The sequence below is a fragment of the Hyaena hyaena genome, unplaced genomic scaffold (genome assembly GCF_003009895.1).
Source record: "Hyaena hyaena isolate Hyena2069 unplaced genomic scaffold, ASM300989v1 scaffold_18, whole genome shotgun sequence".
NCBI lineage: Eukaryota > Metazoa > Chordata > Mammalia > Carnivora > Hyaenidae > Hyaena > Hyaena hyaena.
The window spans coordinates 1,013,428-1,085,516 of record NW_024080649.1 but is presented as its reverse complement, the minus strand read 5'-3'; the positions used below and the strand labels follow the sequence as shown (position 1 = coordinate 1,085,516).

Genomic DNA, 72,089 nt, shown 5'->3' with positions numbered 1-72,089 from the left:
AGAGAGGGAGTCACAGACTGAAACAGGCTCCAGGCTCTGAGCTGGCAGTCAGCACAGCCCGACGCGGGGCTCGAACCCACGAACCGTGAGATCATGACCTAAGCGAAAGTCGGACGCTTAACTGACTAAGCCACCCAGGCGCCCCCATCATGCTCTAATTATAAAACTAATCTGCTCATAATTCCCTACACACACTATCTTTCCCAATTTTGTTTTGTTTTGAATTTGACTGAAAGATTTATCTTTATGGAGACACTGCAGAAGAGAAATCTGGCAGTAGAATTTCCTTTTTTTAAAGTTTATTTATTTATTTTGAGAGAGAGGGAAAGTGTGTGCATGCAAGTGGGAGGGGGGCAGAGAGAGAGGGAGAGAGAGAAACCCTCTGCCAGTACAGAGCCCAATATGGGGTTTGAACTCAAAAACCATAAGATCATGGGGCACATTGGTGGCTCAGTCGGTTGGTCGTTTGACTTCTGCTCAGGTCATGTTCTCATGGCTTGTGAGTTCAAGCCCCGTATCAAGCTCTGTGCTGACAGCTCAGAGTCTGGAGCCTGCTTCAGATTCTGTGTCTCCCTCTCTCTCTCTGCCCCTCCTCTGCTCACCCTTTCTCTCTCCTTCAAAAAAAAATTTTTTTTAATTAAAAAAGTTGAAAAACAGGGGCGCCTGGGTGGTTCAGTCGGTTAAGCGGCCGACTTCGGCTCAGGTCATGATCTCATGGTTCGTGGGTTTGAGCCACACATTGGGCTCTGTGCTGACAGCTCAGAGCCTGGAGCCTGTTTCAGATTCTGTGTCTCCAACTCTCTCTGCCCCTCCCCTGCTCACAATGTCTCTCTCTCTCTCTCAGAAATAAATAAAACATTAAAAAGATTTTTTTTAAAAAAGTTAAAAAACAAAAATAAAAAACAAACCATGAGATCATGACCTGAGCCAAAGTCGGACATTTAACCAACTGAACCACCCAGGTGCCCCATGGCAGTAGATCTCTCATAGGGCATTCCTGGTGCTCATTGGCTCCAGGAATGGTATTGACTTCTGTAGTTTGATAGGAAGCCCTCCCTGAATCCCCAAATAAGATCAAGTCCCTTCTCCCCTTCCAAAGCACCTTATACAACCTCTACCTCATTTTAATAAAATGAACTGTTTTTGTATCCCTTAACTCACATGAGACTAACTTCTTCAGGGTGCAGGACCATTTCTTATTCAATTTTTATGTTAGTAAGCAGAGTCCACAGAGGTACATATGTTGCCTTCAACAGAGTGAGCCTCAGTCTCTCTAGAACAATTCAGACAGAGACATGCTTCCACACCAATACATTCTCCAAGTCTTACTGAAAACGTTTCAAGTTTGCACTGCCTTTACTTTATCATGAGTCAAGCGTTATCATTATCAGAGAGTCCTCTTTGCCTAGATTTTCCTGTCCCTATGTTGTTGGCATTTCCCTAATCTCCCAATATTACACAAAGGCCAGGAAGGCAGCCAAGAAGCTAGATGCAGATCCCCACTGTGATGCCAGGCTAGATTGCAAGGGCTAGATGCATCTGCATTTGCAGAGATTCCAAAAAGAAACCTAGAGACAAAGCTGAACCCATCCTCAGAAGGGCAGAGTGGTGGGAAGTAGGGAACTCCTGTTCAGCTACCTACTTTTCATCATCTCTACCTTTCTGAGCCTGCTCCTTATCTGGGAAATGGAGATTACCATACAGGGCTGTGGTAACTTTAGTTAAGCACTGTCTGGTTCTCTAGTTTAGGAATGTAATCCTAAAGCATAGATCCACTTCTTAGACCTATACCTATCTATCACCCACAACTGCAGCTTAGATGTGCTGAGGGCTGGGAAAAAGACGGAGAGAGAGTGAAAAACTATTTTTTTTTAAGTTTGAGGAAATTAAAATGATCATCATCTCTCAGGCAGACATGATTTAAAAATGTGGATTTTTATGACCCACAAAAGAATCACCAAGGCCAAGCTGTATGAGGTTTCCCTTAAAGTTCAATTCTGAGTCCACTGTACAGAAATGCTCTTTTGGGGGCACCAGAGTGACTCAGTCAGTTAAGTGTCTGACTCTTGATTTCAGCTCAGGTCACGATCTCATCATTCAGGAGATCGAGCCCTGTGTTCAGCTCTATGCTGACAGTGCAGAGCCTGCTTGGAGTTCTCCCTCTCTCTCTCTCTGTCTCTTCCCCCACTTGTGCAAGCACCATTTCTCTCAAAATAAATAAACATTAAAAACATTCTCTTTTCATGGTTGTTATTTAGATATTTAGACACTTTGAAACTCTTGATTTCTGGAAACTGGCAAAGTCAGGAGTAAGGATTAAGGTATCTAAACAGTTGACAGAAGAAACTTTGCTCTTCCACCCAGGTTTTTTTTTTTTTGTTTGTTATTTTTAAAATCCTGGTCTCAAATGACATTATTTTTACTTTACATTAAGTAAACTCTAGCCCCAACATGGGGCTTGAACTCAGAACTCCTGAGGTCAAGAGATGCATGCTCTACCCACTGAGCCATCCAGGCACCCCTCAAATGGCATTATAATCACTGCTTTTGGCCAAGAGACTACCACAGAGATATACAAGCTACTTACACCATCAAGTTTAGTTTGAAGCTATGGTCGTAGTTCTCACTCTGTCCTGTGAAGTACTGGTATGAGAAGCTGTGAGGGGGGGGGGGGTTCTTTCTTAACTGGAAGCCAAACTGTTGAGCAACAGCATGATGAATGCATCTGGAGGCAAATATATCACTGGCCTCCTAATCAAGCTCTTGGTGCTTCACAAGAGGTCAGAGCGTTTCACACCAGCTAAAATTTGGGGAAGAACTCTGCAGGAGTGGTATAAGTTATGAGAAGTTGGCTAAGACCTCTCAAAAACAAGACAAAACAAAACAAAACAAAACAAAACAACTGGCTCCTTTAACCCAGAGGCTCATGGAGACAGTGAGCACCAGTAGGGTCCTACCAGCATCTATTCTGCAGTTCCTCATGTATTCTATCTCCAGAGACAAGAGTCGTCCAGATTCAAGGATAAGCTATAGCCCAAAGGAATAGGTGACTCAGTCCAGTAGCCCAAATTAGTGGGACAAAAGTTCAGGTCTGCACAAACAACACCAACACCTGGTCCACACCCCTTTTTCCTAGTGCTGGATCAGTGTAAACACACAGTGGAGTTACTGAATGCACATCATAAAAGTAGTGACACTAGGGATTGTTAAAACTGGGCCAAAACGCAAAAATGGCCAAACTGCATTTTATACAAACTAAACGTTATTTTCCCTGAGCTCTTATGTCTTTCAACCTTCAACTCTCTCTGCTAAGGTCTGGGTTTAGGATTACATCACATACCGACCACATTATAAACAAGAAGGAAACAAGTCACAAGTTCCTTTAATACACAAACTCTTCTCACCTCACTTGACTAGATCCCTAACATGTGATGGTGGGATCTAATGCTAGGTTATCCCTTCCGACAAGGCAGCTCACAGCCCAGAAAAGCAAAGGGGGACAGACGCTGTGGCGTTTAAGAGTTTCAGCCACTTCTTAGCTATTAAGAGTGCAAAATGGAAATAGGAAAAACAAAAGTATGGACCCTCAGAATCCAAGGAGGCATACTTGAGATAACAACGCAGAGGAGAGGGGGGCCTGGCCTTGAGTAAGTGTTTGGGGCGTGTCCGCCATTGTTATTATTACTACTGTACCACTGCCCCAGGAGGAGCCCAGCTGAGGCCTGGGGCGAGGGCATCTAGGCCAGACTTAGCGACAGACGGGTGGGTCTGGCCGGTAGGAGCAAGTAACTTAGTGCCTGGAGGCCAAAGAGCTGAGAGGACGGAAGAAGCGAGGAACCGCGGGCGCAGGGGAATAAGGGACAGAGACCAGAGGTAGGAAGGGCCTGGAGGGAAGAAAGAAGAAATGTCCTGAGGTAGGACCCCACACTCACCTAGCGTGAATTCCCATTGCTCATTTCCCAGAGAGCGCTCCGGCACCACCTCCAGATCCAGCATTGGTTCAGTTTGCCGGGCCGAGGCGGCCTCCCTGCAACAACGCAGACGGGACCGAAGCTGAGGAGACAGACCAGCGACTAACCCGCCGTCCCCGCCGCCCTGGCTCTCGACCTGCTCTTCGGCCACCGGCACCACTAACCCAATACTACACCTCAGCTCAGCTCAACTCCACTCTGCTCACCGGCAGCAGCCTTGGCAGCAGGGGCAGCGGCGGCAGCCGGAGCGTTTGCTGCAAAACGGGCGTGCTGTGCCGTAAAGTGTGGCGGAGGCGGGGCTAGGGCGGGATTTCAATCACGGAGGGGAGGGGGCTCAAGGCGGAGTCGCGCACGCGCAAAATGCTGTGAAAATTGGGTAGAGATACGAGGGAGGTGTGACGGTACTACGAAGAGTGGGCGCTTGCATAAAGAAGGGCCCCATAGTCCGTGAACCCCATATCTGCATACCACAGCACACACGTTTCACACGTCTGCATGCACACCACGCAACACACAAGTGTGATGCGGTTATACATCTGTCTGCCGTCTACACCTACGTCCTACTCATTCACTGGGCGCAAAAGGCGAGTTTAGAGCGTGCAACGTCTGAGGCCCGGAGGGGAGGGAGGACACGGCCTTCCAAGTGAGTGTGGAGCGTGCTTGAGTGTTTGGGTAGGGACAAAGGGGAGTTGGGGGAGAGAAATAGGAAGAAGAGGGAGGAGCTAGGCCAGATCTCCTGCTGACCTAGTCTACTTGTGCACAACGCCCTGGGGACAGTATCCAGAGATCGTTGGCAGCAGCTCAGACTCGAGCCAGAGCCAGCTTTGCCATCAATGCTGTGTGGTCTTGACCAAACCTCTGGTACCCTTTGTGCTTCATTAGTCTCATCTACAGGTCGGAGGAGGAGCTCCTCTAGCCTGTTCAGCCTGAGCTTTTGGCCCTTGACCTGGGGCCCTTGAAATACTACAAGGCAACCAAGACCTCTTGTAGAGCCAAGTGGTCATGGAAGCAGACTCTGGATTCTCACAACCACCCTGAGATGTCAGATTATACCTCACTTTTCAAGGAAAAACAAAACAAAACAAAAATGCAGCGAGGCCCAGAGAAGTCAAAGGCTTTGTGATGCTAGGTGGTAGAGCCCAAGTTCTTTACATTACATTGCCCTTCGAGGAAGAATTTTAGCAGGGGAGAAAATGACATCCTAAATTCTCAAACTGGCTTGGTAGGTATGTAACTTGGCAGACTCCATCAAAACTTGAAGTCTCTGCTGGCATTAAAACATGGAGAAGGATGTCCATTGCAGCATCATATGCCAAAACAAGAAAACTGAGTCATTGAGATGTCCATCAGTAGGGAAGTGGCTAAGATATATGTAAAAGAATATGTTTAAAAATTGGAAGTACATTTTTTATGTATGCTGATTTGGAAGGAGCTGTAAGAGAAAAAAGGCAGGTGTAAACTGTATTAGTATGTAAAAACAGAAATAAAAGAAACATTGGTTATATACCAAAAAGAACATTCCTGGAAAGATAAACAAAAGTTATCAATAATACCTAATACAGGGAGTGCCGCAGGGTTAAGGGGGACATTTACTCCTTACCATGCATGGTGAACATTAAAGATGTAGATAGGCTATGGGACACCTTGGTGGCTCAGTCGGTTAAGTGTCTGACTCTTAATTTTGGCTCAGGCCATGGTCTCACGGTCCTTGAGTTCAGGCCCAGAGTAGGGCTCTGTGCTAATGGCATGGAGTCTGTTTGGGCTTCTCTCTCTCCTGCCCCCCCCCCCCAGTCCCCGCTCCTCCCAAGCTCTCTCTCTCTCTCTCTTTCAAAAATAAATAAACATATATTAAAAAATGTAGATAGTTTGGATTGTATGTGGATGGGGTAGGTTTAGGAAAGGTTAGTTGGGCAGCTGGCCTAGATAGCATGGGAATAGATCTAAAAAAATACTTCTGGCATTGGTGAGGAGTAATCTTAGTCGATCTAAAATGTTTGAATTGAAATAAAATCCAACTCGACTAAGACTGGCTCTTTTTTTTTTTTTAAGCATTATTTTTTTTGTTTTGTTTTTTATTTATTTCTAGGAGAGAGAGAGACAGCGTGAGCAGGGGAGGGTCAGAGCGAGAGGGAGTCACAGACTCTGAAACAGGCTCCAGGCTCTGAGCTGGCAGTCAGCAAAGAGCCCGACGCGGGGCCCGAACCCACGAACCGCGAGATCATGACCTAAGCGAAAGTCGGACGCTTAACCGACTAAGCCACCCAGGCGCCCCAAGACTGGCTCTTATATTAAAAAATACTTGGGGCTCCTGGGTGGCTCAGTCGTTAAGCTTCCGACTTCGGCTCAGGTCATGATCTCACAGTTTGTGGGTTCAAGCCCCACATGGGGCTCTGTGCTGACAGCTTAGAGGCTGGAGACTGTTTCAGATTCTGTATCTCCCTCTGTCTCTGCCCCTCCCTGCTTGCACTCTGTCTCTCCCTGTCTCAAAAGTAATAAAAATAAATATTAAAAAAAAATACTTGGAGTGGGGCGCCTGGGTGGCTTAGTCGGTTAAGTGTCCGACTTTCACTTAGGTCATGATCTCACAGTTCGTGGGTTCGAGCCCCGCGTCGGGCTCTGTGCTGCCAGTTCAGAGCCTGGAGCCTGTTTCCAATTCTGTGTCTCCCTCTCTCTCTAACCCTCCCCTGCTCACACTGTCTCTCTCTCTCTCCTAGAAATAAAAAAATAAAATAAAACATTAAAAAAAATACTTGGAGGGACTTATTTTTGGTGAACAAAGGGGTGGGACAGGTTGTGCGGGGTGTGAGAAAGACAAAGAGAGAGAAGGCCACATGGATGACCATATGAAAAAGATTTTCTTCTGGAAAATCAAAAGAACAAGGGTGAGGAAGCCCCTAAGAAATTCCCTATTGGGGTAATAGGCAGATAGGTTTCTGTGAACAATGTCAGTCAGCAACAAACGGTTATCTTTGCTCATTGTGTTATCTCCAAACCTTTGGCTTAAATGTGACCTACCCAGGTTTTTATCAGGGGTGGGAGTGACATTTCTGGGATGGTAGTCTGGGAGGAGACCATTGTCCAGAGCCTGGTACACTGCTCAGAAGTAGAAAGTGCTCAGGGGAGTAGGCCAACTTGGGAGAATGTCAGTAACTGCCATTCCCATCACTGAGGGTAAGGATATTCAGATATATTGAACCGTCTGCTGGACCACAGATGGTATTTCAACCGTTTAAGCCAGGGAAGCAGGGACAGTCTCAGCTTAGAATAGAAGTGTGAAAATTAATAAAAAGAAACTTGTTAAGAATGGAGGCAGGAGGCCAGCAGGGGGAGCTCTCACACCCAACCCCTGGTGGTCGATTGCAGACCCAAGGAGACCAGATGTACCTTGTAAATCCATTATTACTTTACTATTTTATTAACCAGGCAGGTAGAAGAAAGGTTTCCTCCTCTCTGGGCAACAGCCCAGCCAATGAGAAACTCACAACTAATGAAATTTTAGGAATTTTAAGGCAACTCAACCAGCCTAATAAGAAAAACTGGGAAAATTGTCAACTAGAACTGTACTTTTTCAGGTTTGAAATGTCTCCATACCCACTAAGCTACCCCTAACCTCTCTATTGGGTCACTGTATGATCAACGAGATTTTCTGCTTCTAGTCTTCTCTCCAATCAACCAAACTGAGCTTTCTTAAGAGTCCATTCCCTCAAACTCACAATGTCTTAGTGTTTCCTGTTTGCCTGTGGGAACAGTCTCAATGTTTTAACATCGCTGAAAGGTCCATCCGGCACTGCTTGTGATCCTCCTCCAGGCCTCTGCTGACCCTTTCAGATTTATCTCATGGCTGCAGCCTCCTCCATTCCATGTTTCAGCAATACTCAACTGCTCTTAGTTTCTCAAATTTACCATACTCATGCCTGACTGCCTGTAATACTTTTGTCACCTCTTTGCTGATGTAATGTCTTCCATTCTTGAGATTTCAGCTCAAAGTTTAAAGAAAACCTTTTTTGATCACCTAGCCCAGGTTAGATGTACCACCTAACAGCCAGTACTTGAAGAATAACTTAAACGTTACTGCTTCAAGGGGCATCTGGAAGGCTTAGTCGGTTACACATCTGACTCTTGCTTGGGCTCAGGTCATGAACTCATGGTTCGTGAGTTTGAGCCCCACATCAGGGCTCTGTGCTGATAGAGGGAAACCTGCTTGAGATTCTCTTTCTCCCTCTCTCTGCCCCTCCCCTACATGTGCTCAAGAGCTCTTTCTCAAAATAAATAAACATTAAAAAAAAGTTACCGCTTTTGTCCAGTTTTGAGCTACGCTGTAGGTTTTTGAAGGGAACTATTATTTTAGGCACTGGATTTACATCCCCTGCCCCCAATAATCCTAGCAAGTAAATCATACTTTATTTTAATATATTTTTAAAAAACAGCCTCAACGTTTTCCTCTTTTATATTAAACTAATTTTTTTGGTTGTATGATCTATGTCCTCACAAGTTTTATATTGATGTGAACCAATATATGCAACTTAAAACTTCCTAGTAGCTACATTAAAAAGATAAAATTAATATATTTATCCCAATACATTAAATATCAATATAACCCAGTATACAAAGCATGTTCATTTGTGTATAATCAAAAGAAAAAAAGAGTGAAATATCTTACTTTTTTGGGTCCTAGATCTTTGCTACCTGGTATTTCATGCTAGCAGTGCATATCAACTCAGACACTAAATTTTCATTTTTTAAATGTTTTATTTATTTCTGAGAGAGAGAGAGAGAGAGCAGCGTGAGCAAGGGGAAGGTCAGAGAGAGAGGGAGACACAGAATCCGAAACAGGCTCCAGCTTCTGAGCTGTCAGCACAGAGCCCGACGTGGGGCTTGAACCCACGAACCATGAGATTATGACCTGAGCCGAAGTCAGATGCTCAAAGGACTGAGCCACCTAGGTGCCCCCAGACACTAAATTTTCAAAAGCTAAAGTGAAATAGTCCCCTAAAACAAAATTTTAAGAGAAAAAATATTTTACATTGCCTCAGTTTTTAAATTTAAATAAAGAATTAAAATCAGATCCAGGGGCACCTGGGTGACTCAGTCAGTGAAGTGTCTGACTCTTGGTTTTGGCTCAGATCATGATCTTATTTCGTGGGATGGAGCCCCTTGTGGGGCCATGTACTGACAGCATGGGGCCTGCTTGGGATTCTCTCTGCCCCTCCCCCACTCACACTCCCTCTCTTTCAATAAACACTAAAAACAAAACAAAAACAGATCCAGTAGTTCCATCTACAAGGTCAAGCATCACCTTAGCTCTCCCGCTTAAAACCCCCTTCCTCAGAACTTTCCCTGATTAGCTCTCTTGTTATTTAGGTCCCAGCAGAAATGTTATTTCCTGACACGTCTTCTCTTCCCATCCTAACTCTGCCTTTATATGACTTAATCACCATTTATACCATGATGCTATTTTAGTTCATTCACAGCCATCTATCACATTACCATTTAATTAATGACCAATTGTTCTTCTGCCCCAGCAGATGGAAACTTTATTAGAAGAGGAACTTTGTCCATTTTATTCATCTCTAGAAAATTGCCTGGCACATAGTTGGCTTACAATAAATACTTGTCAAGTAAAAAAAAAAAAAAAAGTTAAAACATCAGTTTCTTGGTTGTACTGGCCCTATTTCAACTGTTCAAGAGCCACACGTGGCTAGTAGCTACTATACTGGAGACAATGTGGGTAGAGATTATCTTCTCTAGCCAAAAATTTCTCTATCTTTTCTGCTCACATTTCCTAATGTTTCTGAACCTGAATAAGGCCAATAATGACCCTAAGTTGCTGAAATTACTTTAGCCAAAAGTTGAGAGTTAACAAATACAGCAACTGTTTAAAATGTATCCTATAGGGGCACCTGGGTGGCTCAGTCGGGTTAAGTGTCTGACTTCAGCTCAGGTAATGATCTCATGGCTCATGGATTTGAGCCCCATGTTGGCTCTGTGCTGACAGCCAGCTCAGAGCCTGGAGCCTGTTTCAGATTCTGGGTCTCCCTCTCTCTCTGACCCTCCCCTGCTCACGCTGTCTCTCTCTCCCTCTCAGAAATAAATAAAAGCACTAAAAAATTTTTTTAAATAAATATAAGAAGTATCCTATGTTTAAAAGAGCCAAAGTATGGGGCACCTGGGTGGCTCAGTCTGTTGAGCATCTGACTTCAGCTTAGGTCATGATCTCGTGGTTTAAGCCCAGAGCCTGCTTCAGATTTACTATCTCCCTCTCTCCCTCTCTGCCCCTCCCCTGCTCGCACTCTCTCTAAAATAAATAAAAACATTAAAAAAAGCCAAACTACCATTTTCACTCACAGTCTCACCTTCCATTTGAAATTTTTTTTAGCCTTTGATACATTTTTGGAATGCTATATATGTATAGTGGTAGTGCTGTAAGAAAGAGAACTGATGCTATCTAGGGGTAATCATACCTTGAAATCTGCCTGCAAGACTGAAATATTTGGGAGATCAAAACATCAATGTTGTCTTTAATACTCAATTATATATATACATACATATACACACACATACATATAAATACACACATACACATAGATGTGGCAGTGATGATTTAAAAATATGTCCACTCTTGCCACGCCACCCTTGAAGAGATGAGGCTTAATACTCCTCCATTTGAGTGTGGGCCTGACCTAGTGACTCACTTCTAACCTAGAACATGGCACTCCAAGATTAGGTTATTAGAAAGATTGTGGCTTTCATCTTGAACCACTAGCTCCATGGAAAGCCAGCTACTAAACTATGAGCTGTCCTCTGGAGACACTCACATGGCAAGGAACTGAAGGAGGTTTCCATTCCAAAACCTAGCAAGAAATCAAAGGCTTTCACCCAATGGTCTCTCAGAAACTGAGGTCAGGCAATGAGTGGGCTTGGAAGGGGATCCTTCAGCCACAGCCAAGCCTTGAGATGACTGTAGCCTGGGCTGAAAACTTAAAACTCTTAACCTCAGGAGAGACCTTGGACCAGACCACTGAACTTTGCTTCTTCCATATTTTTCTTTTGAGAGAGTATGCAAGTGGGAGAGAAGGGGAGGAGGAGATAGATAGATGGATGGATGGATGGATGCATAGATAGATAATCCTAAGTAGGCTCCATGCTCAGTGTAGAGCCCTATGTGGGGTTCAATCCCATGACTGTAGGTTCATGACCTGAGCTAATATCAAGAGTCAGGCGCTCAACCAACTGCGCCACGCAGGCACCCCTACTTCTTCCAGATTTCTGACCCACAGAAACTATGAGAAGATGATTATTGTTTTAGGCTGCTAGGATTTGGAGCAATGTATTACACAGCAATGGATAATTCATACAAGGGCTTAGAACTTGAAAAAGCTCTTCATTGCCAAATAAGGCATAAATCAATTAATAAACTTATTTTCCCAAGTAACCCCAAACTAGCATAACCAAATACCCATTTCTAGAGATGATATACTTACTAAAACCATGATGCTACTGCTCTAACAATTTTTTAAATTAACCCTCAGAGTATGAATCTCATCCTTTGGAATTTTGCTTACCATTTGTATTTGTTATGTGCAGAAAATCTGGTGGTGAATGAGTAAATTGTTTCATTATGAATCAAGCTTAAGGAATGCTTCTAAAGTAAAAGGTTGGTGTAAGAAAAATGCCAAGAAAACCCTAAGCTGGGGCCCCTGAGTGGCTCAGTCAGTTAAGCGTCTGACTTCAGCTCAGATCATCATCTCACAGTTCGTGGGTTTGAGTCCTGAATCAGGCTCTGTGCTGACGGCTCAGCACTAGAAGCCCATTTTGGATTCTGTGTCTTCCTCTCCCTGTCCCTCCCCACTCTCTTTCTCTGAACATTAAAGGGGTGCCTGGGTGGCTCAGTCTGTTGAGCATGTGACTTTGGCTCAGGTCCTGATCTCATGGTCTATGGGTTTGAGCCCCGCGTCAGGCTCTGTGCTAACAGTTCAGAGCCTGGAGCCTGCTTTGGATTCTATGTCTCCTTCTTTGTCTCTCAAAAATAAACATTAAAAAAATTATAATAAACATTAAAATTTTTTAAATTCCCTAAGTATGGTTGATATAACACCAGCACAATCAAATTAATTAGACTACCTTGAATAATGGTACTAATCTGAATGTGTAGTTTTTGAAATTCTTCTCCTGCAAGGTCAGTACTTCATAGTTGTATCTCATAGGATGGGTGTATCAAACCAGATTTTTTTTTAAAAGACCATAAAACACTGGGAAGTTAGTATTCTTTGTGATACTTCCATTAAAGATTTTCTTTGAAATCAGCGGAAATGACCACTAGATGCCACTGTTGTTTTTTATTAAGGTCAAAAAAAGGAAAAAAAGGATGAAAGAACATTTCAGAAACAACAAAGTCAATTTTCATGTCATAATGAGTACCATAACAGAAACTGTTGGATAATGTCAATGAAGAGCCAAGACCTTTTTTCCACTACACAGAAGTTTATTGGAAAGTAAATTAAACATACAAACATACAATATGGCTAATGGTGGCAAAAGCAATCTGGCAGCTTAAGGCAAGTTTCAATGGAGATGAATTTAGAAAAGATGATGCAATGATGTAATTTGGTTTAAATATAGATCATGGAAAAATATCAAATTGCATCAATAACTTAATAAAAGTTTTCAAAGTCTGCACTACTGGAGAAAAAGAGCTTATGATCTTAATGCCAGCATTAAGACAGATGGAAGCAGCACTGTGCTAAATGACAGGAAAAATCGAGTATTTACAGAGGGTGGTGATATGAACATTTAATAACATTTGATCATAGTTACTGGTGGAATGAAAGCCCTTAGCTAGAAGCAGTAGAGAAAAATGTACCATCATCACATGTTATTAAAAAAATTAAGTGCAGAAGTCAAAAAACCAAGGAGCTCTGTGATAAAGTAACCTTAAAACACCACTAAGGGCCACTTAAAAGGCGATTTCCTCAGGGGAAATTAGGGCACTGAGTGTGTAAACATGTGAGCTGCACAACACCAAATACCAACCAAATTCATTCATAGTACTTAGTTACACAAGATCAGCATGGTCCGTTATGATGCATTGTTTATAACAATTTAAACACACTCCTTACCATGCATGACTTCAAATATATAACAAATATTTTTATTCTGAGATACAGGATATGTTTATGAATCATAAGACCTATATACAATGAAAGTCACACCTCCCTCTTCAATCAAGTATATGTGTGTGTGTGTGTGTGTGTGTGTGTTTTAAATGCAATGACCTTATTCAGACTTCAGTTCCTTTTCTGAATTGACCATGTCAGTTTTTCAAACTCCTTAAAATAATGTCATTCTATTATGATAAAATACATTTTTGCAAAAATTCAGAAATGTAGTAACATTTAATGAATGTGACCATGAAAAAATATTTTTGAGGAGGTGCCAAATGACTTAGCACTTTTTTCCAGTCTTGTATTAAAAAAAAAAAAAAAGTTGCATTCAATTTGATAGTGAGCCTATTTAAAAAATATTCTTATACTAATTCATTTCAAAAGGTTCTACTAATAGTCCTTCTGGAAAATACCATATATATAACCTGTGAGTTTTTTTCCAGAATAATTAACGAAGAAAATGTATCCTCTGCACAGATGAACATTTTCTCTCTAAGACTAATCTTTCATCACCCAGCATTGTTTTTACAAAAGCATGCATTATAAAATACACATAAAAGCAGCTATTTTAAACATGATTTTAATACAATATTACCTTGGTAGCTGATTCATCACTGTCTCCAGTTTAATATGCTGTTACATACATGAAGGAGCTCCAGTATCCCTTTTCTGATTGACTTAAAAAAAAAAAATCCCTGAATAAAACAGAAGCCAGCCTGCGACTTCTTTAGGCATTTCAGTAGAGTATTACCATCTATGGAGAGTTATCTCCACACAAACTCATGATAACAGAACAGAATGTAAAACAGATCTGGGGCAGATTAGAGTTAATACCAATTAAAAAACTTTATGTTTAAGGAGGAAAGAAAAAGGAGTTGATTATCAACATTTAAAAGGATACTGAAACTTTAACAACTGTAAACTTTGTGTTAAAAGGCTGTGGCAGACAGTTCTATGCTACTAGGTCTTTAGCTTGTAAATAATGCAAACACATCAGCAGTTTTAAAATGCCATAGACTATAAAAACACAGAAACAAAACAAATAACCAAGAATGTCTATCTAAAATGAAGCTGTATAACCAACACATTTAAAATTCCAAAAATAATTAGAACAACCGATTAGGGGAAAAAACCCTCTGACAAAAATTTTAATTTCTTGATTTGCTTTTAAATGACAAAAAACTTTTAAATTAAAATGGAGGAAAAAAAGAGCTTTACAAGTGGACAGTTTCAACTCATTTAAAATAATGCCAACAAGGTAAGCTTGCATAGAAAAAAATTTCAAATTACTGGCTACATGCATACAAAATCAGAAATGCAGGTATTATAATCATAGTGCAAAACCATGGCAGTTTGTGATGTCTTGTTACTGCCTAAGGTTGAGAAATAGACCGCGGTACCTCCAGTTATCACAGTTTCTGGTCTTTTAATGATTATTTCTGCTGACTAGAAACAATATAAATGTAAAGATGGGTGGGCACATCTGCTGTGCTAATTAACGAAGTTTGAGGTCATCACCACCACCTAAATTGGAACCAGGACTAGGGTCTTGTTGTCTTCTTGCCTGCAATGACAAAATCATAATTTGGGGTCAAAACACGTTCTCAAAATCAAAGTGCTAGATACATAAAGTATAAGACACAGTATCATTTTAAAAAAAAGTTTACAACTATCTCTACATGTAAGAGGAAAAAAGAACAATTTAAATTATGTATTAAATATTTTGCTAAAGTTTCTGTAAAAACAAAGAATAAAAATCTCATTATATTCAAAAGAACATTATCAAAATATGTATGTACTATGTAAAAAAGAACAACAAATCTATGTTTACAGTTTTTGGACTACAGGGTTAAACACATCATCCATTTACCTTAGAATCAAACTTCCCGTTTGAATAATAGCTGACATTTATTGAACACTGTATCCTGGGCACTGTTCTAGGCACTTTCTGGATGAACTAATTAAAACCCTGTCAGTAACTTGTAACATAGGTGCTACTGTTTATCTCTTTTATAGTCATACAAAAGTATAGAGTCTACCAGGTGTATGATTGAAAAATGTAGTAGTGAATTTCATCTTACAGAATGCCATCTCTGCCAACCAAGCTGTAACTAAAAATCTCTACCTCAGATAATAAAATCATTACTCAAAGAATTGTCTCAAAAGCAAAAATGAGTGCTCTTGGGAATTCCCACTAGGAAGAATTGCTTCAAGGAGGCTACCATCTAAGAGTACAAATAAACAGAATTTTAACTCCTTTGGTTATATACATCAAAATTGAAAGGCCAGTTTCTATTTTTCCAATGTAGAAATAATGGACATGACTGTACTTTACAAATACCTTTTTATATGATTACATAAATATGGAGGGAAGACTGGAGTCCAACATGAAAACTTGTTATTTAACAAGTGCAATTCTTAAAAAATAATCTCCCCCCTCAAAAACAAGTGCAATTTTTAATAAATAAATTTGAATAAGGGGCACCTGGGTGGCTCAGATGGTTGAGTATCCCATTCTTGATTTCAGCTCAGGTCATAGTACCAGGGTTATGGGATTGAGCCCTGCATGGGGCTCCGTGCTGAGCATGGAGCTTACATAAGATTCTCTCTCTCTTCCTCTGCCTCTCTTCCTGACTTGTGCTCTCTCTCTCTCTCTAAAAGTATGTATTTTTTTAGTTGAATAAAATCTATGAGTGCCTGAGTGGCTCTGTTGGTTAAGCCTCCGACTTCAGCTCAAGTCATGGTCTTATGGTTGGTTTGTGAGTTTGAGTCCTGTGTCGGGCTGTCTGCTGTAAATGCCAAGCCTACTTGGTATCCTCTGTCCTCTCTCTGCCCCTCTCCTGCTCATGCTCTCTCTCAAAAATAAATAAACATAGGGGCGCCTGGGTGGCTTAGTCGGTTAAGTGTCCGACTTTCGCTTAGGTCATGATCTCATGGTTCGTGGGTTCGAGCCCCGCGTCGGGCTCTGTGCTGACTGCCAGCTCAGAGCCTGGAGCCTGTTTCAGTCTGTGACTCCCTCTCTCTCTGACCCTCCCCTGCTCACACTGTCTCTCTCTCTCTCTCCTAGAAATAAATAAAATATTTAAAAAAAAATAAAATAAATAAACATAAAAAAATAAATAAATAAAATCCAAAACAAAATAGGAAAAAAATTAGTGTCCCTGATCCACTTACATACCCAGAAGCATTTTTATAACAGTATCAACAATTAAGAGGTTAGACAATTAATAAACACCGAGGTTTTCAAGTTTCACTTTGGAATAAATATTTTTAGTTAAACTGATGATAAATTACTTAATAGAAAACATCTAACAACTAACAGGTTCTGCATGACACTCCCTACTATTAAGTTTATATGTAATCGAGTGCCCCTTTGGTCTGCATATAATATTAACACCCAGTCTCTTTCACAAATTCCAATGTGTTTCTTACGTAAGCTTTATTTAGTGACTACAAAGGTCTGTCAAGCACAAGTGTCTAAATGTATAAAGAACCTGGTTCCTTCAGTAACCACTGTTAGATAATGTTACACACTGGCGACTCCATTTTACGAGTAGTTCAGACACAAAAGCTTGAGGTTACCCAACATCTCTTTCTCTCACACCCAATGGTAGATTCTGACAGCTCTACATTAACCATATCCTGAATCTGATCACTTCTAACTGCCCCCACCTCTCTCACCCCAGTCTATGCCACCACGATTCTTCATCTGGATCTTGTCTGGAGTCCCCTCTGATAGATGCCAGTAGCGGAGACTTCTTGAAATTACCTGTGCAATCTTTAGCTAAATGGAATCCTGTATTATTATCACCAATTGATTCTTCATTGTCTGTTTATGGCAACAAATCTAACCAAATTTAACCAAAAATTGAAACATTCTCATTTCAGTTCTTAAGATCTGAAACAGCTGTTACAGAAAGAGCATCCTTGACCTTCAAACATCTAAACAAATATACTTATACTGTAATGATCAAATTTTAGCCAGAAGCTCCAGCTGTGTCATTTCTCAAGAGGGTTCTGTTTAGATAGAAATGAATCTGCCTTGTTCCTTTCAAACCAATCAAATAAAATCCAATACTAACTTCTGTAGTCTTTCTTATAAATATTGATAGGAGATTTTAACTATTTTTTTATTAGAATACTGCCCACTGACGGAATTTACCATATTTCTTTCAATTAACTAGTTAGGTTAAAGTTATCCTGCATGGTACAAACTGAAAAAGCAATGGAATGCATATTCACCAAAACCAAAACCAATTTGAGTTTCCATGCAGAATCAATGTTAAATGTAGTGTAAGGACAGATCAATTCTGCAAAATCAGAGATGGTGATATAAGCATCTGGTTTCAGTCAATGAAGGTTAGAAAGGGGCTGAACGATGAAGAAACACTGAGAAAAATCAATCCTAATTATGTATTTACAAATCATGATTAACCTACCAATAATACTTTGTGAAAAGGGTATTTCAGCTTAGGTCTTGGGATAAGGATAGTTATCTTAATAATAAAGGGACTTCAAATGAGTTACAGCAGGTCACCAGCAGTCAGCAGCTAGAGTTCTCCTTTTTGGTCATGGCTGTGCAGTAGCTGCCAGGGATTTATTTGTTTAAAATGTATTTTGGTAAAGGAATAAAGTTATTTGGTAAAGGAGTGAAAGAGTAAAATTGTTTTGCTACTTATTTGTGTTTGTAGTTTCTATTTACATTGTGAAGATGGAAGTAGGAAGATGTAAGGAAGGCACTGTGAAGGAAAAACAAAAATAGGACAAATAAGAGAGCAGGGGAAGTCAATAGTGTGAGAGCAGAAGAGAGAGGACTAAGCTGGGAGGCTGGAAGGAAATTTAATGCTCACAGGGCAGATGTATGGACTGTCATATGAAGGAAACAAGCACAGAAAAACAGATTTAAGTTCAGTGAAACAGCTTCCATAGGACCAGAATTCAACAACTGGATGAACTGCCTTGAGAACCAGTGCTTTCTACTCTGACAGTTTTCTAAGTTTTTTTTTTTTTAATGTTTATTTTTGAGAGAGAGAGAAAAAGAGAGAAAGCTCAAGTAGGGTAGGGGCAGAGAGAGAGGGAGACACAGAATCCAAAACAGGCTTAAGGCTCCAAGCTGTAAGCACAGAGCCCGATGTGGGGCTTGAACCGACAAACCACGAGATCATGACCTGAGCCAAAATCGGATGCTTAGCCACCCAGGCACCCCTACTGTGACAGTTTTCGAATGAGAGCTTGATGTTTCAGAAGGAATTCTATGAGTCATCAGCTACACTAGATGGTGGCTAAGAAACCCTCTTAACTCTATTATTCTAAAAGCATAAAGTCCATAATTTCTAGTTTCTTTTTCCCCTGTCAATCCAAATGGGCACTTGTTTCTAACTTTTTATCAATAGCTATTTCAGAATAGTTTTAATATAAAGCAGATACCCACAAGCCTGTTCAGGATACAAATCTGTTTTTAATATTTATAAAGAATTAATCTAGACACTTTACTAGAGACCTCCTACTACCAGTTGCTCCTGTTTTTTTTTCAATATGCTATTGCCCAAACATTTTTGAGAAGGCAGTCATGAGATGAGTCCAAAATGTAGAGATAAAGAACAGTCACGAGGCACTGGAGTTTTCCCTACTGGTCAGGGCTGTGCAGAAGTAGTCAAGAGCAGGGATACCCAAATAAAAATGAATAAAAACTTCTTGGTTGATTTCAATTATGTTATCAAGATGATCAAAATCCTGAAAACTCGTTGTGAGAAAATGTCCTAATATTTCAAAATAGCTTCAACTTACTGAGCGTATACTACTATGTTCAGACATTGTGCTTACTACTTTATAAGTCTGACACTTGACTCAATGTCAGAACACAGAATCACAGAATTTTAAAGTGACAAAGTATGTCAGAGATTTAGTTCAACTCTAATTTGACAAATGGTAAGCCTATGACTAAGAAGGTTAAGTGATTCCCCAAGGTCCACAGTTAGCTGGTTTAAAGTCAGAACTTTAAACTCACAATCAGCATTAATGTCAACCTCCTAAGTTATTGCTATTTCTCCCAAATGCTAAAGCTGGATGAGACACAAAGCAAAAATTTTAAGTGCTATTATGACAGAAGGGAGTATACTTTCCCCAAACTCATTAAAAAGGTAAAAACCAGGTCAGCAGACAATCATAAACACCTGTCAGGTAAGCAAGAGCTGGTCTAATGGGCATGTTAAATAATACAGTTCTGGGGCGCCTGGCTGGCTCAGTCGGTTAAGCGTCCAACTCTTGATCTCAACTCAGATTTTTTTTTTTTTAATTAAAAAAAAGTTTATTTTTGATAGAGAGAGACAGAGCACGAGGAGGGGAGAGAGGGAAAGGGAGACAGAATCTGAAGACGGCTGAATCTGTGCTAATAGCACAGAGCCTGATGCGGAACTCAAACTCATGAACCATGAGATCATGACCTGAGCTGAAGTCGGATGCCCAACCGACTGAGCCACCCAAGCGCCTCTCTCAGTTCAGGTCTTGATCTCAGGGTCATGAGTTCAAGACCCATGTTCTGCTCCACACTGGGGTAAAGCCTACTTAAAGTATGTATGTATACATACACATATTTCTTATAAAGTATAGAACTTTAGGAAAGCTTTACAAATAAAGTGACATTTCAATATAAAAGAGATGGTAGAAATAATCTACATTTCTCAGCGTGGACTAGGATGGCTCTGCCACTTTAGCTATGTGATCTTAGGTTTATTATTTTCTTTCAGCCACAGTTACTCAAAATGGAGATACGTTTTAATAGTGTTTTAAGAACCAAGTGTAAAACATATATTGTAGTGTATACTGCCTGGCACGCAGTAAGTACTCACGTTATCATTATTACAACAAAGCTGCTCATCACTTCCTATCTATTTTGCAATTAAAAAAAAAACCAACCTTGTACATCCTGAAGATAAGAGTAATTTTTACAAACTCAAACAAGGTTAGAACAAAATAAATCTTAATGGAGTTTGCATCTCCTATGCTAGAGGGCAAACCAAGGCTGTCTTTCTGCCTTGGTGTGGGAGACCGCTGATCTAGCACCCTTTTCCTCCTTGTCAATCCCTTCTGATTCTCATTCTCAGTCTGAACTCATATTCCCACTTCACTCTCATCTACTGTCTTTTACCAGAAGACACGCCAGGAAGGCCTAGTATAGACAGATTTTTATGTTAATTTTTCTTTACACAAAAAAGAGTGTTGGCACAGTTAAAGTGATTTGAACACTGAAGTCTGTGGGAATTTAAAATACTGGCTGAGATTTTTCTTCTTGGACCACACAGAAGCGAAGGCTCCAAAAACATACAAAACAAATATAAAAACCACATAAAGCCTTTTGCCTGTTTTTATTTCCAAATAGTTTCCACCTAAAATTCTCCTGTGATTTGCTGAATTGTATTAAAACTGCCTATAGTAAAATAAGCAATAATTATTTACTCATTCTCTGGCATTAAAGACAAGAATTTATTTGCTTACACTTTATAAACTAACCAGATGAAAGCATTTTCTACACAACACAGAAAATCTTTCAGCACCCTGTCACCATGCAGCTGAATTAAGAACCAATAGTTTTAGAAAGTTAAGAGGCCAATCAAGTTGAAGGCAGGCTCTAGACACAGGCAGTGTACATGAGCTGCTACTAAACAGGTAACAAACCAATAAATCTGGTCAATTTATTTATGATCAGAGCACCCATTCTGTCCTTTATTAATCTCAATCTTCTTCCACAAAAATCCCAAAGTAAGGCATTTGAATTCCAGTTGTGCAGATGTGTGACCTGAAGAGAATCGTCATCAGTAACACATCAACATTTTCAAATTATGGAAGGATTTTCAGATAACAAGGCACTTGGCTCCTTTTATGTGGCAACAGATAGCAATGGGAGGCATTTCACAGAACAAATGTCTGTGATTATTTTTTCTTTTTTAACATCTAATTTTTATTAAGATACAGAAGAGTGCACAGATCATAAATATGTAACTTGATGAATTTCCCACTAAGTGAACACACCCATGTAAGCACTGAGATCAAGAAATACAGTATTACCCAAACTTGGGAAGTTCCTCGTGCTCCCCTCAACTCCCTAGTCACTACTCAATCAAGGTAACTGCTATCTTGACCTCCAACAGAACCCAGTAAAGTTTAAAGCCGTTTACTATTGTTAAAAACCAAGCAACCAACACCAGAATATAAACAGCCCGGCAAAAGATCTGTGACTTTCACAGACTAAAGATAGGATATGCCTGCCTTTACTGGACCAAAGTGAGGAAGTGAGCCCATTTTAAATGTCAGATACTGAGCGAGGCAGCAGCCTGGGAGGTAGGACATTAGCCATGTTTTATAGATGAGACCCAAGGATAAGTAACTTTTCTAATGTCACAAGCAACAAATAGTGGAGCCAAGATTCAAAATCAGAGCAATCTATTACAAACCTCATGTTCATTCTACTACATCAAAGGTTTTTAAATTATATTCTGCAGGTTACTGGGTTCCATGAAAACACCCTGGGACTAGAGAAGGAAATCAGAATAATTCCTACCCCTGCTTCATCCAGAACAATGCCTCTTTTATCTACTATTTGAGGTTCTCTATAAAATTTCAAATGAAGGAAGGATTTCACATTTTTAGAAATAGCCCTATGCCAGAGGATACAGATAGCAAGTTCTAGAATATTCTAGTTTCATCATTTTGTGTTAACACTAAAAACAAAACAAAACAAAACCAAACCCCTATTTCTTTTCTAAAGAGGTAATAGATGCACATGACACAAAAATTCAAAAGGTATAGAAAACAATGAAAAGTAATCACCCTCCCATGTGGTCCCCAGTTTTCAGTTAGTTTCCTACATATTCTACTAAAGAGAGATTGTACATTCAAGCAAATATGTATATGTATTCTTTTTTTTAAATATCCAAGGGGTAAAGATGTTATGTACCTTTTGCATACTATTTATTGTACACCAGAGATTTAACAGTATTTGGACGAAGTTACTAACATAAACAATGTTTCTTCATTTTACTATAGTTTTTCATTTGCCAAATTAGTAATAATCTGCTATGACCTCTGAAAGGCAAAGAAAATGTCATACTACTGGGGCACCTGGGTGGCTCAGTCGGTTAAGCATCTGACTTTAGCTCTGGTCATGATCTCACAGTTCATGAGTTTGAGCCCCACGCTGGGATCTGTGCTGACAACTCAGAGCCTGGAGAGTGCTTTGGATTCTGTGTCTCCCTCTCTCTCTGCCCCTCCCCCCTTGCCCTCTCTCTCAAAATAAACATTAAAAAAAAAAAAAAAAAAGAAAAGAAAATATCACACTACTAAAATATCTTTTTCCAGAAAACCAGAAAAAGAAAATACTAAATCCTACCATGAATGATGGATTGGAAAGTTTCTAGGGGCACCTGGGTGGCTCAGATGGTTAAGTGTCCAACTCTTGAATTCGGCCGATGTCATGATCTCATAGTTTGTGGGTTTGAGCCCCATGCTGGGCTCAGCACAGAGCCTGCTAGGGAGTCTCTCTCTACCCCTCCCCCCACTCATGTGTGCTCTCTCTTAAAAATAAGCTTTAAAAAGAAAGAAAGAAAGAAAACTTTCTAAATTTTACAGACAGTAAAACAGAAACATGCTCAAGAAGTCTTATAACTGACCACAGGTTAAAAGACACTGACACAAATCGAAACCCTTAGTAATCTTAACTTTAGACATATATTAAATGTTCATGAGCACCACCATTACAAATTTAGCACTGCATGGCTAGAGGCCTCAGAGGTTATCCAAACAGGGGTGGGACATCCCTAAGCCTCTGTACTGCCAGGACCTCAAGCTTCCAAGGACCATTTACTGGGTAACTGCCACCCACAAGTTACCACTGCTCCTTGGCCCTCGCCTCTAGTCAGGCATCAGGACCACCCACTGGAACTATTCTTCTTCTTCTTTTTTTTTTTTTTTTGCCTCAGCTTTTTCTTTTCCAGGCAAAATGGTTTGTAACCTCTCCTGGCAGGTTTTATTTTTCAACTCAATCATCTTTATGGGTGATGTGGAAATTAATTTCCCAGGGCTAGGCTGTATTTGTAGAGACCTTCTGGTTAGGGAACTGGCTTAAGTCTTTGCTCCTCCTTCCATTAACCAACTACTTGGAAGAGAGCAAGTCAATTTTTCTCAGAGTCTCAGTTTCAAGTGTAAAAAGAATGTTAGAGTATATGGCATAAAGTCCCCTATGGATGTTCAAATTATAAGGGGGAAACAGTAATTTTCCCTAGTGTTGTCCTTTTAAGAAAAAGGTAAACTGTAAGAAAATATGCTGATATTCAGAATCTGTTATGGATTTTTTTTTTTAAGGAAGCAAAATATACACACACAAAGTACCAAAAGACACACATACCCAAAATTCCCGTAAGTGACAGCCAGTGCTGCAAGCTCTGGAGTCTGAGTCCAGTCCAGTTTTGTAGATGAAAGTTCTCTACAAGAACTTACGGCTTACATTTTTGCCATAAGGGACTACCAGATCTTAAATCATTGATGACAATCTAACCATTTTCTCCATGCTCCAGGTCATAACACACGGAAAGTGCCCTAATATACTTTAGAGAGCTAAAATGATGTTCTTCTCCAGATCATTCAATTAACTGGAACCAGCACAGTGGTCCAGCTTTTAGTGCTAAAGAAGTACTTCAGAGCTATTATTTACTGTAGGCATACACAAGCCAACCACCATACTAAGTGCTTTTACAAGCACTTTCCCATTTAATTCTCACGATTTCTTTCTATGAGAAAACAAGCTTAAGAGATTGGCAAGCAAGGCAACAGGAATCTCAACTAGGCCTGATTACAGAGTCCATACTCTCAAATCAATGACATAAAACTGACTAAAAGACAATCTATCTGAGCAACAAATTATTTAATGCTTCTATCAACAGACTATGTTTTTGTTCACACACAAATATAAACACGTACATCTAAATTCACATACCAAAATGTTTCTCTTCAAGTAGTGTTATCATTCATTCATTCATTTAAAGTAGGCTCCATGCCCAGTGTGAAACCCAAGGTGGGACTTGAACCCACAACCCTGAGATCAAGGCTCAAGTGGAGATCAAGAGTCGGACACTTACCTGACTGAGCCACCCAGGCCCCCCTTCAAGTAGCATTATTTATAAGAATGATCAAACTAGCATTTAAAAAAAGACAATCCTTAGTATCAACTAATCCAGAATTTTATTTAAAGCAAAATATATATAAAAACTTCCTAAATAACTGTTCCATTAATTATCAAATAGTTATCCTCCACTTATTTTTTTAAAGTTTATTTATTTGGAGAGTGAGCATGCAGTAGGGAAGGGGCAGATAAAGGGAGAGAGAGAATCCCAAGCAGGCTACACACTATCAGCACAGAGTCTGATGAGGGGATCAAACTCATGAATGTGAGATCGTGACCCAAGCTGAAGTCAGATGCTTACCCAACGGAGCCACCTAGGCACCCCTCAGTTATTCTTCATATATAATGTAGCTGAACAGCACTTTTAAAAAATGTTTATTTTTGAGAGAGAGAGAGAGAGAGAGAGAGAGAGAGAGACAGAGTGTGAGCGGGAGAGGGGCAGAGAGAGAGGGAGACTCCAAAGCAGGCTCCACGCTCGGAGCTATCAGCAAAGAGCCTGACGTGAGGCTCAAACTCATGTACTGCAAAATCATGAGCCAAAGTCAGACGCTTAACCGACTGAGCCACCCAGGTGACCCCGAAGAGCACTTTGTAAAAAAATAGGTTTTATGTTTGTTTATTCATTGAGAGTGAGTGAGTGCACAAGGAGGGGAGGGACACAAAGAAGAGACAGAATCCCAAGCAGGGTCCCCACCATCAGAGCAGAGTCCAATGCGGGGCCCGAACTCACGGACTGTGAGATCATGACCTGAGACAAGATCAAGAGTCGGACGCTTAACCAACTGTGCCACCCAGGTGCCCCTAACCAAAGAGCCCTTTTTATAAAACAATTCTTACACTCATTTAAAGACATGTTGGCCTGTTCCAGAAAAACTGACCAATCATGCTCAGACATGACAAGATCTCTTACTGCTTTTATACCTTTGCATACTGTTCTTTCTGTCCAGAATGCTTTCCCTAGCTTGTCCAGTGGGCAAACTTCCACTCTTCACTCAACCCCCTGCAAGGGTATTCCCCTGTGAATTCCCCAGACAGAGGCAGACCTAAGCACTCATTCCTCTACAGTGCCACTCTTCCCCTTCTGAACCTCCATTATGAATGGCTGCTACTAAAGTAAACTACAATTATGTGTTTATATATCTATTTTCCTTCAAGACTGGCAGGTACTTAAGGATAGAAACCATGCATTTTCATCCATATATTTCCCAGTCCCTAATGTAGAATCCTGCACAACATAGTTGGGGTTCATTACTTAAAAGTTACCTAATATAAACCAACAATTACAAACAGTTAAAATCTTTCCAGAGATTATTAACATGTATTATTCTATTTCAACTAACCTCTAGGCTACCCTATAACTCTAGTTTTTGGACAGGCAGGATAGGGAACTGTTTTCTGAAGATCTCCATTTGACAACTAAACACAATGTACAAAAAACCACTGTGGTGGGTAATGTGAGGGTTAAAATATCAGGGGCTCCTTCTCATTGGGAATCTACAATGGAGTAGAAGGCAGACATTTTTAATTGTTTCAACATAGTGTTCAGTAAGAACAATAACAGAAATAAGTGCTCTGGATACTACAAAGTGGAAGGGCTAATTACAATTAAGAAGGCTAGAGAAAAGACCAACTGGTAATATTTAAGTTAGGTCTTAAAGAATGAGTAGAAAGGTATATTATAAGTCACGGAACAAACAGTATGAGCAAAATGGTTCAGAAGTATAAGATAAATGCATATTATATATTTAAAACCTTCTTACTATTACAGATACAAGCACTCTGAAAGAAAATGGCATGGGAAGTCTGATCACAGTAATTGAAAAGCTTCAAAAAAACCAAACGCACTGCATAATTTCCCTCCTGTCTCTTCTAGCTAGAGTACCATATTCAGTTGCTATCGGTCTATCGACATTATCAGTTGCTATCAGTCTATCAGACCAATCCACTCACTGACAAAGGGAAATATCAATCATTAAAAGATAATTTTATTGGGGCGCCTGGGTGGCTTAGTTGGTTAAGCGTCCGACTTTCGCTTAGGTCATGATCTCGCGGTTCGTGGGTTCAAGCCCCGCGTCGGGCTCTGTGCTGACTGCCAGCTCAGAGCCTGGAGCTTTTTTCAGTTTTTGTTTCTCTCTCTCTCTTTTTTCCTCCCCTGCTCACGCTGTCTCTCTCTCCTAGAAATAAATAAAAAAATTAAAAAAAAAAAAAAAGATAATTTTATTTTATACACTAACCACCAAGTTGGCTTGAATTTTTTCATTTACTAAAAAACACACAAAGTAACATCAATAGCAGCAGCTGACACGCAGTCAGTGCCACATACTCAAAAAGTGCTTTCATAGGTATTTGCTTATTTAATCCTTATTAATCATGCAGAGTCCTAGTGGGGCTCGATTTCAGGAACCATGAGATCATGACCTGAGCCAAGATCAAGAGTCAGACGCTTAACAGACTGAGCCATCCAGGTGCCCCATTATTAGCCTCATTTTATCAATGAGGAAACTAAGCCACAGAAAGATGAAATAAGTTGTTCAAGGTGACAAAGTAAATGGCAAGGCCAAATTCAGACCTTGAAATCTGGCTCCAGTGTCTGGGCTCTATCTCTCTGTACACAAACACATACACATTTTCATGTTAATTGAAATAATAGTGCACATATAATTTTGTGCGTGCAAACCCCACAAATTTTCCGTAACACCGATTACAACATTTTTTAGTGTGTTAAAATACATATAACATAAAAATTACCATCTTAACCATTTTTAAGTCCACAGTTCAGTAGTGCTAATAAAGTATAAAGTATCTTTATGTTGTCGTGCAACCAATCTGTTGAACTCTTTTTAATGCCCGGAAATTACTCTACTTAGCTCATGTTACAGAATTATATTTTAATTCCATTTCTTTTGATTATCAAAGATGAATGTGTGCTAACTTCTTCCTATTTCTTTTTGTGTGAAATGTTCGTTTCAATAATTAAGCTTATAAACTTGAAGCACAGGATGTTAACATTTGATGATATTCTTTTTTACACACATTTCTCATCTTGATTATTTTTGTTAGAGTATACTTTTTAAAGAAATTGAATTTTTGAACAATGTATAGATACTTTAAATAGTAATCTCATAATTAAAGTCTGCTTAAAGCATGGTACAATTTTAGATTGGAAAAAAACCCATGTCAATTAAAAGTCATATCAAATTTAAATAATGTTCTAGACTAAACCTCAGTCTTCAGTTGAAGACTGAGATGACAGGAATAAAAAAGGCACAAGGAAGTGATTACTATAAAAACTGAGGTAATGAGTACTTTTGAGGGGAGGGACAAGGTGCATAATTACACACACGTGGAGGGGGTGCTGCTGGGGTAGCTGTCAATGTTTGATTTTTTTGATCTGGATGGTAGCTATTAGGGTGTTAGCCTTATAATAATTAAGCTACATTGTTCTTTTGTGTAGATTTCTATCTATACCATAAAAAAGGTAAAAGTGGTCTACTTAATTCCATTCTTTGAGTAGTTTAAAAACATTAAATTTTCCTCTAGTAAGAACACACAAATGGCTGCAAATTATACTGTTATGAAATCAAGATATTCATAAAAAAAGTAAAGTAATATTATTCCCATAGAGTTTTAACAATGTTTAAAAATACATATTCTAGGATTAACATAAGGTAATTTTTACATATAATCTGACAAATAATTGAGACAAAAAAGAGGTAAGATGTTTGGATCACTGAATTTAGAGAATATATACATGGTGGCAGATGATTTTTATGAGGACCAATGAATGATTAATTCATGTACAACCTTAAAATTAAGACCAATTTTCTTTATAGCAATTAAATTTAATAAACACAAAGTACAACTTTGGAAAAATGAAGACAAAATTAAGCTATATTTAAAAACGTTATGCACAAACACGACAAAGAGAGCCTGAGAGTTTGGGGGAAAGTACTAACCAGTTACTGCCAGCAGCTGTGAAACTCTCACCTCCATTTCCTCCCGATGAGACCTGTCTCTGTCTTCAAATTCACGGGTCCTTCTCCGGGCCTCTTCAAAGGCCTGTTGTGCTAATGCATCCTCCTGCTGTCAGAATACATGAAAGGGATATTTCAATTTTGATCTTTAATAAAAATTTAAAATCTGATAGTTTTTGGAGGAAATGAACAGTGGAGTATATCTTCAAATATCAAAAACATTTAAAAAGGCTAACACTGGAGCTTTTAAAAGACACTTCAGTTTGTTCATGTTTTATATCACACTTTGGAAACAGTAACTGTGTTCAACCATATTCTAACAACTGAAAATGCTCTTTCCTTATCTCATCCTAGTCACCAAAATAAAATCCTGTACAAGTCAATATTTAAACCACAGAAGTTCAAGAAAAAAATTTGGTATATACTTCTGTAATTTGGTATTAAGACAGGCCAGGCCCTCGAATTAGGACACTAAAGCCTGAAACAGAAAAGAGACTATTAACAGAATTGATGATAAAAAATGTTTGAAATTGCTAAATAAAAGAAATTAAAGTCCAAGGGATGTTACCAAGAAAAAAGTAACATAACAAATCTATCTGAATTTTCCCAATTAATAAAGATTTGCACATGAAGAAAATCCAGATACCTTAAACTCATTGTGTCTAAAAGGGGCAACCGATTTAAACTTTCTCCTTTACTCTTCTCTAGTCTCCAATTCATGGCATTGCTCATTTATTTCTGACAGAAACCTGAGACACCTTTGGCTCTTTATCTCCCTTGGTCTCCCCAGAGCCAATCAACCACCAAGTCCCAGCCATGTGACCTCCTAAATATTTTTGGAATCTTTAGTCTCCTTTTATTTCCTATATTTTCCCAGTTCGGGCTTCTCAGGTCTCTTACTAAAATTACTACAGAGGTCTCCTAAAGTCTCTTCCTACTTCTTTTTTTTTTTTTTTTTTTAATTTTTTTTATGTTTTATTTATTTCTGAGAGAGACAGACAGCATGAGCAGGGGAGGGTCAGAGAGAGAGGGAGATACAGAATCTGAAACAGGCTCCAGGCTCTGAGCTGGCTGTCAGCACAGAGCCCGATGCGGGGCTCGAACCCACGAACTGTGAGATCATGACCTGAGCCGAAGTCGGACGCTTAACCGACTGAGCCACCCAGGCGCCCCAGTCTCTTCCTACTTCTATTCTGTCGTCCGCACTCTACCACACAGCCATCAGAGCCTTCCTTAGGCACAATCTGACCACAATATCCCCAACTTAAAAAAGCTCCCTCATGGTATACAGCACCGGATGCTCAACTTTTGCAGTCACTCACTTCTCAATACGAGGATTTCTGATTATACACTTGAAGAAACTAAAAGATAAAAATACCAGAAAAGGTCATCAATGTTAACCTTCCTAGATTCATTGCAGCAAGGGGTGGCCAGTAACTCAGTTCAAACCAATGAGACAGAAGCCTAGTCATAGGTGACTAGAAGTCACCTAGTTCTAAGAAAGTCCTTTAAGAGGTATTTCACCTGTTCTCCTTTGTATGAATTGATGCAATGCCCACAGATACAGTAGCCATCATGCAAACATAATAGTAGGGGATGCAGTCACACACTGAGCATAGCACAGCAGGAAGATGAAAAGATCCAGGGCCCTTGTAATATAATTAACTGCTACACCAGACCTGGACTATACCTGCACTGCTTGTATCTTGCTCTCTGTGAGAAATCTTTTGTCACTATTAGTATGGCTGTTTAATACTTACAATTTTCACTGACATGATGTCTAGAACGTAAACAAAATTGAAAGATGTAATCAAATTTCCATTCTTATGATACATTTACCAACTTTATGACTCGGAGGAAGGCATTTCATTTCTCTAAGCTTCTGCAAGCTCACATGTAAAATGGGCACAGTAATAATACTTCACAAGATTACTGTGAAGATTAAATGAGGTAATACATAAAATGTGCTTAAGCATACTGACAATATTCAGTAAATGCTGTTATGTTATAAACATTTACAGACATATCAAATTTACACATCTGACGAAATATCATTATACATTTCTACTGTATTCTCAGAATATACCATTTAAGCTAGAATTACCTGCAAAAGAATGCTGTTTCCAATTCCCAAGAGTTTTCTATTATTTAGTTAACGATCAACTGGGACAAATCTACTCATAACAGGATACTTCTTCTACCTTGTGCATTCATTCACGTTTTCATTTATTCCACAAGTTTGAGGTTTTAATATGTCCAAGTCACTGTGTTAAGGTACCATGAATACAATATGAGAAACAAATGGTGCTTTTCCTCAGTTTCTGGTCTAGTGGGGCAAGTGGATGATGAACAAAGTACAAAAATCAATATATAAAGGTCAACTGTGATTATGTACAGTAGAGGAATATTACATGATGAAATAAAAGCACAGAACAGGAGATGTGATCTAATTGCCCAAGGAAGTTATTAGCCACTACTGTATATTCTATTTCATTTAAAGAAAAAAAAGTATTATTACTAATACTTGTAGTAAAACAAGCCAAGAGGAATTTGGTAGCCCTCTGCTTTCTAATCCCAGCTTCTGTTTTGGTCCTTTCTAACAAAGTCTGAAATGTATGTGCAGAGAACAGAGTTGGTACTTTAATTCGAAAGACAACTGGCAATTACCAGCGTTGTCTTGATCCTTTCCTGTTGCAACCTTAACTAATACCTGCCCCCTTCAAGGGCAGCATAAAGGGCAAATCCCGATAAAACTGCATACTCATCCATAAAATATGGTCCAAATAGCCAGGGACAACAAACTATCCAATCTCATATGGATTGAGATTGTAGGAGCAGCTGTCAACACTTTGGTCCTCACCAGCTCCTTGTTATACTAGTTTGTTACTCCGTGGTCTTAACCATGATCTGTACTAAGTAGCCAGATGAGGTCACCATAAAAGGTGGGTGTATGTGAAACCCATGTGGCAAATAAAGGCTCTGCAGTTCTGTCACAGAGAATATATAGAATATTCTGACCATTCTTGGTGCAGTGATTTTGTCTTTACTGTACTGCCTAAATGTACAACAATACTTATTTATGGTTTGGTAATACCTTTCTGCAGTTATGAATTCAAAAACTGGAAGTACATGTTTAATGAAAAGTTAAGAATCAAATTCATTTCCAAGAAAGTTGAGGATGAAGATGTAATTTGCACAAAATGACATTTACTATTCTTTGCGGGGACCAGAATGGTATCACTGATCACATGAAACCAAAAGAAATAGAACTGCTGAAGAAGCTTCGATATATACTTCAAGGGCGACAATTTAACATGTGCAGCTGCAAACGGTACATTTAACATCACTCTGCAAATAACTTCACTTAAATCAAGTGATTTAATTCACTGACAAATGACAAATGATTCAACACACATCATCATGCATATGCAAAAAGCAAAGCTGTTCATATGCTGATATCATTAACAAAAACCTTGGAAACAGCTAAAGGACATCAGTTTTATATCAGTGTCATCAGGTATGTCAAACAGAAAATCTAATTCAAATAATGCTTCAATTTTTCTAATCTGATCAAGAACCAATATTATACTTTTGAAAGGGTACTACATTGAAGGTGAAAGATCCGAAGTAAAAAAGTGCGATAGTGAAGATAAAATTATTGGTTCTTATACTGATAGAAATACAAATGCTGCTGAAGCACACTGTGTAAAAAATAACATTCTCAGTGAATTTCTGAAAAATGTAAAATAGAAATTTTATTAGGAACTTGTTGTGGCACATGTAATTCATAACTGTATCCAAAGAAGATAGTCTCCCACTTAGAAGTTATAGTTGCATAAATTAGAAATATATTTACCTGTCTACAAAGTAACTGAACTATTAAATGCTGTGACAAAGCTGATGCTGAATATACAAAATCCATCAAGACAGTACCCCCACACTTTAAGCTTTTGAAGAAATACTCTAAATCAAAATAGTTCCTACAATGGCACTAACCTTTTTAAGGCAAATGAGTCCTCACAGTTACACTTTGCTCAAAATTAGTTGGAAATCTCTGATTAAAGTATCCAACAGATAAGTGCCTAAAATTTGACATTTTTGTCTGTGCGTGCACGTGCACACACATGAGCAGTGGAGGAGGAGGAGGAGGAGGAAGAGGAAGAGAGAGAGAGAGAGAGAGAGAGAAAAGAGAATCCCAAGAGAATCCCAAGCAGGCTTTGTACTGTCAGTGTAGAGTGCAATGCAGGGCTCGATTCTTTGAAAAGAGAGATCATGACCTGAGCCAGAGCCAAGAAATGGATGCTTAACTGACTAAGCCATCCAGATGCCTCCCAAAATTTGATTTTTAAGCTTTTAAAGAGTTACAATTATTGAAAACCAAATGCGTAAAGAAGACATTGAATTTTATCCCTACAAATTACAGAAAATAAATTGAAAGATGAAAATACAATCAGCAAACATATTTGTTTCTATAATTATACTCAGAATTATATTAATTTGTGGGGAACTTTTAAAATACTTTACTGTATTATATTATATATACAAATAAGTACACTGAAATTAAGGCTTTACTGTGTAATATGGCAGCCACTTGTGGCTACTGGACACTTGGCTGCATGTTTTTTCTGTTCATCACATTGAAGATCTCCTGCCATTCCTTTCTGGCCTGTGAAGTCTCAGTAGATAGGTCCGTCACCACTCTGATAGGTTTTCCTCTGTATGTTAGGGCCCTTTTCTCCCTAGCTACTTTCAAAATTCTCTCTTTGTCCTTATATTTTGCCATTTTTACTATGATATGCTGTGCAGAAGATCAATTCAAAATGCGTCTGAGGGGAGTTCTCTGTGCCTCTCGTATTTCAACGTTTACTTCCTTCCCTAGGTTGGGGAAGTTCTCTGCTATAATTTGTTCCAGGACTCCTTCAGCACCTTTCCCTCTCTCTTCCTCTTCTGGGATTCCTATGATAAGGATATTGTTGTGTTTGACTGTATTGCTGAGCTCTCGAACTCTTCTTTCATGTTCCTGGATCAGTTTGTCTCTTTTTTTCTCAGTTTCTTCTTTTTCTATAATGGTGTCTTCTAAATCACTTATTCTCCCTTCTGCCTCTTCAATCCGTGCATTGGATGCCTCCAGTTTATTATGTACCTCATTTATCGCATTTTTAAATTCATCATGCCTATTTTTATGCTCCATGTTGTTTGTAGCCATAGTTTCTTTAATGTCCTCTATGCTTTTTTCTTTTTTTTTTTTAATTTTTTTTTAATTTATTATTTCTAGGAGAGAGAGACAGCGTGAGCAGGGGAGGGTCAGAGAGAGGGGGAGTCACAGACTGAAACAGGCTCCAGGCTCCGAGCTGGCAGTCAGCACAGAGCCTGACGCGGGGCTCGAACCCACGAACGTGAGATCATGACCTAAGCGAAAGTCGGACGCTTAACCAACTAAGCCACCCAGGCACCCCCTCTATGCTTTTTTCAAGCCCAACGATTAACTTTATGATTATTGTTCTAAAATCTTGTTCAGTTATGCTGCTTATATCTGTTTTGAGCAGTTCTTTAGCTGTCAGTTCTTCTTGGAATTTCCTTAGAGAAGAGCTCTTTCGTTTCACTACTGCACACTTGAAATACACACTGAATTTCAAGAATTTGTTGCAAAGAAAAAAATGCGGGACATCTTAATAAACATTTCAAATTAATTTTTATATTCAAGTGTGATAATTTGGATATACCAGGTTAAACAAAATACAATATAAAAATTAAATATAACTGCTTCCTTTTATCTTTTTTAATGTGGCTTCTAGAAAAACTTAAATTACATTATGGGGTTCACATCTGAATTATACCGGACAGCGCTGTCCTAAGTTACAACTCGATGAATTTCCACAAACTGAACTTTCCATGTAACTAGAATCCATAGGAAGAAAGAGAGCAGTGACAGTACCTTGGAAGTCTCCTTCTGCTCCATTCCAATAACTAACCTCCTCTCTCAAGGATAAACCACTTTCCATATTTCTAACAGCACATATTATCAGTTTTGCCCATTTCTGTACTTTCTTATGAATGGATTCATAGAATATGTGCTCTTTGGGTACACTCAACATATTTGTGAAATCCACCCATACTGGTGTTCTAGTTGTAGATTTTCATGATCACTGTATTTCTTTGTGTGAATATGCAATTTATCCATTCTAGTGTTGTTAATGGGTATTTGGGCAGTTTGCAGTTTCCATCTATTACTAATAATGCTGCTATAAATGCCCAGTACATATATTTTGATGAATATATGTATTTATTCCTATTGGATACCAAGAAACTCAGAGAAGAACTGCTGAGTCACAGGTGCATGTAATTTGCAGTTTTAGTATGTACTGCCAGTTTTCCAAATGTTGTGTCAATTTTACATAACCAACATACCAACTGTTGTTTCATATCCTTGCCAACGTTTGTCAAGAGTACTCTGAATGAAGACAATACCTGTGAAAATATGTCAGCTGAAATACTCAACAAACTTTAATTAGGATGGAATTGTGACCATACTCTTTCTCTCTTAGCTTACCAGGTGCCAAGCACCTCAGCATCTGTTAGAGAATACTGTCCTCATCCCTTGAGTAGAATTAAAATTTTCTCAATTTAAAACAGAAAAGAAAGAGAGAGAATACTGTTCTCATACAGCAGAGAGGGAGAATAAGCAAGCTCTCTTGTGTATCTCTTCTTACCAGGACACTAATCCTATCAGGGCCCCTCTCAGGACTTCATGTAATTTTAATTACCCCCATAAAGACTTTATTTCTAAATACAGTCACATGGGGGATTGAGGCTTTAACATATGAATTTTAGGGGATCAGAACATTCAGTCCATAACAGGGGTTAGGATTTACACTATTATATGACAATGCAGCTCCTAATCCTAAATTCTACATATCACACAGATGATTTTGGGATAGGGAAGGTTATAGAAAAGTGCTTACTGTACACTGAATGTTTAGAATCCCCTGCTTTAAAATATTTACATTATGTAAGACCAATTATTAAATTAGTTTGTTATCACAACAGACAGTACTTACTTTGTAATGATAAATCTCAATTTGTAGACCTGAAAACTTGGAAAATTCTAAGTATGGAAAATGCTGTGGGTTAGGCTTAAAATTTTTATGTATCATTTTAATAAAATATTTCAATTTTAGGGGCGCCTGGGTGGCTTAGTCGGTTAAGCGTCCGACTTTCGCTTAGGTCATGATCTCGCAGTTCGTGGGTTCGGGCCCCGTGTCGGGCTCTGTGCTGACTGCCAGCTCGGAGCCTGGAGCCTGTTTCAGTCTGTGACTCCCTCTCTCTGACCCTCCCCTGCTCACGCTGTCTCTCCCTCTCTCCTAGAAATAAATAAAACATTTAAAAAAAAAATATTTCAATTTTAGAAGTCAACTAATCTGAAATTTTACCTCACATAAATTCAATCTGCTCTATCACTTATTACAGAAACAGCCTTATAAATTGCTAATTATTTACTACTTCTCTGAAAGAGTTGGTGACTCCTTATCCCTTTGGAAATCAAAATAGCAGGGATTCCTTCTTAAGAAATTTAGTTTTTGGGGCACCTGGGTGGCTCAGTCAGTTGAGCATCTGACTGTGGCTCAGGTCATGATCTTCAGGTTCATGAGTTCGAGCCCTATATTGGGCTCTGTGCTGATAGCTCAAACTGTGTCTCCCTCTCTCTCCCCCTCCCCTGCTCGCACTCTTTCTCTCTCAAAAATAAATAAACATTAAAAAAAATTTTTTTTTTTAAATTTTAATTTTGGGGGCGCTTGGGTGGCTCAGTCAGTTAATTGTTCAACTCTTGATTTTGACCCAGGTCATGATCTCATGCATGGGTTCATGAGTTTGAGCCCTACATCAAAGTCTCTCTCTTTGTGCCCCTCCGCCACTTGCATTCTCTCTCTCAAAACAAATTAATTTAAAATTTTAAAATTTATTTATTTTTAAAGTAATCTCTACACCTAATGTGGATTGAACATATGACCCCAAGATCAAGAGTCGCATGCTCTACTGACTGAGCCAGCCCGGCACCCCAAGAATTTTAACTTTGGGTTTTTTTTTGTTTGTTTGTTTATTTCTAGGAGAGAGAGAGACAGCATGAGCAGGGGAGAGTCAGAGAGAGAGGGAGACACAGACTCTGAAACAGGCTCCAGGCTCTGAGGTGGCAGTCAGCACAGAGCCCGACGCAGGGCTCGAGCCCACGAACCGCGAGATCATGACCTAAGCGAAAGTGGGATGCTTAACCAACTAAGCCACCCAGGCGCCACTTAACTTTGAATCTTAATTTTTTACTAGGAAGGTTTTGGCTTTTTTTTCTCTTGATAAGAAAAATTCTCACATTGCCATATATGGAGAGCACAGAAACAGACAACAGGAGAGAAACAGCAACAAAAAAGAATTTTTAAAAATTCCTGTCATTATTTTAATTTTATTATGAGGATTAATACAGGGGCGCCTGGGTGGCTCAGCTGTTTAACCATATGACTCTTCGTTCTGGCGTAGGTTATGATCTCACAGTTTTGAGATCAAGCCCTGTGTCTGTGCTGGACGTGGAGTCTGCTTAAGAGTCTCTCTCCTTCTGCCCCTCCCCCACTAGTGATTGTGCTTTCTGCTCAAAACAAAACAAAAACCTTAAAAGAAAGAGAATATAAAAACAATGGAAAGAAATCAATACCTACTATTAAATGGACACTTTTACATGTTCTTTAAGCATTTTGAATGTCATTGTCATCCCACTACCTTCAGGTTTCCATGATTTCAAAAAATAAGTCAATTGTTAATCTTATTGTGGCTCCCTTGCATGTGATGAGTCCTTTTTATTGCTGCTTTTGAGATTGTTTTTTCAAAATCTGACTGTGATGCAACTAGGTGTAGATTTCTTTGTGTTTATGTAATTTGAAGTTCACTGAGTTTCTTGAATATGGAGATGACTATTTCCAATAAATTTGGAAGTTTTCACCTGTTCTTATTTCTTAAACTTTCTGCCCTTTCTCTTTTTTCTGGAACTTTCGCTACATGTACACATTGGTATACATGCTGGTGTACCATATTCTCTGAGACTGTTTTTGTTGTTTTTCTTTCTGCTCTTCAGACTGGATAATTTCTATTAATCTATATTCAAATTCACTGTATCTTTCTTTTACCAACTCGAAAATTGAGTGATCTCTATTGACGTGCTCCATTTGATGACTCACTGTCCTAATTTTCCTTTAACTCTTTAAAGAATCTTGCTTTAATTCTTTGAACATACTGATAAATAACTGCTTTTAAAAGCCTTTGTCACTAAGAACCAACATTTGGGATCCGTCAAAGATAGTGTTTATTGGCTGCTTTTCCCCGAGTATCAGTAATACCTTCATGTCTATTTGCATGCCTCTTTAATTTTTTGGTTAAAAATTGGACATAGATACTATTTCACAGCAACTCTGAATTCTGATCCCTGCCTCCAACGTGTTGTTGCTGTTTTTATCTGTTTAGTGACTTACATGGACTAATTCTGTTGAGTTTGTTTCCCCAAAAACAATGACTGCCAATGACTGCTGAGAGGTTTAGCTTAAACACCTTGAACCAGCAGGCTTCATTCTTTTGCCAATAGATCTGTGCACAGCTGAAGGATAGTTTCAAAGTACAGGGAGTTCATCACTCTACACATTAGTAGCTTGCAAGGGCCCTCTTTGTTTTCTCCTGAGCCAGTGCGGCTTTAATAGATGCATAGTCTTCTGGACCAGGAGAAATAAGTGTGATTTTAGCAGGGCCCACCTATTAGCAACCTCTTTCACGAGATCTCTCTGGTAAATTTCTGGCTAGTTGGCCATTTTGTTGCTTCCCATGTCATTAGCCTACCCAGAACATCTGCCACAGAGACCTCTATTGTTTTTGATAATATTTCTGGGTATGGATTTCTTCAAGCACTGCTCTAAATAAATTCAGCCCCCTCTGACAGGACAATAGGGCCAGTCCCCATGGGTTGTCCTGCCTGCCTGCCTAACCTGAGGGACGACAGAGCTGAGGGAGCTACTGACACAAGCTATCACTCTCCTTACTGAAATTCAATAGCTTTTCTGAATAAATACTTCTCAATGCATATCCTTTGGTTAATTTCCAGAGACCTTAAATGTTGTTGTTGTTTGTTTTTGTTTCTTAACAATGTATCCAGTTTAAGCACTGCTTTTTGGGGACAGGATTTGCCAAACTCCTCACCAAGCCATTCCAGAAGTGCTGCTCCATTCCAGAAATGATACATTTTATTTTGAACTGTTTTCCCCTCTCTAATGTTCTAAAGATCAAGAACAAATATTAAACAGAACCATTTACTGGACTTTGAAGGGCCCCACTGAGCAGACAGGAATAATCCAGTGATATTTAGAACCACTTAAGGAAAAACTTTCCCCAAAACCAGGAATGAAATGAGTCTCCTCATCTTGAGGATTCCTCAACGTCACTTGAACATGAGACTTTATACTTACTCTTAAAGATGGGGTAAAATAGATGCCCAGCTGAAGGCAAGATTAGGGGTACAGAAAGGGACCATGCTCAGTAGAGCCTGAAGTCACCATACCTGGGCTCGCTCCTCATCAAACTCCAGGCAGCCCATACCATCCAGTCTCTGGAGGTCAATCCAGCCTTTCCAGATAACACAGACTCCATTCAGAATCATGGGAGCCTTCAAATACACCTAAGACACAGAAAAGACAGATGAAAACCAGAGATAAGCCATCAGACACATCAAAAATGAAGAATAAGCTTTAAGGAGACCTGTAGTTTTCTTGGGGGGGGGGGGCGGGAAGATGAATACAATTATAAAATTAAGAACTGTACGAAGGTATATAAACCATAGCCTCTGATCAAATTTTAGAAGTTAATCTGGTATACCAGGACTTTATTCCTAGTCATAATTCTCTCAAACTGTTTTTAAAAGAAAGTTATACAAATTTTATAAAAACTGTGGTAAAATGATACTTGAGGTAGGCATAGTTGCTGTTTCAGCTGAAGCTAGGACAATAGGTACTTTGCATTCATTTTTTTAACCTTAGGTAAAAAGATATAAAGATGGAGGGGCACCTGGGTGGTTCAGTCGGTTAAGCATCCGACTTCGGCTCAGGTCATGATCTCACGGTTCGTGGGTTCGAGCCCCACATCGGACTCTGCACTGACAGCTAGCTCAAAGCCTGGAGTCTGTTTCAGATTCTGTATCTCCCTTTCTCTCCGACCCTCCCCTGCTCACACGGTCTCTTTCTCTCTCTCTCAAAAATAAAAATACAAAGTAAAACATTAAAAAATTTAAAAAAAAAGATATAAAGATGGAAAACAGCTGGAATTCACCAGCCCCTAAAGAAAGTACACACAGTTCCCTCTATCTGGATCCCTGGAGCCACCCAGAGTCAGGCTTTGCAGACTTGCCTTCAGTTTTATAAGCTACCTCATTGCTTTCCATGAAGTAATGCAGCTCTTTTCCTTTTTAACTTCAGTCAGCCACTTAGTCTGCTTTTAACCAAAGAAACTTAACTGATACAACATTTATTTATTTACCATTATTTTTCAAGTAAATATAAATAATTCTAGATTAAAAGTGACTTTGGGTATGATTTCAAAATTCAGACCAGTTTCATTTTCAACCACCAAATTCTGATACTGCCTGAAAATATAACTGTTCTCAAGAACCATTAAATATCTACCAAGAAAGGAAAGGTGCTAATGCTATCATCTTAAGGTGAACATTTTAATGTCAAACAGTAAGAAATATAAGAAATTTATTATAATTCCTACACTCTTCCTCCCATCCTAATATCAAACTATCCTAACAGTGACTAAAAAACCACAACAAACATTGTTTTAGATCTTCTCTACCTCATTTCACATGGGTTTCAGGGACATCTGGGTGGCTTAGCTGGTTAACCCTCTGACTCCTGATTCTGGCTCAGATCATTACCTCACAATTCATGAGTTCGAGCCCCACATCAGGCTCTGCACTAACAGCATGGAGCCTGCTTGGGATTCTCTCTCTCTATGCCTCCCTGACTTGTAATGCATGCTCTAAGTAAATAAGTAAACTTAAAAAAGTTAAAGCAAGAAAACAACATGAGCTTCAGACTAAAAATCAGTATAAATGTTTAGCATTTTTAATGTCTTAACAATATTTCGTAAATGCAGAGGAAGCAGGACTTCAATGACTTTTCGAACTTCCAGGTTAACAAATATACCTTTATAAATATGGTTGTCATTTGTCTACTCCAAATAGACTTTATGTGAATAATCCACGTGCTTTTGTGAGCTAAAATTAGCATTATTTACTACCTGTAATTATATAAAATTGGTTACGACAGTCTTCATTTTAAGGAAAAAGCTGGAAGTACTGCCTTTTTCTTTTCTCAATTCAGCAGTTTCTTCAAAAATTTTGGGGCATTCTTTTTAGAAAGGTTTAATAAGAATAACTGTCAATAATTATAAATACGCTCAAAAAATTACAACTGAGACACCTGTAAAATATGCCATCTTATTTTTGTTATTCCCCTCTACTATTAAGCACAACTCTTTTTCCTGTTAAGGGCTCCAATAAACCACTCTGAACTAACTTCTATTTATATTGGGAAAAAAAGCTCAAAACATAAGGTTCCATTTCTCCTCCCATTGGACCAAGGGAAATAGTCTACAGTTATAGCTGAAACCGTTTAACCACACATTTCCTTCTGTTCTGATAAGTGCTCATTCTATTCTACATTGTGAATTTAAAGCTCCACTAACGTGCACCTCATCAAACAAGGGACTATGACAATCTCATATCAACACCTCAAAATCTAAAAACAATAGCCCTCCTCACTGCCTATCAATGTAACTTGACTTACATCTTCTAATCAAGATCTCTGCCTACTCTTTCTCACACGGTAGGGTGCCACACAGTAAGGAGTATAACATTTCACCCATCAAAGTCCCTCATTAAATTCTCACACTGATCATGCAGAGAATTCTCCTAACAGCAGAGAATGGTCGAATTCATGATCAGTTTCTATGTTCTTCATCACATGATTCATAACATTTAGAATAAAAAATTCCATAATCTAGCTTATTCATATTAACTCTATAATCAAAAATATTTTCCTTATGAAATCACTGCATTAAAAAAAATCCATTTATTACTTTTCTATAAAGGTTCTCTCATGACCAAAAAAACCCACTGATCTGTTTTAGGAAATTTCTAAATGGATTTGGAAAAAGACTATAGTTTAGTCAAGGCTAGTGCCTGTAATCATAATGTAAAATAATATTTAGATAACCCTGATGATTTATTTAGATGTTCACATCCAAATATAGTTTTACATTTAGATCTTCAAACGTTTGGCACTTCTATACATTTCATGAATACCAAACCTCAAAGTATGAAGGAAATAAAATCCTTTCCTTTAACAGTTTGGCATTTTGTAGTATAATTTAATAATACAATTTAAACACTAAGATATTTTTCACTGAAAATAATGGTAGCTTATTTCAAACTGTGAAAAGAAAATGTATTAGAATGTGACCTAGAGATTAAAGCCATTGTCCTAGAACAACTAAATATTTTATACAAAATGTATTCTATAAAGCCTTTAAAAGTAAAAAACTATCAATTCAGGGACACCTGGATGGCTCAGTTGGAAGGGCATGCAATTCTTGATTCTGGGGTCATGAGTTCAAGCCTCATGCTGGGTACAGATATTAAATAAATAAACTTTAAACAAAAGTATTAAACAGATTAAGCTAATCACACATAAAAACAACAAAACAGCCTGCTTATCTTTCCAAAAGTAAAGAATCACAGAATGTGTTTGAGACTTCACAGGAAGTTCAAAATGATTGCCCCACATTCTGTGTTCTTTTGGAAATAAGGTAATAGTATTATATAATTTTTAATCAAATCAATCTCTAAATATCAGCTGTGATATTATATTCAATCCAAATTATGCATAATATCGATTTATTTTCACCTTCTGTAGCTTTAATTATCACATCACTGAAGGAGTAGAGCTTCAGCAAAAACAGGTATGCACTGTCGGCTTGGCATTGTCTACACGCTGGAATACGATTTACCCAAAAAAAGGAATACAGTATTGACACATGCTACAGTATTGTTAAATCTTGGAAACATTATGCTAAGTGAAGAAACCAGAAAAGGGCCACATGTTACATGATTCCATTTATATGAAATGTGCAGAATAGGCAAATACAGAGAGAGACAGAAACATTAGTGGTTGCCAGGGGCTGATGGTGGGGGTGAATGAGTGATTGCTAATAGGTACAGGGTTTCTTTATGAGTGATGAAAATGCTTTGGAATTAGATAGTGGTAATGGTTGCACATTCTGTGACTATACTAAAAATCTCGGAGTTGTACATTCTCAAAGCACGTATTTTATGGTATGTGAATTTTTTCTCAATAAAGCAATTATCAAAATATTTGTAATAATTTTTTTCAGTTACATAGCTGATATCTGTAAGATATGTAAACAGATTAAAAAAATTTTTTATAGTTTATTTTTGAGACAGAGACAGAGCATGAGCGGGGGAGGGGCAGAGAGAGAGGGAGACACAGAATTGGAAACAGGCTCTGAGTTAGCTGCCAGCACAGAACCTGACATAGGGCTCAAACCCACGAACCGCGAGATCATGACCTGAACCAAAGTCGGACACTTAACCGACTGAGCCACCCAGGCGCCCCAGTAAACAGATTTTTAAGTATGCAATTGCTAGCACTCTGAGAAGATATGGGTTGGTGATATAAATCTAGCAGCCATCAACAATGCAGTGGTATTTAAATTCAAGGGTGAGGAAGACATTCACCAAACAATAAGTAGGAGAAAAGGGGGCCCAAGAATAACTCTGAGCACATCCAACTTTTAGATGCTGGATAAAAGAAAAGAACCCATCAGAGCAGGCTATAAACAGCCAGTGAAGAGAGAGAAAAACACTTAATGAACCTAGTGGCTAAAGATTGTTACTGGACCCCAAGTAAAAATTTCCCCTTTGTTGGATGCATCAGATATCTAAGTTATTATGTTACAGGATCTTAGGTCACTTATAACTTTTAGGATTGCTTTTATTTAAGATAGGAGTTCTTAGTCTGAAGTTCAGAGAACCTACAGAAGCTTGGGTTTACGGTAAGTTTCAAAAAGACCAGAAATACCGTGAAATTCTATGTAAAAATGTTTGTTTGATTGAGCCCATGTGCATTTTTTATATAAGTTCACTACTTTCACCAGATTCTCAAAAGACTGTACAAGGCAAAAAGATGCAATCATGACAGTAAAACTTCATTCTTCCCCTTCCTTCATAGGCACCAAGATCTTTGTAGCAGAGAGCCTGAAAGACGATAAACAGTCCATTTAGTTAAATGTACCAAACTTCCTAAACAGCTAAAAATTAGTTATTCTGTGTTATGAAACATAAATGTCAGAAGAAAGGTATAAGAGAACGTAGTCAGCTGCTCATTTATCAACCTGTACAAAAGAGTTCTATCTCAGAGTCTGGACTCTACTTATTCTGAGACTATCTAAATTTGGAATAAGCAGTGGCATCCTCAATTGCCCTTTCTTCTAAAATACTATATATTTATAGAAGTTTATTTAGTGTTTCTAGCTCCTAGGTAGCTGCACTAAGAATAGAAATTGAGGGTACAACAGGACAGCAGAAAAAGTTGTCTTTCCGAGAGGTTCTAAAGAAAATAATTTCAAATAACTAAAATAGAAAAAGGGGGGGCACCTGGGTGGCTCAGTCAGTTAAGCGTCAGACTTCGGCTCAGGTCATGATCTCACATTTCATGGGTTCGAGCCCCGCGTCAGGCTCTGTGCTGACAGCTAGCTCAGAGCCTGGAGCCTGTTTTCAGATTCTGTGTCTCCCTCTCTCTCTGACCCTCCCCTGCTCATGCTGTGTGTGTGTCTCTCTCTCTCTCAGAAATAAATAAAACATTAAAAAAAAATAGAAAAACGGTATATTTGCAAACAAGACTCCTACCACACTAGTACTAAGCCACAAAATCAATATAGACAGAAACTCCCCACACTGGATGAGTTTGAGCCCCACTATGGGTAAAACAGGGGCCCTGGGTGAGCCCTGCTTCTCTCTCTCTGCTCCTTGTGGGAGTCTCTATCTCTGCTCCTTGTTCACTCATGCTCTCTCTCTCTCTCAAAAAAAAAAAAAAAAATATATATATATATACACACACATACACAGAAACTAAGTGTCAAAGCTATTGCCAAAAGCAAAGAGAGAAAATAACTTCACTGTCAAAAATACCACTTCAATTGGAAAGAATAGTTCACTTCTCTATAATAAACTGTTAGAACTTAAACACTTGTAACTAAAATCTAGAAATTTAGTTTAATATTAGAGAAAATAGTAAGAGGGAACGATCAGCCCCTTAGGTACTCAGTAAATATTTAAATGATTAATTGAAGAGCAAAAACACAGCTGGAATTTAGACATGGTTTCTTGTAGCTTCCCTCTAATTTCAATTTGAAAAGATCCACCTATTCAACAAACGTTTACTACCCATCATTTTGTGCAGGGTGTGATCATCCAGGCCAGTGTGAATATACCAAGAATTTTAAAAAGATGTACATCCTACCACCCAAAAAAGATTCCAAAGCCAATCAATTTAAAGTCTTTAATGAGGAAGAGCTGAGAAATAAATAAAGAACTGTAAGAATCAAAATCGAATTCACCCCTTAAATTTAAGTAGGACTCACTTAACTCTTAAGATTAATGGAATGTGTATCAATGATAGTAAAATTTTAAGAAGTTTGAATCCGTCAGCTTTCTAACCTCCCTTTAAAGACTACAGTTCTGGGGTGCCTATGTGGCTCTGAAGGTTGAGCTAACTCTGGATTTTGACTCAGGTCATGATCCCAGAGTCATGGGATTGATCCCCCTCATCAGGCTCCATGTGGAGCTTGCTTAAAGATTCTCTCTCTCTGCCCCTCACTTCTGCTTGTGCTCTCTCTCAAAATAAAAATAAATAAATAAATAAATAAATAAATCACTTAAAAGGCTACAGTTCTAGCAAACTTGTATATAAATATGACTGAAGAATCCAGAATATTCAACTAAAAAACCAAATGAATTAACGAATTCAATAACGTGGCTGGATGGGGCATCTGGGTGCTCAGCCAGTTAAGTGTCCGACTCTTGGTTTCAGCTCAGGTCATGATCTTGAAGTTCTGTGAGTTGAAGTCCAACGTTGGGCTCTGCACTGACAGCTCAAAGCCTGCTTGGGATTCTCTCCCCCTACCTCCCCACTCTCTCTCCCCCTCCCCAACTCGGCTGTCTCTCTCAAAATAAACAAACAAACAAAAAAAATAAAATCAAGTGGCTGGTGATAAAAATAATATGCAAAACCCAACAACTTTGCTATATTACAATAGTAACTCTTTAGAAAATAAGATGAAAAAAAAACCCTACCATATTTTAAAATAGCAGTGAATTCAACCACTAACAATGAATTTAATAAGAAACATGTAGACTTTACAAAAAGAAAATAGCTAATTTCTGAAACACAGAAAATGATTTTAATAATTGGTGAGATGTGATATTCTCTACTGGTAAGACTACAAATGGCAAGATTACAAATAAGTAATCCTTATTCTAACAAAATTCCAACGAAATCTCAAAATAATGTTTTCTGGAATTTGAGAAATAAGCCTACAGTTCATACAAAAGAATCAGACTATCCAAGAAAATATTAGGAAATATTTTCTTGCCTTTTCAGATATTAAAACATATAACAATACAGTCAGTACACATGTACCAGTGCTATGGCAGTCAGAAAAAACTCCCTGGAATAAACAAAAAATCAGAAATGAAACCAAGTATTTAATAAATCAAAAAGGTAATTATTTCAAATCAATGGTAAAAGGATATTTTATTTAACCAGTGGAAATAGGATAAATGGCTAACCATATAAAAAAGTGAGTTTAATTCTAAACAAATATAAAAATGAAAAAGAAGTTAATGCCTACAAGGCAAGAAACCAGGTTCCACTATATTGTCAGGAGTATAAACTGGTTAACAATTCTGGGAAGGCATTTTTTTTTTTTTTTTTAAAAGCAGTGTGAATTTTCCTTTGACCAAAGAAGGTAATGCCTATGAATATATCCTAAATTTTTATCAAAGATGTACACAAAATACTTGATTACAAGGATGTTCACCTATAACGTTTTTTTTCAATAATGGCAAGGGATTATAAATAAATAACATAGATGGCCAACATTTTACTGTTGTTCAGTGTTAATGAATAAAAATAGATATTAAACAAGTTTTCCTTAAATAGAATCACATAAAACAAGATTATATATTTATTGGGGAAAATGTTATGACCAGGGGCTTGAAGGATCCTAACTGTTACATCCCTGGAAGCAACTGTTCAGTACTCACTAATTACTACCATATAATGAAAATCAACTCTATTTTTGTTTATTTTTAATTAATTAGTGTATATATTTTAAAGTAAGCTCTACCCCCAATGTGGGGATTACACTCATGAGCTCGAGATCAAGAAGCACGTGCTCTATGGGGGTGCCTGGGTGGCTCAGCTGGTTGTGTCCGACTCTTGATTTTGGGTCAGGTCATGATATCAGTTTGTGAGTTGGAGCTCAATGTTGGGCTCCGAGCTAACAGTGTGGAGCCTGCCTGAGATTCTCTCTCCTTGTCTCTGCCCCTCCCGAGCTCCTCACAGGCTCTCTCTCTCAAAAATAAACAAACATTAAAAAAAAAAAAATTAAAAAAAGGAGGCACATGCTCTACAGACTGAGCCAGCCAGGCACCCCAGCTATAAATATTGGTAAAAGAAAAGGAATATTATCACTATTATAGGAAGAGTGAAAAAATGTGCTTTGGACTCAGATGAAACCCGGATTTAAATTCTAGCTTTATCAGTGTGTCTGAGACAAACATAAGTTTGTTAATAAGTCTCAGATTCCTTACGTATAAAGAGCTAAATAATACCCTTCACAGGTGATAGTAAACATTAGTTAAGACGTAAATGTACATAAAACTTACAAAACATATAGAGCATCACAGACACACTGACTGCTTGCACACACATTACCACCAATGTTTTACACAGTGATTTCTTTCCAAGGGAATAAAGCCTTTTTTTTTTTTTTTGGGGGGGGAGAACTAAATAAATGTTCTCACCAATGAATCAACAGATATGCAGTAATACCTGGATGGCACAGACACCAAGGAAAACAAGATATTCTAATGTAGTAGTATATACCCTGCCTTTTAATTGTTTCTATGATCTATTTAACAAATTCCTTTAGAAGATACTTGGTTCTGACTCATCTTCTTTTAGCCACATGCTCCTCCCTGTTCATAAATGCACAGTCAACTACTTGCTTGTTGGATAATTACTAAGACAGTCATTCAATTTCACTTGCCTCTGAATCATAATTGGGTTGCATGTAAGTGTAAAAAAAATAGCTCCTTCTACAGTGATTTAATGTAATTTACCAATCTACTCCTTATAGTTCAAAAGAGAAATCATAACACGGTTTAATTCAGAATGTACCTGGAACTTAATAGATTATGTGTATGTACATATTCAATAAATGGATGTGTTACCCAAATAGAAAAACTCCTCTTAAAATTCACATGGAATCTCAAGAGACCATGAATAGCCAAAACAATCTTGAAAAAGAAAAAAATTTGAGGACTCATAGTTCCTGATTTCAAAACTTACTACAAAGCTTCAGTGATCAAGAAAGTATACTTCTGACACAAAGACAAATATACAGACTAATGGAACAGAATTAGAAAGTCAAGAAGTAAACCATCTTGTATATGGTCAGATGATCTCTGACAAGGGTGCCAAGACCATGCAATGGGGAAACAACAATCTTTTTCAATAAATGGTGCTGGGAAAATGGATATCCACACGCAAAAGAATGAAGCTGGACCCTTGCCTAATGTTATATGCAAAAATTAACTCAAAACAGATCAAAAACCTAAATTTAAGACCTGAAATCATAAAACTTTTAGAAGCAAACCTAGGATAAAAGCTTCACGATACTGAATCTGACAATGATTTGTTGGAGATGACACCAAAGACATAGATAACAACAAAAAACACACCAACAGGACTTGATGAATATTAATAATTTTTGTGCATCTCAAGATACTAGTAACAGAGCAAAAAGGCAATCCACAGAATGAAAGAGAATATGTGCAGGGGCGCCTGGGTGGCTTAGTCAGATAAGCGTCCGACTTTCGCTTGGGTCATGATCTCGCGGTTCATGGGTTCGAGCCCCGCGTCAGGCTCTGTGCTGACTGCCAGCTCAGAGCCTGGAGCCTGTTTCAGAGTCTGTGACTCCCTCTCTCTCTGACCCTCCCCTGCTCACGCTGTCTCTCTCTCTCTCCTAGAAATAAATAAAANGCTGTCTCTCTCTCTCTCCTAGAAATAAATAAAACATTAAAAAAAAAAATTTAAAAAAAAAAAAAAGAAAGAAAGAAAATATGTGCAAACCATATATGCGTTAAGGGATTCATACCCAAAATTAATATAGAGAATTCCTAAAATCCAACAACAAAATATTCAATTAAAAAATGGGCTGGGGCACCTGGGTGACAACACCCAACTTCGGCTCAGGTCATGATCTCATGGTTCTTGAGTTTGAGCCCCGTGTCGGGCTCTATGCTGACAGCTTAGAGCTTGGGCCCTGGAGCCTGCTTCAGATCTGTGTCTCCCTCTTTCTCTGCCTCTACCTCACTCACTGTCTCTCAAAAATGAGTAAGTGTTAACAAAATTTTTTTAAGCTGAGCGAAGAGCCTGAACACACATTCCTCCGAAGAAGAGAAAAACAGAAAGCATGTATTGGTGAGGATGAGAAACTGGAACCCTGGTGCAGTGTCGGTGGGAACACAAAAAGAACACAGCTGCAGTAGAAAACAGTATGGTGGTTCCTCAAAAAATTATGATCCAGAGAGGCACCTGGGTGGCTCAATCGGTTAGATGTCCAACTTCAGCTCGGGTCATGATTCAGTTCCATGGGTTCAAGCCCTGCGTTGGGCTCTGTGCTGACAGCTTGGGGCCTGGACCCTGTTTCAGATTCTGTGTCTCCCTTTCCCTCTCTGCCTCTCACCTGCTCATGCTCTCTCTCAAAAATAAACATTAAAAAAAATTGTTTTTTTAATTTGATCCAGCAATTCCACTTCTGGGTAAACATTCAAAAGAACTGAAAGCAGGATTTCAAAGACATATATGTATATTCGTGTTCAGTGCAGCATAATCCACAACATCTAAAGCATGGAAACAATCCAAGTGTCCACTGACAAATGAATGGATAAGCAAAATGTGGTATATGATATATAAACTAATATTTTTGAGCCTTTTAAGGAAAGAAATTCTGCAATATGCTACATGATGGATGAATCTTCAGAACATTACACAAAGTAAAATAAGCCAGTCATAAAAAGACAAATACATAAAAATACAAATACATTCATAAAATAAAAAGATTTATGGAGAAATTCCTGTGAAAAGGAGGTAGAATAAAAAAACAGAATCAGAAAGGGGCGCCTGGGTGGCTCAGTCGGTTAAGCGTCAGACTTCGGCTCAGGTCATAATATCACAGTTCGTGGGTTCGAGCCCCGCGTCGGGCTCTGTGCTGACAGCTAGCTCAGAGCCTGGAGCCTGTTTCGGATTCTGTATTTCCCTCTCTCTTTGACCTTCTCCTGGTCTCGCTGTCTCTCTCTCTCTCAGGAATAAATAAAATGTAAAAAAACCAAAAAAACAAAAAACACATTATAGACTTTTACTGACACTGCCATGAAGTCTGTGCTTGCTATGTTCAGTTTTCAAAACTAAACAATGCATTATTTAGAAACAATATGCATAATGGGGCGCCTGGGTGGCTTAGTCGGTTAAGCGTCCGACTTTCGCTTAGGTCATGATCTCGTGGTTCGTGGGTTCGAGCCCCGCATCGGGCTCTGTGCTGACGGCCAGCTCAGAGCCTGGCGCCTATTTCGGAGTCTGTGATTCCCTCTCTCTCTGACCCTCCCCTGATCACGCTGTCTCTCTCTCTCTCCTAGAAATAAATTTTAAAAAATTAAAAAAAAAAAAAAAAGAAACAATATGCATAAGAATAAAATGACAAAGGAAAGCAAGAGAATAAATATATCAGTCAGGATAGTGGGTTGTTCTTTTTGTTTTTTTGTTTGTTTGTTTTTGTGAAGGTAGGTAGAGGGCTGTGGAGTTTTCTCAGGCATCACTGTCCAATAGAAATAGAATGGGAACCACAAATGGAAGTCACATAGGTAAATATAAACTTTCTAGAGCATGTTTAAAAAATTAAAACAGGTGAAATTAATTATAATTATGTTATTTAACCAAATATACCTAAAATATTATTTTAATACATAATCAATCTAAAAATCAAGAAATCTTACATTCTTTTTTTTTGTACCAAGTTTTTCAAAATCCAGAGTGTACTCTTTCACCTACAGCAAATAGCAATCAGAGCAGTCACATTTCCAGTGTTCAAGAGTCACGTGGCCAGTGCCTACCATGTGAGACATTATGTAGATGTCTAGTGTAGAAATACTGTTATCTTCGGTAGTGGGTAAATGGACACTCCTTTTATTATTTCTAAAACCGTACATATGTTTTTATCCACTTTTTATTTGTAAGATAAACTTAACAAACGCAAAGATGACTAGCATTTAAGAGAAAAATGCACTAAATAATGAACATATTTAAAAAATTATACATGTAGAACCAGCCCACTTAATTTGGAACCTCTTATAAGGTATTTTAAGGTACTTGAAAATCTCACTGCAGTAAACTTTACAGCATAAAAAACATGCTGAAACATTATAAATCTCATTGCAGTAAACTTTATAGCAGAAAAAACATGCTGAAACATTATACTGGTTTTATTCTACCATGCCATACAGAGTTAATGTCAAGTGTTGAAAATGTTCTCTAAATATCATTTTCAGAAGAATGTTCCCCTAGAAACACTGATGATCCAATGTATGGAAAAGCCATTCCTTTGGTGAGCAATCTGAAAAGACTATTATATCCCAATAACACTTATAGTCCGAGCTTAAGGAGAAAACATGCTTAGTCTAATCTAAAACTTAGAAATTTATAATATGATTTATTATATTCTTACATAAATTTTTTCTTCATGGAGGTATATATTTAAAATACCTGCTGCTTTCTTCCTGCATAAAAAAGTAACATTAGCGTAAGTATCACAAACCACCAAAACTTGAACACTGCTAAGACCATGAATGCTATTTCTAGATTCTGCAACTCCATGCCTCTACTTTGTTTTTTATTTTCCTTCATTTTGAGAGAAAGCATGTGCAACATGTGCACACAAGCGACAAAAGGGGGAGAGGGGCAGAATGAGAGAGAGAATCCCAAGCAGGTTACAGGCTCAGCATGGGGGCGATTCCCACGACCCTGGGATGATAACCTGAGCAGAAATCAAGAGTTGGATGGGCAATCAACAGAGCCACCCAGGCGCCCCTCCAATGCCTCTACTTTGAACTCACTTTGCTTAATGAAATCCTCACCCGAGCCCCAAATAGCTCTATACACCTCCCTTCATTTCTTAATTTTCTTTTCCTAACACTTTTTCACTCAAGTTTCACTACTATTACCACCTTAAGTTTATACACATTTTCTACAGCTTTCAAAACTTTTCCAAGTCCTATCTGACCTTTATAACCAACAGGTAAAATTTTAAAACAGAGAAATTTTTTTTGTAGTTTATTTATTTTTGGGACAGAGAGAGACAGAGCTTGAGCAGGAGCGGGGCAGAGAGAGAGGGAGACAGAGAATCCGAAACAGGCTCCAGACTCTGAGCTGCCAGCACAGAACCCGACACAGGGCTCAAACCCACAAACCGTGAGATTATGACCTGAACCGAAGTGGGACGTTTAACCGACTGAGCCACCCAGGCGCCCCTTAAAACAAAGAAATTAAAAGTGAGATATTGGGTGTGGCTGGCTGGCTCAGCAGAGGATATGATTCTCTTGATCTTGGGTTATGAGTTTGAGCCCCACACTGAGTGCAAATATTACATACATACATACATATAAGTGAGAGATATTAAATAATTCACTTGCAGAAGGTTGCAAAGTTAGTTAGGTGGCAGAAGTTAGCACTCAGAACTCCTGACTCAATATATTCACTTAAACCACAGTGGCATTAATGAACTGTGTTATTAATGTTTTCAAAGTATTTCAGAGAGGGTGAAAATAGACTATTTTCCTAAAGAATAAATAGAGGCTGGACAGTCCATTTAATACTTAACTCCACAGCATTTACAACAATATCATGAACTCTTTATATTACTACAGAATATATATGAATACTTCCCTCTACCCCCCAAAATAGCTTACTAGTTCTGCTATCTTCATTCTATGATTCAAAATAAACAATGCAGGTTTAAGAAAGTCCTGAACTGTACTGACTAAGGAGGTACAATTTTAAGTGAAAACCTTCTAAAATTAAATGACAGAATTACTTGCTTCTTAAGAAAAAAAAAGTAACGAAATAAAAGAGGTAGATGCTCTTTATTGTAATCTGTTCCCTGGTCAACCCTGTGAGAATTACTTTTTAAAACATCAGAACTACTTTTACTAAATTATTAACACACTATTAATATGGAAGAATTATGTGCAGTTATCTAGCAGCTCAACTGTCATCATGAACTCCATTTGCCTTATAAGTTAGAAAAACAAGTCAAGTTAAAAGAAAAAGATGAAGGATAAGGTTTTTTAAGTCATCAAAATGAGATGTAAAAAGACCACATTAAAATATTAGTGGTTATTCAGAGTAATGGAAAGAGAAACTTAGTAGGCTAAAATAAGATACAGCTTTAGAAGGTGGTATGTGGAATTTCTGGCAACTTATCTAATGATTATTTATTAGCAGCAGTGTGGTGTGTTGCAAGCAACACAGATTCTGGGGAAAAAAAAAACCAAACAAACCAAAACCTGAGTCTGGATCCTGGCTCTCCCTAGGAAGCAGATGACATGATTTCTGAAGATTTGTCAGACCCCTCTGGGCCTCAGGTTACTTAGCTGTAAAATCTAGCTATGATCAGATGTGGTCTAAAATCCAACAGAAGACTTCACTATATAGTGCAGGTTTAAGAGGATCTGTGATAATGCAAATCATCCACCACAGGGCCTGGCAGTGATCACCATAAAACTGGTGTACAGATTTTCAAAATATACTTAAAATGGTCTAAAGTTCTGAAGCTGTTCCAGAATTAGATGGTGGTAAAGGATACACATGATGAATATATTAAAAACCACTGAATCATATATTTTAAAATGGGTAAGATGGCGAATTTTGTTACGTAAATTTTATTTCAATTTTTTAAAATGCCCAGAAATGTTCTGAATAGCAAAGGAATGGCAAGGACTGAAAAACTACAATGAATAAGCAATACCCTCAAAAAATGTGGAGGGTTCTCCCAAAGGGCCTTTATTTTTAAAGCAATATTCTGCAAGTGAGGTCAGACACTTTTTAAAAATTATTGTTTAATATGGGCAGAATATTTTGTTTGCTTGAAAAACATCTGAATTTTCCTTATGGAAATGTTGAAATCACAGGTTCTGAGCTATCCTTTTGTTTTAATCTGAAGATTAACCCGACTTTACATCTGAAGTTTTAAAACACAAACGGGCTGAGGATTGGTTGTATTTATTTGTGGAAGAAAGGTTTTCATTCACAAAAACAACCTGTCAAAAATTCCCAGACTTGGCCCTCTCCTTCACAAGACACACAGTATAGCACAGTATGAGACCTAAAAAAACAGCTATACTACCAGAAGGCACATTTTAAGTATTATTTTAAATTATTGGTTCCTAAGTACATATCAATTTGAGAATGCCCATCCTAAACTGAAAAGCTTATGATAGATAATAATTTCCAACTGTTTACATTGTATACTTTCATGAAAGAAGGTAACAATTAAACTCTCCACCATAGCACTATGACATGAAGAACCTGTTAGCCAGGCTATAGCTTCCAATCCTCTATAGAAAACCAAGTATCTGAGAAGTGTTATCAAAGAAATAAAAAGTCTCTGAGCTTGCTCAAGCTAACAGTATTAAAATTTACAAATGTTTTCTTACCAGTAAAATGGAAATTATACAAGTAGCAGTGTATGTTATCTACGTATCAATTAAAACAGCTCCTGGCAGGGGCTCCTAGGTGGCTCTGACTTTAGCTCAGGTCACGATCTTGTACATTCGTGAGTTCAAGCCCCACACTGGGCTCTGAGCCTGGAGCCTGCTTCAGATTCTGTGCCTTCCTCTCTGTCTCTGCCCCTCCCTAGCTCATGCTCTGTCTCTGTCTCTCAAAAATAATAAACATTTAAAAAAATAAAAAAATAAAAGAGCTCCTGACATACTTTTTTTAAAGTTTGTTTGTTTATTGAGAGAGAGAGAGAGAGAGAGAAATCCCAAGCAGGCTCTGCATCATCAGCACAGAGTCTTTTCTCACGAACTGTGCGATCATGACCTGAGCCAGAATCAAGAGTCAGATCCTTAACTGAATGAGCCACCTAGGTGCCCCATAATTCTTTTTTTTTTTAAGTGTTAATTTAAGTTTCAGTTAGTTAGCGTACAGTGTGCTATTAGTTTAAGTTGTATAATATGATTCAACACTTCCATATGATACCCGGTTCTCATCACAACAAATGCCCTCCTTAATCCCAATGACCAATTTAACCAATCTGCCATCCACCTCCTTTCTGCTAAAACCAACACCACTATGGGGCACCTGGGTCCAACTTCAGCTCAGGTCATTTGGGCTGACAGCTCAGAGCCTGGAGCCTGCTTTGGATTCTGTGTCTCCCTCCCTCTCTCTGCACCTTCCCCGCTTGCACTCTGTCTCTCTCTCTTTCAAAACTGAATAAACAATGGGGCGTCTGGGTGGCTCAGTTGGTTAAGCATCTGACTTCAGCTCTGGTCATGATCTCACGGTTCATGATTTTGAGCCCCATGTTGGGCTCTGTGCTGACAGCTAGCTCAGAGCCTGAAGCCTGCTTTGGATTCTGTGTCTCCCTCTCTCTCTGACCCTCCCCTGCTCACGTTGTCTCTATCTCTCTCTCTCAAAAATAAATAAAACATTAAAAAAATAAAATTAAGAAATAAAATAAAACAAACAAAACAAGAAACAACAAGTATTGGTGAGGATATAGAGAAAGGTAAACCCTCCTGCACTGCTGATGGGAATGCAAACTCATGTCATCACTCTGGAAAATAGTATGGAGATTCCTCAAAAAGTTAAAAATAGAACTACTCTAAGATCTAGCAATTTCACTACTAGGTATTTACCCAAATAACAGCAAAATACTAATTCAAAGGGATGCATGCACTCTGATGTTTACAGCAGCATTACTTACAATAGTCAAATTATGGAAACAGCCCAAATGTCCAGCAACTGACAAATGGATAAAGAAGATGTGGTGTAGGGGCACCTGTGTAGCTGAGTCAGCTGAGCATCCAACTCGACTTCAGTTCAGGACATGATCTCACAGTTTGTGGGATCAAGCACTGCCTGCTTGGGATTCTCTCACTCCTCTCTCTCTGCCTCTACCCCAACTCATGAGCACTCTCTCAAAATACATAAATAAGCATTAAAAAAAAAAAAAAGATGTGGCAAGCAAGGGAAACAAAAGCAAAAATGAACTATTGGGACCTCATCAAAATAAAAAGCTTCTGCACAGAAAAAAAAAAACAACAACCAAAAAACCCAAAAACAACAGCAAAACTAAAAGGCAACTGAAGAAATGGAAGAAGATATTTGCAAATGACATATCAGATAAAGGGTTAGTATCCAAAATCTATAAAGAACTTATCAAATTCAACACCCAAAAAACAAACAATCCAGTGAAGAAAAGGGCAAAATACATGAATAGACACTTTTTTAAAGAAGATACCCAGATGGCTAACAGACACACGAAAAGATGCTCAACATCACTCACCATCAGGGAAATACAAATCAAAAGCACAATGAGAGGGGTGCCTGGGTGGCTCACTCTGTTAAGCGTCGGACCTCAACTCAGGTCACGATCTCATGGTTGGTGGGTTTGAGCCCCGCACTGGGCTCTGTGCTGATAGCTCAGAGCCTGGAGCCTGCTTCAGATTCTGTGTCACCCTCTCTCTCTGCCCACCCTGCTCATGCTCTCTCTTGCTCTCAAAACTAAATAAACATTTAAAAAAAAATTTTTTTTAAAAAGCACAATAAGATACCACCTCACACCTGTCAGAATGGCTAAAATTAACAACTGAGGCAACAACAGATGTTGGTGAGGACATGGAGAAAGAGGAACCCTTTTGCAGTGCTGGTGGGAATGCAAACTGGTACAGCCACTCCGGAAAACAGAATGGAGATTCCTCAAAATATTAAAATAGAACTAACCTAAGACCCAGCAATTGCACTACTAGATATTTATCCACAGGATACAAAAATGCTGATTCAGGGGGGCACATGCACCCCAATGTTTATAGTAGCACTACTGCCAATAGCCAAAGTATGGAAAGAGCTCAAATGTCCACCGACTGATGAATGGATAAAAAAGATGTGGTGTGTGTATACACACACACGCACGCACGCACACACAATGGAACATTACTGGAATAAACAAAATGTAGCATATTCACACAATGGGATCCTACTCAGTAATAAAAAGAAATAAACTACACACAACATGGATGAATTTCTTTTTTATAGTTTCTTTTTGAGACAGAGTAAGACAGCATGAGTAGGGGAGAGGCAGAGAGAGAGGGAGACACAGAATCTCAAACAGGCTACAGACTCTGAGCTGTCAGCACAGAGCCTGACATGGGACTCGAACCCACAAACAGTGAGATCATGACCTGAGCCGAAGTCGGACACTTAACCAACTGAGCCACCCAGGGGCCCCAATGGATGAATTTCAAGAGCATGTTGCTGGGGCGCCCGGGTGGCTTAGTCGGCTAAGCGTCCGACTTTCGCTCAGGTCATGATCTCGCGGTTCGTGGGTTCGAGCCCCGCGTCGGGCTCTGCGCTGACTGCCAGCTCGGAGCCTGTAGCCTGTTTCAGTCTGTGACTCCCTCTCTCTCTGACCCTCCCCTGCTCACGCTGTGTGTGTGTGTGTCTCTCTCTCTCTCCTAGAAATAAATAAAAAACATTAAAAAAAAATTAAAAAAAAAATTAAAAAAAAAAAAAAGCATGTTGCTAAGTGACAGCTAGACACAAGTCTATATGCTGTGCAACTATGTTTATATGAAATTCTAGAAAAGACAAAACTATAGTAATAGAAAGCAGCTCGGTGATTGCCTGGTCCAGGGGGTGAGAGGACTGACTACAAAGTGGCATGAGGAAACTCTCTGAGGTTATGGAAACATTCTACATCTTGACTGTGGTGGTGGTTACCCCACTGACCATACACATTTCTTTGCTGAATTGCACACCTAAAGTAGGTAAATTCTGTCTCATAAATAGAAATATAATTCAACAGTCTTTATCCTTGAAGTGTGTGAATTAATCATTAAAAAATAATAGGGTAAGAAGCAAAAGTAAGGAGGGGAAGAATTAAGAATGTTCCTCTCAGACCTATTATTTCCGTCATCTTTAACTTGGAATATATAACTCAGATAAGGCCACAACTAAAATTTTACCTTTACACTAAAGGTAAATCCATGAAAATAATACAATTCAAGAGAATATACAATCTTCAGATACTTTGGAGGAATATTTACCATTTATGCAAATTAATTTAACTCTAACAGGAAGGTACTAGGACATCCTAATTTTAATTTTTTAAAAAATGTATTTATTTACTTACTTTGAGAGAAAGAGAGAAAAAGAAAGAGCATGAGAGGAGAAGGGTCAGAGAGAGGGAGATAATCTCAAGCAAGCTCCACGCTGTCAGTGCAGAGCTCGATGGGAGGCTCAATCCCACGAACTGTGAGATCATGACCTGAGCTGAAATCAAGAGTCGGATGGTTAACTGACTGAGCCACCCAGGTGCCCCAGGCATCCTAATTTTTAAGCCATTGTGTTTATGCATGAAGTCAGTCAACTCTCTTGGATTTAAAAATTAAAAACTTGTCTTTAAAAATTTAAGTGTAAGGCTGCCAATTCTAACTTTTACAATTCAGTTATTAAAATATTATAGTATACTTAAAATATACTTTAATAAACCAGACAGACCAAGAAACAAATTCTTAACTACAGAATTCTTAACTATAGAAAACAAACTGATGGTTCTCAGAGGGGAGAGGGCGGGGGGATGGGTGAAATAGATGATGGGGATTAAAGGGTATACTTATGATAAAAAAAAATACAATAATAAAAATAAATACATGGAAGTCAGCTTTTCTTTTATTATTATTTTTTTTTAACATTTACTTATTATTGAGAGACAGCACATGGGAGGGGCAGAGAGGCGGGAGACACAGAATCCAAAGCAGGTTCCAGGCTCTGAGCCATCAGCACAGAGCCCTACTTGGGCCTTGAACTCACAAACCTTGAGATTAGGACCTGAGCCAAAGTTGGACCCTTAACCAACTGAGCCACCCAGGAGCCCCTGAAGTCAGCTTTAAAACAAACAGATTAGGAGGGCCTGGGTGGCTCAGTCGGTTAAGCGTCTGACTTCAGCTCAGGTCATGATCTCACGGTTCGTGGGTTCGAGCCCGGCATCCGGCTCTGTGCTGACAGCTAGCTCAGAGCCTGGAGCCTGCTTCAGAGTCTGTATCTCCCTCTCTCTCTGACCCTCCCCTGCTCATGCTGTCTCTCTCTCTCTCTCAAATATAAATAAAATATTTTTGAAAATAAATAAATAATAAAACAAACAGATTACTTATTCCAATGCACTAAATTGCTGATAACTAAATGCTAGAAAATATTCTTCATATCTTAAATAGAAATAGATACTTAAAATCTGGATTTGACAAACTAGTTGAAAAAGTTGTGTCAATTTCTCTTGGGGAAAATCACATTCCAAAGCTTTACCACAGCTATCTTTTATTTGGAGTGACTAGGCTGTCTGAGGAGAAGGAACTTGCTGAGCTTGAATAGGGATTTCTCAAAGCTAACATCAAGGAGTCCTCTAAACTTTGCCAAATTGTGGATGGTATATAAACAGACACAATATTTATTTTGGGACAAAGATCCTGCAGGCAAGTAAGCAAAATGCTTCAGAAGCAGCAGAGTCACAGACCTTTGGAAACAGCATTTAAAACAAGAGTCTGTCCTCATTCATTAATCAAATGCTGTTAAATTTTGCTTTACTCATGCTCATGAAAATAAAGGATTTTTAAGTACAACAGTTCAGAGTGGAAAAAAATAAAACAAAATTTCTTAAAGCACCTGCTCTAATGACATATACTTCATAAATAGTTCTCAATTTCTGCTAGTAATGTTATTTGACTATCAAATAAAATCAGAAGTTGTAAATAGAAATAAAACAACTGTACTGGGGCCAATGTAGTAACACTGGATAGTATATTCAATTTCCATAGAAAAAAAAGGTAAACAGTAGCACTGTATAGTTTATTTTTTTCAGTTTATAAAATATTTTTCATACCTTTTATCTTTCTACTTAAAAACTAGGATCATGTAGTAAGCATATAAAATAATTAACTTAAAACCCCAATGAGACTTTATAAATTACAGAAAGCATGCAAAAACCATTAATCTGACCATTCAAGACTAATAACTTATGGTGAACCATAATCATTTGCATTTGTTTGAAATAAAAAGTAATTGAAAATGGGTCCTAAGAGGAAAGATCAAAGGAACTGGAATTTGCTTGGCCTACGAAAATTTAACTAAGAATGACTTAAATTCTGATTGGTTGCTTTTGTCTTCTTAAAGTGACATTAGAGAAAAGCAGTTTAGATTAAGGAAAAATTACAAACATTCTGGCTAACAGGGTTTATAGTACACCAGGATGGACCACTTGGGAAAGATATGGTGTTCCAAAACTGTATAGCTACAAGTGAAGCTGACCTAAGGCACATGATAGCACTGAATCTCCATAATTAAAGTAACCATAATTTCACCCTATAAAATCATCAGATAGCCTAATTTTGCATAGGGCTTTAAAATTTATTTATTTATTTATTTTAAATGTTTTTATTTATTTCTAGGAAAGAGAGAGAGAGACAGTGTGAGCAGGGGAGGGTCGGAGAGAGAGGGAGTCACAGACTGAAACAGGCTCCAGGCTCTGAGCTGGCTGTCAGCACAGAGCCCGACGCGGGGCTCGAACCCACGAACCGCGAGATCATGCTAAGCGAAAGTCAGACGCTTAACCGACTAAGCCACCCAGGCGCCCCAAAGGGCTTTACAATTTAAAAGGCATTTTCACATATTCTGGTACATCATTTAATCCTGACATAAGGTATATGAATAGGACAGCCATTCTGGTTCCCATTTACAGGTAAAAAAGTTATGGTTATCTTTTGATTTAAATCAGCTCTTTCCATTAGAGTGTATTATTTTAAATCCCTTCTAAGAAAGACCCTTGTTAAGAGCCAATGTAGACAGCTCGCTAGACACGTGGGTACAAAAGTTTTAAATATATTTCAAAGACAGTATAAACTCGTGTGCTCCGATTTGATCTTAAATAAAGTACCTATTTATGGTCAGTTATCTATTAACAGACCTTCCTTACTGAAGACTCCTTGTTTGAAAATATTCCTACAAACACAAAAGCAGAAAGAATGAATAAAAGGACTGATTTTGCTGAGCCCATTTTCTTAATCACAAAGCCGTATTTCAAATCAAAGAAAATACCTGGCTTCCATTTCCTATTAACATTCTAATATTTTCAGAATTCAATTTAAGTGAATATTGCGGTAGCCAGCCTCTAAGATAGCCCCTATGACCCTACTCTCCTGGTATTCACACCCATGTACATGAATAAATACTCCTGCTTCCCTGCTGAGCGTGGGCTAGACTTAGTGACTCCCTTCTAACGAACAGAATAAGACCCAACTGGAGATAGGTCATAAAAAGCAGGGTGACTTCATTCCTTTTCTCTCTATGGAGAGGCGCACATGACCAGGAAGTGAAGCCACCTACCAACAGTCATGTGAATGAACTTGAAAGTAGATGCCTCAGCTTCAGTTGTCTTCAGAGACTGCACAGTCCCAGCCCTGAGCCAGTGACTGAAACACTATCTTGACTGTGGATAGTGTTCACATGGATGTGTACGATTGTTAAAACTCAAATCTATACAATTAAAAGGGGTGCATTCTATTGTACGGTAAGTATATTTATCAATAAAGTTAATTGCTTATACAGGCCACTGAATCCTTGGGATAAGCAGATGAAGGGTCACTTATGAAAAAGCTGTGCCATAACTTAAGAAGGGCGGGTGGTAAGAAAACAGAAGTGCATTAACAAGCCACTATCACAAACATACATGTCATAAACTGCTCCTCAAAACTGATCCACCCACAGCCTTTCCTATCTCAGATGACAGCAATCCCATACTCCCAGTTGCTCCTGCCAAAAACGCTGGAGTCCTTCTTGACTCTCACACCCCACATCGGATCCATAAGCAAATCCTGTTGGCTCTACTGCAAAATACATTCAGACCATGATGGCTTCTCACTACCTCCACTGCTACTACCCTAGCCTCTCGCCAAGATCACTGCAACAGCCAAACTGGTCTCCCTGCTTCGCTCTTGCCCCTCTACAGCCTATTATTAACCCATATCCTTTCAAAACCTAAGGCAGATCCTTTCATTCATCTGCTCAAAAACCTGAAATTGCTCCCCATTTCACTCAGAATAAAAGTCCATGCCATTTCAAGGTCACATAAACTGGCTCCCTGTTATTTCCCTCTTCTCATCTCCTATTACCCTCCTCCTTGCACAATCTACTCCAGGCACACTGGGTTGCCTGCTGTTTATCAAACATACGCTCCCACTCTAGGACCTTTACAGTGACTGTCTCCTCTGTCTGGAATATCTTTCTCCTGATACCTGCATGGCTTATCATTCTCTAACCTTCTTCAGCTCTCTGCTCAAATATGGCTTTCTTTATCCAGATCATTCTATTTAAAATTTTCATTGATCATCCTTATTCTATTTGACTTTTCCTTTTTTTCCAGAGCACTTAACACTTTGTGACATATTATATAACTTACTTATTATGTATATTGTCTATTCTACACTCCTTCCATAAAACACTCTCCAGGTAAGGATCTTTGTTTTGTCCACTGATGCGTCTCCAGTGCCTAGGACGGTGCCTGGTAGATGTTCAACAAGTACCTTTTGAATGAATGAACTCCTCTGTCAGGTACTGGGCTAAGTACTTTATATACACTATTTCATTTAATCACCAGGGCAACCTTGGGAAGTATGCATTAACCTCATGTTATAACTGAGGACCATAGAGGTTAAATAAATTGTGCAAAGCTGTATGTTAGTAAATGAAGCCAGGACTTAACTCAAGTATGCCTAACTCCAAAGCCCTGACCACAGTTTTCTCAAAGTTGGGTGTGAATGGGAAGAGAACTAAGCTGCTTGAGGACGTGACAAGGCTGAGAGTATGCAGAAGAAAAGACACTAATCTGCAATCCAATATAAGAAGGAGAGTCAAATAATTAACATTTGGGGAAATCCCTTCCATTTTTCTTTGCTTCTAGTCCTAGTCCTATGGGGACAGATTTAAAAGTTAACTGTTATCAGAGAGAGGCCATAACAAAGGAGTAGGAAAAATAAGAGACCTCAAAGTTTGAGCTCCATGGTTGAGAAAATATGGGTCAGTACCTTTTCTCTAAATTCACTGGTATACTTTATCCCACTGGAATGGAGCAATATACTAGTAGTTTCTTATTTGGTTTTTTTTGTGACCTCATGTTTTTTCTTCTGGATCCTATAAGCGCAGTACAGGTGCTGAAAAGTATATTTAAAAAGTACATAATCTACATATAAACATTTATAGATTTAATTCTAAGGGAAAGATACTGAATTTGCCACTGTTACTACTCTTGGAACACAGCCACACTCATTTGTTTACATACTGTCTATGGCTTCTTTTCCACTAGAACAGCTGACTTGAGCAGCTGCAATAGGATCCACATGCGTGCAAAACTGAAAATATCTGATATGTGCTCTTTAACAGAAAAAAACTGCTAAAACAAATATTAATAAAATATATGTTTCCTGATAACTTACACCAGTTCTATCAATTTTCTAGGTATATCTGAAAACATATCCCCTAAATGCTAAAACAGTCATAAAACATTTTTGTTATTATTGGTCATGTAACTGAAAACATGTCAATGGCTTAAGTCCAAGAATAATGTGGTCTTCAATCTGGTAAACAGTTACCATTAAATTAATTTAAGCAAACATACTTTCCAGTAGAGTTAACACCATTAGTTATTAAATACTGGAAAAAATGGGTAACTCTGAGATGTTCATTCTGAAGGGTTTAAAATAGTTTAGCATTAAAAGTGAGGAAAAACTTTTTTTGGCTTCTGTCTGTAGTATCTGAGCTACAATGTTAAATAAACATTCAAAAAGTGTTTTGGGGGCACCTGAGTGGCTCAGTCAGTTGAGTGCCTGACTCTTGATTTTGGCTCAGGTCATGATCTCACAGTTGTGAGATCAAACCCCACATAGGACTCCACACTGAGTGTGGAGCTTGCTTGGGATTCCCTCTCTCCCTATCTCTCTCTGCCCCTCCCCTGCTTATGCTCTCTCTCAAAATAAATAAAGAAACATTAAAAAAAGTGTTTTGAACAAGGAAAATATAACTTCTTCATTGAGTTACACTTACCTGCACAAAAACAGATAAAAAAGCAATAATCCTACAATGACTTCCCAACTTCTTCCTTCTATACAATAATTATCAGATAGTTAAACTTGGAACATATGCTTTTAATCTTCCAAGCAAAACAAGCTAATACATAGGAAAGCAAATTACTTATTACTCATTTAAAAAATTCTGTAATCTATTTTCCCTCTCCCTTTCCAAAGATTAGTTGGTTTATCACCCACAAAAAAAAAAAATCAAACCTTATTTCATAAAATTAAAACAAAAAATTTTTTATTATATATACATAAAACCAGAAATTTTTTTTCTAATACATATACAAAGATCTCTGAATTACAAAATGCATTATGTTTTGCAAATAAAGAGACAGGTTATGCTATTCATGACGACACTTAGAAAATTGAGCAAGTTGATAAAATCAGGTATGGAAACACACTGAAAGGAAATCCAAGAAACACTGAATATAAAATGACGCCAAAAAACATTTCTCTTTAAGTATTTTATTTCATTAAGAGTCAACTTCTACATTAAACGAAGAACCAATCCAAGATATTATTCACTAAAATTTTACCAAAACAATGTTATGCATTTAAATTAGAACTTAAAAGCTCTCAGCTTAAACATTTCATAGCTTCAAACTAAACTTCCACCATAAAAATTTTAAGGCATTGATTTCTTTTCCCAGCTTTTCCTAAAAATAAAAACATTATTTCCAAGTTAAAGTTTTCACTGTTCTTGCCAAAATTAAATTTGAAGTAGTAACAGAAATAGAAAGCTGCCCATGAGGTATTTCTAAATATTATTAAATTTTATGCCTACAGAGCCTTTCCCCATGTTTGTCTTCACTTTATTTTTTTACAGCATGGCAGTCACCTAGATTCGTAAAACAAAAAATTTTCTATCAACCCTTTTAAAGGAATTAAGTTTTAAAAATTAAATGAGAGAAAGCACACTATTCTCTTTAAGAGCCAGAAGTTTCTATGATGAATATTATGTACATGAAATCAGTGACAAAATCATATAAAAAATTTGACAGCGATTTTTTAAATTGTACTACATTCTTATAACATGAAAACAAATCTGACCATATGTCTGTATAATCACACCTGTGATCTCTCCATTAAACTGTAAATCTTCAGATAATCTCTAATAAAACAATCCATAGCATTTCAAATTCCAAAGAAATGTTTCCTACCTTTCCTGCTTCTCTTTCTAAGTCGACATACTCCCGGCTAGGTGTCTGTCGTTGTTCTCCCTGCCAGCTGGCCGGAAAAAACTGGAGAGACAGATTGGTTCCTGTGGCCACAAAAGCCTTTTAGAAAAATCAATACAAACAGGATCAGGAGCAGGACATTACATAAATTATGCAGGCAGTCATTTATTTTTACATCAGTTTCTGTCTTAAGCCAGGCAGCACCGAGAATACTTAAAAGTAAAAAACACACACTCATCATTTTTCTTAAGTATTAAGTTACAAACATCTGATTCCATTTTGAGGACATTTGCCATTGGCCGCTTAAATATAAAATCAGACATGGAATCAATACTTTCTTTCAGGTCATTTTTTGCTGACGTTAGGATCTCGCATTGCTAATGTCTAACCAGAAGCCATCATCCTTGAATTTAAAAACTAGTATTTTTAAATGCGGAAAATCACTGAAGATCTAAACATTTTGAATTGTAAAGCATTCCACAATTTAAAGTTGTATAAATGAGACATTTTAATTTCTCTTGATTTCCCTTGGTCAATAAAACACTATGCTTTAAAGCTTAGGTTAAAAATGCTCACGACGGTCTCTTCTGATAAAAGATACATTAGCATGTGATGTGACAGAACTTCTCATCTCTCTAAAACCTTAGGTGATTTAAAAAATATGCATTTTCTAAAATTCAGGAGAACTGGATTGGACTATACAAAAGAATATTCATCTAATATTTATAATAAGATTTGGATGCATGGTTCAACAGATGGAACTATCTAAACCATTTCAATAAAGTAGTCTGTGTAGCCTCTAAGCAATTTATATTTCCTCCTAGTAAAAAACGGAAATAATGTTGTCCCTCTTCCCAAGAGAAATTCAGAGAGAAAGAAATAAATAAAAAGCATTTTGAAAAAAACCAAACATTTTTTCATCATCTAAATGTAAATAAATTCTTCTTTCTTTGTTGAAATGGGAGAACATTTTTGTTTTATTTTACTAATTAATTAAAGTTCTACAACATACTTTGTGTTTCCAACCAAAGAGTCTTCATCTGAAAAAGCAAGGGGTTCAAATTTGGGGCAATTTGTTTAAAACCACTGGCTGAGTCAGCTACCTGCTAGTACCCCAGAGAATTTAGTTTAGATTCTTTAGAGGTAAAAATTTATTCTTTCTATTTCTATTATTGGTACTTCAGGTACAACTGTCAACTTAATTGCTATTGCTCTACAGACATCTTTGACGGTATTTCCCTAATCAACTGGATACTCTTTCTTGTGGCAAATACTCTACATTAATAGGAACTGAACAAACAACAATATTACAACATTAACCTTAAAAAAAAAATCTTCCTCCATTAATAAAACCAAGTTTAAAAAACAATCAAATGGAGTGAAATGAACCTAGAGTTAAAAAAAAAAGCAGACTCTAGAAGTCAAACTGTCTAGGTTCTATGACTTGAAGCAAGTTACTTAGTTATACTTCAGTTTCTCCAGTAATTAATATTTGTAACGTGCTTACATAGCACCAAGTAAATGTGATTTAAGTATTTGCTAAGTAATATTAGAGAAATCATTTGGAGCTGGGTAAGAGAGCTAACTTTTTCAGTGTCAGATAATAAATTCTCAGAGTGGAGTGGTGGCAGGCAGGTAAGAGAGTCAGCCCATGAATGAATGCCTGTATCAAAATCCCCAGGCATGTTTCTTTAGTATTCACCTAGTAACAAATCCTTCCACCCCCAGTGTATCCCAAATCAGCTCTGTGCTAAGTAAAGAAAGTCTACAGATCTTATTACCTCACCTCCTGTCTGAAGACCAACCTGAGAAGAGATTTCCTGCTTCATCACTTCATGCCCATTATCTCATCAAGATCCCTCTCTCTGAGAGAGAAGTGGTAAAAACAGATCATTCTATAATAGCATTTCATGAATTTATTTGACCACAGAACTCTTTTTAATGGAATATCTATGCACACATAACAACTAGGAAAATTCTGTTCAAAAACATAAAAATGCTACAATGGTTACCATTGACTACATAAAAGATTTTCAGGTTGTCCTGATGATTATTTTACAGGTTTCACAAATTACAAAATAATATCCCTTGTGCCAATCCAACACATCTTTACCCTGTCATCTTCAGGATTAAAAATGTATATTTTTTACTGCTGTCAGAGTCGTTATCATACCTGTCCTAAGAATTCTTTTCTTTTATTAATCATTGGCATTGAATACTTCTCCAACACTTATCACAAAAAGAACTTAAAGGGAATAAATCAGACTTTGACCAATAGATTCTACCCCTCACCCGTAATCACTTTTATATTAGTGCTATGATAAGGAGTCTAGGTAAGTTTTAGAGTTATAATCACATCCATCTAAATACAAAATAAATTCATTAACTTCGGTGATACACTAAGATGTTCAAAATTAAAAGAGGAAAAAGGGAGGGAGGTTGGTAATAGTTTTGGAAACTATGCCTATTTTTACCATATATAGCTGCTGTCAAAACAGAGGCAAAATAATGCCTTTTCCACACCTACTTTCCACAGCCAAATAAATAAAAGCCACAGCTTGTTCCTAAATAAAAAGATAAATTTTAGACATTATACTAGGTAACCTCTAAATTCAATTAATCAAGTACCTATGATACAAAAGACATTATGCAGAGTACCTGTTTAGAGGGGAGTATATTAATGTATACACCACAGAATTAACGTGGTCTCCACCCTCTAGGGATCCTGCCATTTAAATGTGGAGAATACTGAATTAAAGGGGAGGGGGGACTAGAAAGAGGGGGAATGTAAAATTCCTTTCCAAATACAAACAGTTACATCATTCAACAAATTAAGACATGTATTCTATCTTATGTGTACATCTTATGCAGAATTCAATCTACCTTTAACTTTTAATACTTGTCAGATATTAAGAACTTATTAAAATTTGTAGACCAGATATTTGGAAGAGAGGAAGGCCTAGAATATCTGTTCGATTTATCCCTTGAAGAAATATGTGCTAAATACAAGCAACCTATAATTCTTCTATAATATTATAATACAGCAGTTCAGATATATTATGGGTTAAATTATACTCCCAATTCATAATTACATGCAATAAAGTCTCTGATATGACAGAAAATACCCTAATAGCTATGCTTCACTAGTATTACAAAAAAAACACCTCAGCTCTAAAAAAATCATGACAGTACTTTGTACCGTATCTTTCACACTTACATCTATTAACTCCAGGAAATCCATTGGTTAGGTATACCATCCACCTTTTGCAAAAGGAAACCCAGACAAAGGATGATATAATCACTGGAACAACTAATGAATGATTCTTCTACCGTTCAATGCCAAAACGAAAGAAAGTATGTGTCTCAGACATTTTAGTCATATAATTATTATAACTACTCAAGAAACTTGGAAGTGGGCTAAAAGCTGGAGATTTTTTCCTGACATGCACTAATGTCCAAATATTCTAGAGCTCCTAAGAAATTCAGCCAGTATCTTTCACATTACCTGTAATAAAATTCTAAAAAGCCTTCACTTTAAATAGGGAAATATTCTTTAAAATTGATTTAGGTGATGAAAAGGTATGAGAATTGTATGGTATGAGAATTGTATCTTAATAAAATATATTCTCTAAAGGAGATGGGAGAAGTTAATGTTTCAGTTATGTCTTCCTATTGCTAACCCAAATTTAAACTGCACCTTAGCTTCAAGTCTCTGCAAACCCAATGAGTCCAGTTCAGAGTAGATAACCGGATTCCATTTTACAGTATTTCAACTTTTAAAAAAAAAATTAATTATTGATCTCTTTTCTTCAGCTGCTTCACTGCCTCCTCATTAGCACCTCCAATAGGATAAACCAAAAGATGAGACAGTTGAATTCTTTTCCCCCACAAAAGTAAGGTTTGGTGGAGGCAAAGCACCAAATGTACCACCTAAAATATGGCCTCAAGATCAACTGTGGGTTTCACAAATCCATGCAATTCTTTAGGAACTGCAGCACTAAACAGGGAATGTTTTTCAGGTTTGAAAAAAGACAATGGTTTCTGATTCTCCCGACGCTTAACATTCTAAGAAAAGATGGCTCATTCTTTAAGGCTTTTTCCCCTTTATTGGGACAATAGATAACTGGCATACAGATTTTATTCTCAGCTATACTGAGGGTGAAACAGCTTCACCTACAGATTTACCTTCAAATCTAGCGTCTGAGAAACAAACTATCGCCCAGGAATCAGATCCTTGAATGAAGCCGAATTCTTTTTCCGAAAGGGTGTTTTCTTCGTGACAAATACCCCAACCCCTTCATCAGTGTCACAGCCTGTACAATGAGCTTTCCTTGTTCAGTTGGGCTCCGGTGTGAGTTCCACACGCGGCAAACTGTTCGTCGAGTCGCGCCTGGGAAACATAACCGACCCGCAGAGGGCCACAGGGAAGCGTCTCCCCGCGAGGACGCGGCCCGCCAGTGTCTGGTTTCTCATTTTGAATCCCGAGTAGGAAGTGAGACGGCGCCCGCTCAGTTCCGGGAGCCGCGGCGTCCGCGGCGCCGTCCGGAACCGGCCTGGGCCGCGGCGGCCCCCGAGCAACAAGTGACCCGCGCGCGCCTCGGTCCCCGCGCCCCGGGCCCCCGGCGCCCCTGCCCCGACGACTTACGATTTCCGAGCGGCCGTCGCGGCAGGCGTTCTGGAAGCGCGCCTGGCGCTCCTCGTGCGGCCGGTCCCTGAAGCCCGTGTACTTAATCTGCAAGGCAGAGACGACCCGAAATCAGGAGCCAAATCCGCGAAGCCGCCTGCGCGCCCGCCCGCCCCGCGCGGCGCAGATAAGGGCAAGCAGAGTGTGCGGGCAGGCGGCTGCCCGGGCGAGATTGCCCCTCCGCGGGCGCGCCACCCAAACTTTTCTCTGCCCGGGCCCACTCGGGGCGCGCCGCGGCCTCCGCGCCGCCTGCTTGCCTCACCTCGCATTCGCGGCTCAGCTTCCTGAAGAACTCCTCGTTCTCGAACTTGCTTCTCTGGTCAGGCACGACGCGCGGCATCTTCCCGCCCTGAGGCCGTGCCGGCCGGCCGGTCTCGGGGCTTGCGCGGCACCCGCTGGCCGGCTCCGCGCTGACCGACTGACCGCCCACCCGCGGCGCCCTGACTCTCGTTTCCCTTTGTTTCAGGCGCCCGCCCGCGTGGGCTCCAGCTCCCGGGAGTATGAGGTGCCACCGCCCGCTCGAGCCTAGCCCACGCCGTAGCCGTCGCCTTAGCCGTTGCCTACCGCCCGCGCGGACCCAGCACTCGCCGCCCCCGGCCGCCGCCGCCACTTCCTCTCGCCGCCCACCTCGCAAGACCGCCCGTCCGCCCCGCCCCGGTCGGCCCCACCCCTCCTCCTCGCGCGCCCGCCCGCCCCAAACTCCGGCAAACAAAACGCACCATTCACAACTCTGCGACCCGAGCCGCGCATGCGCCGCCCACCCGCTTGCGGGGCGGCTTGACTGCAGCGAGCCAGAGCTTTGCCAGAGGTGCGGCCCTCACACTCCTGCCCGCCCGCGGGCTCCTCTGTGTGGAACTGCTCTGCGGGCAGCTGCCTGGACCTTGGAGAGAGGGAGCGTTTCACGCGGTTCCTTTCTGTCGACGGTTTGGAACTTTGGGGCTCCTCACCTGCTTGGAGTGACCCCAGATTATCACCTGAACTTGAGTGAGGAAACTTAAGTCCTTGCGGACTTGATGTCCGAAAACCGACGGGGAGGGGTGTAGGCTATGCCTGTCAAAGTCTAAAGGTGGAAACAAAGGAAGCAATCCAACTGAATCTGCATCATGGTGGAAAGGTCTGAGCTGATGGGAGTCAGGCCTTAGCTGAGATCTCACTCCACTGCTTACACAGGCCTTACACAAGCCCTGGACGCTAAGCCTCATTTTGCCTACTCGCAAAATGCAGACACTCACATGCTCTCAGTTTTGGTGTTGAGAGTCTTTATGTAGGTCTAACATATAATGAGCACTCAGTAAATTTAAGTTTCTAACGAAGAAAAGTTGAATTATCTGTATAACATAAAGCCCATCCATATATTTACCCAAATGTACAATCAAACCCTAAAAAAGATTGGCAAGTTATTTAGCCCAAACTGGAGAGAGTCTAACATGGGATTCATGGCAGAGCTTGACTCAAAGTTGGTCCTCAATAAATTCGGATCCTTAAAATTCCAGCTAGACAATAACTTACTACAAAGATGGCAAATACAGGACACTGGGGCGAGTCGGTCAGTTAAGCATCTGACTCTCGATTTCTGCTTAGGTTATGATCTTACAGTTGGTGAGTTTGGGCTTCAAGTTGTCAGCCTGGAACCTGCTTGGGATTCTCTCTCTCTCAAAATAAATAAACTTAAAAAAAAAAAAAGATGACAAATAGGTGCCAACTCTGATTGATAGTAGCCGGCCATATTGTAAAGTTAGAGACTTGAAAGATTAAGTGTTGAGGGCAATTGCCAGTGTAGGCCTGAATGCAGGGTGGGCAGACTTTCCTAACCCCACCTAGTTCAATCTGTTTTACAGATATGGAAGTGAGCTAGAGTAACCACTGTCCAGCTTTTCCAGACACAATCCTGGTTTTTATGATGAAAGTTCCGTGTCCTAAGAAACCACTCAGTCCCTGGCAAACTGGGATGGTAGGTCAACCTAACTGAGGTCCAGAGATTGATCAATTTCCCAAGGTCAGGGAGCGAGTTTTCGGTAGAGTCGAACCTGTAGGTTAGTGGTTTTAACATTTTCTGAATAGCAAACATAGAGTCAGATCTCCAAGGCCATTCACAAACCTGTGTGAATA

At 38.7% G+C, this 72,089-nt stretch overlaps 2 protein-coding genes across 5 annotated transcripts in view; both read right to left on the bottom strand.

The window, feature by feature from the left end:
* CUNH16orf70 (chromosome unknown C16orf70 homolog) overlaps nucleotides 1-4,220 on the bottom strand; it is a 29,512-nt gene extending 25,292 nt beyond the window's left edge. The window contains exons 1-2 of one of the 3 annotated variants that reach the window (XM_039222218.1): nucleotides 4,178-4,220; nucleotides 3,933-4,027 (exon numbers count right to left, since the gene is read on the bottom strand). In XM_039222218.1, coding sequence (XP_039078149.1) covers nucleotides 3,933-3,996 — 64 coding nt within the window. In that variant the 5' untranslated portion in view covers nucleotides 3,997-4,027; nucleotides 4,178-4,220. Of the gene's footprint in view, nucleotides 1-3,932 lie in introns of all 3 variants that reach the window. The other 2 variants (XM_039222211.1, XM_039222224.1) reach the window with 2 other exon arrangements.
* A 10,125-nt stretch (nucleotides 4,221-14,345) lies between these two features.
* CBFB (core-binding factor subunit beta) lies at nucleotides 14,346-70,595 on the bottom strand. 2 transcript variants are annotated; one of them, XM_039223427.1, is made up of 6 exons: nucleotides 70,243-70,595; nucleotides 69,942-70,028; nucleotides 65,279-65,395; nucleotides 38,862-38,978; nucleotides 28,262-28,388; nucleotides 14,346-14,696 (listed from the first exon to the last, which is right to left on the bottom strand). In XM_039223427.1, the coding sequence occupies exons 1-6, from the start codon at nucleotides 70,318-70,320 to the stop codon at nucleotides 14,674-14,676; spliced, it is 549 nt and encodes a 182-aa protein (XP_039079358.1). In that variant the 5' UTR covers nucleotides 70,321-70,595; the 3' UTR covers nucleotides 14,346-14,673. The 2 variants fall into 2 exon arrangements, with proteins under 2 accessions (XP_039079358.1, XP_039079348.1); XM_039223417.1 differs by having other exon boundaries at nucleotides 28,293-28,388.
* Nucleotides 70,596-72,089: the final 1,494 nt, after the last annotated feature.

Excerpts from the sequence above, each read along its gene's own strand:
- CBFB (XM_039223417.1), bottom strand. The coding sequence starts at position 70,320 with ATGCCGCGCGTCGTGCCTGACCAGAGAAGCAAGTTCGAGAACGAGGAG. Across the intron at positions 38,979-65,278 it reads TAGAAAGAGAAGCAGGAAAG|GTGTATTTGAAGGCTCCCAT; the intron begins GTAGGAAACATT and ends TCTGTGTCTTAG. Across the intron at positions 28,389-38,861 it reads TTGATGAGGAGCGAGCCCAG|CAGGAGGATGCATTAGCACA; the intron begins GTATGGTGACTT and ends GTATTCTGACAG.